Source organism: Symphodus melops, assembly GCF_947650265.1.
Source record: "Symphodus melops genome assembly, chromosome: 2".
Classification (NCBI taxonomy): Eukaryota; Metazoa; Chordata; class Actinopteri; order Labriformes; family Labridae; genus Symphodus; species Symphodus melops.
In genome coordinates this window covers 15,690,858-15,755,509 of record NC_136692.1, presented here as the reverse complement: position 1 = coordinate 15,755,509, position 64,652 = coordinate 15,690,858, and the positions used below count along the sequence as shown (strand labels likewise).

General features: G+C 39.0%; 1 protein-coding gene across 1 annotated transcript; it reads right to left on the bottom strand.

Moving 5' to 3' along the window:
• Positions 1 to 5,587: 5,587 nt before the first annotated feature.
• LOC306820053 (uncharacterized protein) lies at positions 5,588 to 62,785 on the bottom strand (the record flags this gene model as incomplete). Its single annotated transcript, XM_079337707.1, has 2 exons — positions 61,892 to 62,785; positions 5,588 to 6,030 (listed from the first exon to the last, which is right to left on the bottom strand). Exon 2 carries the CDS (start codon positions 6,014 to 6,016, stop codon positions 5,588 to 5,590), a length of 429 nt encoding a protein of 142 aa, XP_079193833.1. The 5' UTR covers positions 6,017 to 6,030; positions 61,892 to 62,785.
• Between the last annotated feature and the right edge of the window lie 1,867 nt (positions 62,786 to 64,652).

Below are 64,652 nucleotides of genomic sequence, written 5' to 3'. Positions count from 1 at the left end.
CCAATATTCCGACAGTGTAAAAGGAAGACACACACACACACACACACACACACACACACAGATCAATCTACTACACCACTTAATCTGAACTCACAATGTGCTAAAGTGGACCGAGTCAATATAGGCCTTGAATTTCCAGAAAACAAGGTCACACACATATACACACCTCTACAGTCACTCATTTGTCCTCACAGTCAGTCACAGTTATTAAATCGGATGCTGAGTGCTGGAGAGGTCGCTGAAAAGACAGAGTGTTATGCTTACTCTACATGAGAACATGTTCACACATGAGATGAAGACTCGGGCCAAAGTGTTATCAAAGTCCAGCAAGGCTCCAAAAAACAGAACTGATGGATGGCAGAAAAACAGCACAGTTGTTAGCAGCAGGGGTGCATGCTGTGGTCTAAATATTTCTATATGGACATCTATCTGCAGTTTGTCAGTAAACTGCCAGAGTGAAAGATGTCCATTACTTAATTCATTACAATTCAGTCCAAATAGGAAAAGCACTCATGTAAATACCAATATCCCTAACTTATTGTGAGTAGTGTACCACACAGTGTTTAGTTATCACGAGCATGCTTTTTTCATGTTCGAATAACAAACCATCTCTATAATGGATCTTAACAGTATACTGATGGATGATGATGGATAATGATGCATGCTGTAGTCCAAATAGTTCTATTTGGAATTCTATCTGCAGTTTGTCAGTGAACTGCCAGATTGAAATGTGCCGCATACGCCATCACCTTGAGATTCTTCATGCAGAAAAAAAATCCCTGGAGTCAACTAATTCTTGGACAATCACAGCTTGCACAGCTTTTATGGTCTGACATGTGCTGCAGATCGTAGTGAAGCTGCTTTGCAAACCACTTGATAAAGTGGTTTCACTTTAACATTGCCTAATTTCTTGTTTATTTGTTGTTGGGTTTGATACCAGTAAAACATATACTTGAAAACGTTGAGTCATATACTAATATATCCATGTTTTTTGGTTGATAAACATATTGGTCAGACTGTATTATATGTTATCAAATCTACTTGTGTAACATTTCACTTTTAGTGAAACAGCAATGGAACAGCAAAAAGCCCTGTCAAAACCTGTTATTCTGAATATTTCTTTTAAGATTTGATTTTACAATATGAGGCTTTTAATCTTGACAGGCACAATGTTTTATAGAACGAGTTGCCTTTATATTAATAGTGGCAGTCCAGATGGCAGACCCTCTGTTAAAACGTATACTTCTATCTGACATGAGTCTCAGATGTATCTGTCAACACAACAATCGCCCTACAGGACTGTAATAGATCCTTTCTGTTCCTGGAAGTCACACAGGAGCTTAGCAGTGGAGAACATGACATGTAATACACTTGATAGCTTTTTGGTGTATCACAGGAGGACTGGAAAACTTGTAAAAAAGGCTTAGGAGTCAGCGAGAGAAATAGACACAATTAAAGACGGAAGTGTTGTTCCTTTTTGACCTTAGAGATTTTTTTTCTTGGACAATGTTTTGTTTCAAACTTAGATGGACGGTTTTCTTTTTAGGCATCATATCCTTAACATATTTCCCACTCTCTATTCGTTTTCCCTACTTGTCTGTAGTTATAGAGATAAGCAGGACAAAAGACTCAACCAGAAGCTCATGAGATGCCTGCCTCATGGAACAAAAGGCCAGGATGTTGAAAACCTGACTAACCCTATATACTTGCATCCACCCCCTGTATAATGTCTAAACAGTATCTATTAATGATCCTTTCCTCTTTCCATTCGCATCCTTTTGCCCTCCTGTGTTTTCAGCTCCCTTTTATATGCGTTTTGCTCACTGCTTCTAAATGTGTCTGTCATTGAGTGTTTCTGCTATTTCCGTTATAACTGTCTGAGTTCCTCTATCAACGCTTTAATCAATTTAAACCTGTCAGTCACATCTCTGCTTTTAAACACTCTCGTTCTTTACACTCGGCAGCGTTACTACTTACAGATAAAATAACTCAGAGGCTCGGGAGACACGGGAGTTTGCTTGTAAGTGTGTGAGTCACACATGACTTCAATAGAAGTTTTGATTATAAGAACCTTGATAAGAGGTGTCTACTGAACCTGGGGGCAGCTAACTCAGGACACTGCTTCTACTGTCATCCAGCACTCCTGTCATTTCTGATACAAGCATAGCAACAGTTTCTGGGACTGTGTGTATTTACACTGGTGATAGAGAACGCAAACACCACACGATTATATTAAGATGAGTGCTACAGATTTAGAATGATAAGTATTTCATGACCCAACCATATCCCTGGAGTAGAGCAAAGCTCGATAAAATAACACTCAACATCAACATAGTAGACACACATCTATCTATCTATCTATCTATCTATCTATCTATCTATCTATCTATCTATCTATCTATCTATCTATCTATCTATCTATCTATCTATCTATCTATCTATCTATCTATCTATCTATCTATCTATCTATCTATCTATCTATCTATCTATCTATCTATCTATCTATCTATCTATCTATCCTGGTCAAAGGTGCCCTCATCTTTGTCTGCGCTGTGAGATGACGACATAGAAGAGGATAGAGTGCCAGAGTGCCTGTGCATCTACGCCAGCACGGACTACACACTGCTCTACCAGGCAATCTTTCTCTCCAACATGTGCTCACGGTGCAACAAAGTGGACGAACTTCAGCTACTGATGGGGAGAAACAGACACTTTTATTCATCCCGTGTTTTTTTTTCACGGAGACGTGACTTTGTGGACTAATACCGGACTCTGCGCTGCAGCTGGCGGTGTTCCAACTCTTCAGAGTGGATCCAGACGAAACTTTCTGGTAAGAAAAAAGGGTGGAGGAATCTGTTTCTATGTCAATAGTGGCTGGTTTTCTGATGTTACAGTGATTCAAAGGTACTGTTCTCTTGAGCTGTAATCATTTTTCATTCATTGTAAACCTTTATAATCTACCCGCAAGTTTGCTGCATCCATTCTGATTGGTGTTTACATCCCACCGAAAGTCAACGTGCAGGAGGCAGTGCGCTCTCGCCGACAAACCTGGACTCCTTAGTTATTGTCCTCTGTGATTTCAATAAAGGTAATCTCAGTCATGAGCTTCCTAAGTATAGACGGTTGTGCAAAATGTTTTGGTTCACTGTTACACCACAGTCAGTAATGCTTATCACGCCGTCCCCCACGCTGCACTGGGTCACTCTGACCACACCATGGTCCATTTGATTCTTTCATACAAGCAGAAATTAAAGCTTTGTAAGCCTGTTGTAAGGACATCAAAGAAGTGGACCAGTGAAGCTGTGGAAGAATTAAAGGCGTGCTTAGACTGTACTGACTGGGATGTTTTCAGGTCTGCCACAAACAGTCTGATGAGTACACAGGCTGTGACATCATACACTGGCTTCTGTCAGGACTTATGTGTAACATCACGCATTACAGTGAGTTACAACAACGACAAGCCATTGTTCAAGCTAAACTCAGACAGCAGGAAAAGGAGGCTGCTTTCAGGAGTGGGGACAGTAAATATTTTTTAAAAGGTTGAATGCACCTTCAGCAGGGCGGTGGGAGAAGCCAAGCTGCTTTATTCTTGGAAACGACAACTGTTCTCAAACAGAGATGCTGGCTCAGTCTGGAAGGGTCTCAGAGAGCTCACCAGCTATAAGCCTAAAACCCACCCACTTTTAAGTGACCTGCGTCTGGCAAACAACCTGAACGAATTCTACTGTTGACAGTGGGACAGCCCACTCCCCAACCACAGCAGAGACACAGGTCTCTCAACGACTGTCTGCCTTAACAGCCTTCTCCCCCGACACCTCTTTCAGTCACTAAAAGAGAATAAATAAGATCTTTAAGAGAAAGAATCCCTGCAAAGCAACGGGACCAGATTCTGTCTCTCCCTCCACCTTGAAGCACTGTGCTGATCAACTGTCTCAAGTCTTTACAGAGATTATATACAGATAACACCTCATTGGAGACATGCCAGGTGCCAGTCTGCTTCAAGTCCTCCACCACCATCCCTGTCTCCAAAATAGCAAGGACCCATTGCTCTGACCTCTGTGGCATGAAGTCTTTTGAGCACCTTCTGCTTTCACACCTCCAAAGCCCTGTTTCCACACAGCGGTTCAGTGTTGGTCAGTACAGTTTGGTTCGGTAAAGCCTGATCCTGTTTTCGTTTCCACAGCCAACCGTGCCCTATTTGGTAGGCAGCGTGTAAGCCGGACGCCGATAGCCGCGTCAACTACGTAATAGCATCACATGACAGCGGCTAATCGCTAACTAATAAATTCCACAAAGGAGAAAAACATGACACAAACAAAACAACACTTGAAGACATCCAGCAAATTGTCTACTTCATCACTGATATGACACAAAACACAATCAAGCTTTGTTTCAGAGAAGGCTGTGTGCCACGAGGAGAAATATAGACATCAATAATCTACTGTGTGTTTAAACACAGGGTTGTGTGTGACAGTCAACAGACTGCACTGTTTAGCGCCACCTTTTAGGATCAGATCGATATTCTTGGCACCCTAACAGAAGGGTACCAAAAAGTAGGATGGTACGGATTGGTTATTTGGGGATCTTCCTGGCTTTAGTCTAAGGAAACAAAATGCGTGCCGAACCGCAACTGAACCAAGATGAGGAAACAGGGCTAAAGACATTACAGACCCCCTCCTGGATCCCCTACACAGCCAACAGGTCAGTTGACGACGCTGTAAACCTGGCCCTCCACTCCATCCTCAAGCATTATTTTAAAAATAACGGGAAAGTTTCATTGCCCCTATTCTTTGTTTGACATTAGTATCGCTAGCTTTTCAACTGATCGGCTGCTTGCATTGGCACGTAATGAATCAGGGGATATGTTGGGCCACAAAGGATCCACCACAATCATCCTTCATGGTTGGAGAAAAGTAGGCCACATTTGTCAGCTACAATTAGAGAAGCTTTCAAAAAGGCACTGTGGTCATATGTTTTGGTCTTGTTATGCTTTACAATCCAGCTGGGAGGAACTCTTTGAGCACATGTAAAGGTTACTGGTTAATTGATTGAAACAAATCATAGTGAAGCAAAAATGCTATGCGGATAAAGCTTGTTCCAAAACAAGGGTGAGCCTTCACCCACGGTTGCAGAGTTGGCCTGTTTTCTGTTGGACAGGCGATGCTAAACAGTGGCGGTTAGCTTGTGTTAGCGTGAGGTAGCTTGCAGTGTAGCACCAAGCAGTAAAGGTACACACTACACCCTGAAATGTGTATTAGGGGCAGTGAGCCAGGAGGAAAGGCCCGGTTGGAATCTTTTGTTTCAAAGCTGCAACCTTATTTTTACTGACTCTACCTTTAGATATGTTCCAGAACTGAACCTGAATTCCCGAGTAGTTGACCATACTATTGCGCACCGCACACAAACAAATATCAAACCAATGAACAGTGCTCCATCAGCATTGGAGACTGGATCAATGATATGAAGCCTGATATAAATTCAGCTTGGACCTTGAGCTGTTTTGAACTTCAAAAAGCAGAGTTTGTATTGTTTTGCGGCCAATCCAAAAAATAATTACAGAAGATATCACAGCAATCTGGCAGATTATCTAACAAACATTTTCAGTATTAAAAGGATATGGGCTGGAGACCATGCGGATGCATAAACTGCGAGGACAGGTCGTCTGCTTGAGGCAGAAGAAGACCACAGGAACAAGCTCAGGATAGGGCACAACCAACATGCTGGTGTCACTGCTGGCATCTTCATCTCCATCATACTCTACCACCTCCTCCTCCTCCTCCTCAATCCTCTGTCGTGGAATGATCTCCTCCTCTTCTATTATTTCCTCCTCTTTCTCCTCCTTTTCCTCTGGACATGTGAGGTGATATGGAAAGGGTCTGCAGGGGGAGGAGGAAGGGATGGCATCATTGCAGTCGCCCCTGGCTGTGGTTGCTGTTACTCTGGAGACTGTCGCTGCTGACGGTGAGGTTGCTGTTGATGTTGCAACGTTTGGACCCTCCTCCTCCTCGCTCGTCATGGCAAGACAACGGTCTGGGAAGAAAAAGAAAAGAGAGAAAGAAAGGGATAGAGAGAGATAAAATAGTTTAAATTTACAAACCCCCACAACAACAACAGATAAGAAAGCAGCTCATCCAGATAAACAACACTCTATTTAATCACACCAGAGAGAGAAAAAGACTCATCATTTACAACCAAAACCACCAAGTAAATGTTGGCTGAAGATCTTTGAATTTGGTAAAGTTACAGAGAGATGACTGATATGGTTTGGAGAAATTTTTCTTGAGTGTCGGTAGGCGTGAAGAGAAAACAACTTGGTTGTTAAAGTTGGTGTCTCAAACTTTTACAAATGCAATACTGAAATGGAAACAGGTCAGGTATAAAGGGATTTGAACACAACCCCCCCCCCAAAAAAAACAAAAAAACACAACCACATCTTAATGACAACAGACAATCACAATGGTTTTCAAAAATGGTTATGAACATCAAACTTTACGGCTAGGATCGGCAGTGATCAGTATAAATTTTCTCTATCATCTTGAAAATCAAACAATGACAATGGCAGAACCTCTCTTTGAACTACTTTATTAAATAATCTCCTTGTTTTAATTTCTTGGCCAATTCCATCCACTAAAGTAGATGTTGCATATTCAATTGATAGCTAGTGATTGGTGTCCAGCTTACGCTTAAAGATGAATTACCTGAAAATGAATTGGTGTTGAAATTGAGAAAAATAAAAGCTGTGTTTGTTCATACAACCGGCTAAATGTGGACATATGTTGGTGCGAGAATATGATAGAAAAAAGAGAGACTGTCTCCCATCACATAAATGATTAATACATCAAATTACGAAAAAACATCTAATCCTGGAAAATAAATGAAAGGACATGTTAGGAGGGAGAGTTCAGTGGCTTAGGCAGAGGCTTAGTGTTGAGTAGAATCAATAATGTGTAGCCAGAGAGAATAGAAGAAGCAGGAGTCCTGGTATGACTGAGTGGCACCTGACCATGGATTTCCAATGAGTGAGCAAGTAAACAATTCGCCACAGATGCTACTTCCACCTCAGTCATAAGTCAAAGCTTCTGGAGTTGCATGAAGAACACTTTGTCAGTCAGAGTTCCTGATTTCATTTTAGGTCATTTTCTATGACAACAAAAGCAACGCAAAATAACGTTCCTTTTCACTTAATCAATATGGAATACTGCTTTCTGAGCTGCAGCACTAACTCTGGTAAAAGCAGGCAGAAACATGTTCGACACAAAGAAAGGAAAGCCATGTAATTTCAGCAGATTTACGCGAGAACGATATTGTAAGGGAATACTTAATTCTAACAAAGCAGTTTATGTTGCTAAATCACAGCATGGGCCCAGAAAAGACTTTTCAGTGTAATATTTCTGAGCATCTGGCTGAGCGATCATTGAGTCATCGGTGAGATAACGTCAAACTTTACACAAGCCTGTGGGGAAATTAGCTGGTTGCTGCAGCAGAACAAAAAAAAGGTTCCTGACATGGAAGGGTAAAAAAAAAGACTTCAACCAAAACATTCAAATAAGCGATGTGTAGAGTGTAGATAAAAACAAACAGATACATCTAAAACATAATAGATGCATATTTACAAAGCTATATCTTGCTTTTTGCACGTTATGTTTTATTATAACGTACTCGCCATGCTTGTTGTTAGATAATAGATTTGTTACTTTATATGTATAAAATTCATTAAAAATCAGACAAAACATTCACTATGATTGTCAGCAAGAAATACTGAGGTGTGCTGTAAGGCTCCAGCTCAGATAGTGAAAATGTCGGCTTGATGTGAAACTTGTATGTCAAAAACAATCTCCTGGATGTGCAATGAAGTGTAAATTCAAAACACTTTTTTATGAAGATACCATAACATTTGAATAGATTCAGGCTGTGTCAGAAATCACTCACTAATTCCCTACTCCCTATAGCGAGTTTAATGTACTGGACTATCTCACTCAGAAAAATTAAAAAAACATTTTGGACACTACTTGCTCACTCACCGGCCACTAACATTGACGTCGGGACAAACTGCCGTTACTAACATTAACTATATTTACTCTTTATTTAAACTGATCAAAGATTTCTTTAAAATGCTTCAAAAAAGGAACTTTAGTGGGATTCTGTGTTCAAGCCGATCACTCGTCTTGTCTATCTCAGAGCAGCGGAGTCAAACACCACTCTCTGCTGCTCTCCTCTCGTAAAACTGCAATGCATGATGGCAGGGTGCGAAATATGGAGCATCCCTGGGGGTCTTGGACCCCCTAATTGACAGTTGAGCCCCCCCCGAAAACCTCAAAAGCAACATGTTGAGGGGTCTCTGGAAAAACAACAACAACAACAACAAAAAACACCGGCAATTTACTTTATTAAATATGTTTCATTAGCTGGGTGAAGTTGCTATGTAAAAACCCATTAGCTGCTGTTCTAACAAATGGTCAGAGGTCATCCTATTTTAGCCTAGGCCAGGGTACAAGACAGGGCTGTCCCTTTGTCCCCTTTATTGTTTGCAATTGCCATCGAATCTGGCGGAGGCCAGTTAGACACAGCACTACTATCACAGAGGATTCAGTTGGCGGTAAAACTTACAAGACTTCCGTTTATGCTAACAATGTGATTTTGTTTCTTACGAATTTGGATGTATCGATACTGGCAGCGTTGGATTTGATTAGTCGCTTTTGTTTTTTACTGGACAAACATAGCAGAGAGACTGAACCTAATTCTTAACATAATACTGAATAGAAGAAGATTTACTTTATTGATCCCTGAAAGGAAGTTAGGTGTTTAGTGAGGGAGCAGCCCCCAGCAGGTGCTCCTGAGCTGGTTGGAGGGTTAAGTGTCTTGCCCAAGGGCACGAGCCAAATTGCCAGAATGTTTCTGTTACTGGTCTGTGTATGGTCTGCTGGAGAAATTATCTCTTTATTTCTTCCACTTGTGAAACTGTTTTTCTTATACACTTTGTTTGTCAGAAAATCAATAAAAATATAAGGAAAAAATGCATTGTGGGATACATTGAATGGACTAATAGGAACTAAACTGGAACTAAACCATGCTCACTCATAATTCAGACAGCACTACAAAATGGCGTTTTCACTATGTAGTAAAAAGGGAGTGAGTTTGGACATAGTCTCACAGTTATAAAGCCACAGGTGGTGACGTGTGTGGCACTGGCAGACAAATAGCCTCTATTAAGAGCATACAAAGAGTAAAGCCTTATTATTATTGAGAATAAAAGCTAATCATACTTTAGCCTAGCAGTGAGAGAATTAGCTCTGTGGACAAGTGTTCAGTCATTGCATCTGGTCTATCCAATGTAATTTTCATGTCCACATGAAAATAAACTTTAAATTAAATTATGCTAGAGATTTAAACATGCATTATTAGATGTAGATGGTAAATGTAACTTGTTAAAAAACTAAATAAAATATCACTTGCTCAGCCCTGATTTTTCTGCTTCTCTCTCTCGCTCTCTCGCTGCCTTGATGAATGGTATCCGAGGATTCTTATCTTGTTTTGTGTACCTTAATTGTCAAAATCCACTCAACTTTATTTTTTTTCTGCAAAAACCTGTCTCACAGCATGTCTGACCTTTCGTTTTAATATTTAAGTATACCAATGTGACCAAAAAATATGATTGAAAAATGAAAATATCTCTAAATAATAATCCTTTAACGCACCACATGCCATGAACATGTGAGTGCTGTTGCAAACCTCAAGTCAATGCTGCTAACTTGTTACAATATGCCTGTGGCTGTTGCATTTGTGTTGCTGTAGACATGGCATGAATTGTGCAGCTCGTGTGTAAGTCAGAGATAGGCGCGTAATCACAAGACCTGCAGGTGATCAGTGACTGAGGTCACCAACCATCAATTAACCTACAGAATGAACTTTGGTATTGGGTTCTGATTTGATTTGATGAATTAAAGAAATAGAAGATTTCACAGATCTTTTACCTCGTCTTATAAATATATTTATGGGGTGCTAATAGCCTAGTGGTGAGGTTGTGTCCAACTTATGTTCTTCTCAATTTTCTTCTCTATCCACTGTCCTTTCACTGACACGTATATTTGAAGAATTGACTTTCGAATTGTGATGTTGTTTGAAATGTACATCCATAAATACCCGAATATTAAAAGTCATTTTAGGCACCCTTGGTTCCAATGACTACTGAAGAAACTGGGGAAATTAGGAATCTACCATTTTATTAATGTCTTGCTGTATGAGGTCCATTTCTTTCCACATACAAAGAAATGTAATCAAAAAGAATTAGTGTTTCCTTTGTGTTCATAATGGCTCCTTGGTCACATCGTCCTCTTCCCATTGTCCGAAAATGGAACATGGACTGTTTGAGACTCTCCATCTGGACCAAAACCTCTCGCCACAAGAACAGATTCTTCCCCTCAGCTGTCAGCCTCATGAACAATGGCCCTGCCCTCCCCCCACATATAACACAGATTCTCATTAGCCCCGCAGTCAGAAAAAAACACACTGATGTAAAGACTCAAACTGTGTGTTACATTAACGCTCACTGGACTTTACATTTATTTTCTTGCATGCACTCCATTGCACCATTTGCACATTTTGTGTTTTTTTTTTTACTATTCTTATATTTGACATCTTTTAAATTCTATTTTATATATTGGTAATGGCTTCTTACATTCTATTTTATTTAAGTTCTTGCTATGTTGCCCTAATTTCCCTCATCAATTGTTTTTGCACCAATACACCAAGACAAATTCCTTGTATGTGTACATGTACTTCTGAAGAAAAAGGTCTGTACGATGGAAGAGAGGGCAAACATAAACCTTCAGTTGACTTCAAGCACATCTGCGCAGCCTTTTCCTTAAAGAAGCCTTTCTCATATCAAACTGCAAAGTGCAGGAGGACACATTACCACACCCAAGCTCGCTGCTCTTTATTTATTTATTTTTTTTTTGGCTTCACTGCTGTGTTTGCAGCTGGTTTGAATACAAGTGATAAATAATTCTTTGTTGGAGTGACCAAAACTTAAACGTGTGCGCTTTCGTTTGCGAGTTTGAAATGTAGCAGAAATTTGAACAACCACAATTCTCCCTTTGTTCTACTTTATAAATCTTTCTTTAGTCGGTCTGCACATTTCTGCCAATTCCTTCCACACTGACTGGGGCAACTAAGTGACTAATGTGCCTGAAGTGATCCTTGACATATCATCTTGTATGTAGCTGAATTTCATCTCAGTGACACTACAGAGAGATCATGGAATCATGATGGAAATTTCAGGTTGCAACTGTGCAAGGCTGTTTAAAGGTTCAGCAAGATAACTATTCCCGTCAACAGTGAGATACAATGGGTGTCTCCCCGTATTAATGGGTGTAAAATGAAGTACAAAAGAGAGAGCAGAAAGTTAAACAAAGGGAGCAAGTGAGAACTTTAAGTGGGTGCCTCATTCAGGTGAAGATCCAGAGAAAATGAAATCAAAACGATAAAGTTCAAAGACTCAACATTCATCCAATATTCTCACACATCAATGTGCTGTATTATAAGAGGTGCTTGGATTTACTAAATGTCTTCCTCTTGGTGTGAAAGTGAAGAATTTTAAAAGTGCTGTGAAATCTAACGCTCATTCAAACGTTAATGATCAAATAACCCAAATCATTAACCTTGAGGTGAGGTTCACTGAAGACATCAAATATAAAAGGGGCATAGCTCCTATTAAGCTGTCACAGACACGATCTACACACATCGTCTATTAGAATGATAATGGAGGCTAACGAAGATTAAAGGAGGTTAAATGCTACTTCAGGAGAACAGGTTTTTTTAATGTCACACAAGTTCTATCAATAAGTAACAAAAAAGGAAAATACAACATACATAAACATTAACACCAGTTACCCACCCAGTACATCCAAAGTAATGATCCAATCCAGATCCATGTTTTCCTCTTTTTTTAATTATTTTTCCAACTGCCAGCAAAGGAAATTACACCCTATTGTAAAAGCACATCTTGTTATTACCGTTATATTTACTATTTATTGATCTTGGTTTTTTTCATTCCTGACAAAGTCTTTTTGTCGGCGCTGCCAACAATCTAAATCCAGCATGGTACTTGTGATCGCAGATGGCAATGACACATGGACTTGAGTATCCCGTTTTTTTATAGGGGTTTTAAGGCAAGGCAAGGCAAGTTTATTTGTATAGCACATTTCAACAACAAGGCAATTCAGAGTGCTTTACACAGTACATCAAAAGCATCATGACAGAGGAAAGAAAAGATACATACGCATAAAAGTTAAAAATCACTGAAATGATTAAAACTTAAAATTTGTTCAAGTAAAAACAATTCAAATAAAATTGATTTAAGGAAGAATATAAAAAAGGATTTAAAAGTTACAGTGCAGAGTAAAAGATTAAAACCTTTATTAAAATATTTTAGTTAAAGGCAGCAGTAAACAGGTGAGTCTTTAACATTGATTTAAAAGAGCTGAGAGATTCACCTGACCTGCAGTTTTCTGGGAGTTTATTCCAGATATACGGAGCATAAAAGCTGAAGGCTGCTTCTCCATGTTTGGTTCTGACTCTGGGGACAGAGAGCAGACCTGTACCAGACGACCTGAGTGGTCTGAGCGGTTCGTAATTAATCAGGAGGTCACTCATGTATTTTGGCCCTGAACCATTAAGCGCTTTATAAACCATCAGCAGGATTTTAAAATCTATCCTCTGACAGACTGGCAGCCAGTGTAAGGACCTCAGAACTGGACTGATGTGATCCATGTTCTTGGTTTTGGTGAGGACTCTAGCAGCAGTGTTTTGGATCAGCTGCAGTTGTCTGACTGATGTTTTAGGCAGACCTGTGAAGACACTGTTACAGTAATCAAGACGACTGAAGATAAAAGCATGGACAAGTTTTTCCAGGTCCTGCTGGGACATAAGTCCTCTAATTCTTGATATGTTCTTCAGGTGATAGTAGGCTGATTTTGTAATTGTCCTGATGTGGCTTTTAAAAGTGAGGTCTGAGTCCATCACTACGTCCAGATTTCTTGCCTGGTCTGGTCTTGCATCGTCTTGTACCTTTGCCTTTTATTCCGTTTTTTAATGCCGTTTAGATGGCAAATTAATTGTAGTATAGTTGTCATATAGCTCAAAGACCCACAAAAATGCGAAAACTGTACAAACTCTCAAACCATTTTGTGTGACGTCACTGGCAGGTGCAGGACGCCGAGTCGATCTGAACACCCGAGCACATCTGGTGCTTTCAACGGTACAGTATTGATGATCAAAACTGTTCAACAGGTGAACTTGAAAGGACGTGGTCTATATTTGGTAAGTGTTATAAAATGGTTTAAAGGGGATTACAAATGGAGGGGCTGGTTTGTTTGTAGGTAAATGGTCACGACAATTTTTATAGTTTGTGTTGTCATTTGTGTGTATATGAATGGAAACAATCTCTCGTTACAGAAGTCCTGATTTATGTTGTGTTTTAAAGGCTGCACAAGTAATTAAGGAAACTTTCTCACACTGTTATTGAGCAATAAATAAATCACACATTTAATTTTGTTCTCTTTCTGAAGCATGATGCTTTATGAGAACAGTTTGGTTGGATTTACCAGCCTACAGTGTCTGCTCTGTTGATGCAAAAGCTAATTTTCTACCTCCAATGTGTTGGGCTGGTACTCCGCTAAAAGGCAATAAAACAACACAGCCATATCCTCGATGGCGTTGTAAGTTGTGAGTGGCGTGTGTGATTAACGGCACATGTCAGCCACAGATTGACCTTTACTGATCACATGCCAGCGGCCAGCTCGTATATCACAGACCTGTGCAGAGCCAGGGGTCACAATGGGCTCCACAACTCGTGAACTGCCATAATAGAGCGACAGGGCTGGGAAAAGTCCAAAGTAAACACACACACACACACACACACACACACACATACACACACACACCAAGAAATCTCTGCAGTCAGTTTTTCATTAAAAAAATAAATAAAAAGAGTTATAAGTTTTCCTTTGCATAAATTTGATTCATTGTATTTTTGGCACCAATCAGCCTAATGTACAAGAAGTTCAGTATGTGCTGGAAACTTCACGCACACAAGCACACACACACACACAGCTTAATGAAAATGCTCTGAAGAATTCAGTTAATTTGCTTAGTGGGTTTATATTTCATATACATATGCCATATAATCAGAGCAATAAATACAAGGGCTGGCAAACATACAGAATTCCCATTTATGGATGTGTTAGTGTGTCTTTGTGTGTCGGGTTCTGGCTTCTAGGCAAAGCATCTGTAATAAGATTAACATATTTGCATTTCTTTTTGCATGTACATGGGAGTATCTGTCAGCCTGTAGAACATGGTGGTGTTGATGGTTTCTTTAGAATCAGGCTACATTTTTATTTCTCAAGTTTTAATTGAAGAAATAACATTTTACACTATTGCACTAAATTGTAGAGGAGACATTAGAACATCAGCATTATGAGCCATTAGAATATGTGTTACAAAACGTTTATTTTTCTTTAAAACTACAATCTGTGGAAATGAAGACTAATTGGAAAAAGACAAAAAGCATTTGGTGGCCAATTTGTTTTCACAACTTCATGCTGTGATATCAAGCTTTAAAGCTGACGCAACATTTAATCGTTTCCTTCAAACCCCAGCAGTTATCATGAACCTGAACCCAAACTGATGTTGACAAATGTCATATAAAATCACAGTTACTCCAGCCGTAATTGTAGTGAAACGTTGTCCTCAGCAAACTCTCCAGTAATGGTGATGAGCTGTGAAATGTACTGTAAGTGTTCAGTTAAGAATATTCTACTACTTTACATGCTACACATTAATGGTGGACGAGACATCTTTTTCACATAATCAGTGGAACACAGAGACATAAAAAAAAATTGTAAAAAATGTGCCAAAAATGAGTTTGACTGGTTGAAGAGTATTCCCAATTTGGGTCACAATTTTTTACGAGGGAATTGATAGTGGATCCTGAGGCTAAACCAGTTGAGAACAATTGATCTAGTCCACTAACATTTGGAACTGTTTATCATGTGCATTAATATACTAGAAATATTTAAGAAAAAAAAAAAATAGTTAAAAAGTAAAAATGTTATTTATTTGGAAAATAACAAACTGAAACAGATGGCCTCCTTTGGCCTTGATAACAGCCTGCAGTCTTGCTGGCATTGTTTTTATGAACTTTTCAACGGTCTCTCTTGTTATTGAGTTCCAATAGTTTCTAGCTGTTCCCACAGATTGCTTCAGATGAAACTTTTGTGTGATCAATCTTTGAAACTACCCAATCCCAAATGTGTTCAATAGGATTCAAATCTGGACTTTGACATGGCCAGTCCATCAGTTCCAGTACTCCAGATTCCTTTACTTGGTTAAATTGTCTTCTTGGAGCTTGGACTCATTGTCTTCTTGGTACAGGTATATGAACTCAATTTCAAACTGAATTCTGTTTTTTATACCCAAATGTTGGCCAAAATGTGGGTATAAATGTCAGAAAGGAATCAATCTTAACATTCCACCACTAAAACACATTTTTTCTGTTCAGGAATGCAAGTAAATAACAATAATTTCAAATCTTAATCAAGAAATGATAAAATGCTCTACTATTTTATTTTTTTTGTAAAACAGTAAATTTGGAAAAATCACAGATAATAATAATGATATTTCAGCATTAAAAATATAATTTTGGTTAAAGAGCTTCTACATACCGTACACACAAGTGGATACCTTAAACATATTTCATGCCTCAATTTCAAACTTCAGTCTTATTTAAAGAACATTTGTTCTTACATTTGCCACTGAATCAGTGGGATTGTGGAATGTATACGTGGATGTGTAAGGACATATTATGAAATTGAGGGCTATAGGCACAAACACATAATGTACATTTTTATACAGTTAGTTTGAAGCATATAGTCTAACAAGATGGCTGACTAGGCTGGCTATGATGTGATGCCCTATAAGAGGAAATGTAAATGAACCCCCATAGATACACCTTTGAACACCAGTTACAGGGCTGGACTCTAACTGTTCGCTAACTATGTCTGGGGTTGATGTGTTTTGATGTGACACAGGCTCTCATTAGTGAGCTAGAGACCGCACTGAAGGCTTAATGGACTGTAGGCTTAATTAGACACAGTCATTTATTCACACGCGCGCACACACACATACACACACACACATACACACACACATAAAGATAAATATTGCAATACACGAAATCATTGAAAACAAAATGAGGAGACCCTCTCAAACAAGTCTGTACCTCGTCCATGAATCAACACAGGCGCTAAAAAGCAAGCGTGGCAGGAACTTAATGATGTTAGCTTACTCAGATGAAAGAGTTCAGCAGGCCCGGTGGAACTCAGTGCGGCTCCCGCTATCCCCCATTGACATTTCCCTCAACTAACAACACAAATCCGTTTGCTCGTTGACTTTCCCATAGAGAAACCAACACTGACCAACAAGCGGTTAGCCGCGTTCACGTCAAACCAGCACATTCGCTCGGTTCAGAAATTGATTTCCAAGCTACTGAAGATGGAGAAGAGCAATGTAACACATGCAGTTAGGGGTTCAATTCCCTGTGGAGGACATTCCCTGAAGCAAAACATCGAACAGAATAAATACACATTGCCTGTTGATTTCCTTGCAGCATTTCCATCCCTTGAATTTAACAGCGATGCAAAATTGCAAAAGTGCCTTCGAAAACCACATATTTAAGGTTATTTGAACTTGATTTGTTATTTGTCTTTCTTGGTTTTCTCCCCCAGCTGAGTGAAAGCGCACTGGTTTCCTCTCTGACAGCTTGTTTATTACTTTTGTTGAGACTTGACATGTGAAACCATTAATTATCCAAACTACACAGAGATTGTTGTAAAAGGCAAATCATTACTTGCTTCCAAATGTTCACTCAAGTCTCATTTGAATTATTGAAAGCTAAGTGCCAGTGTGGGCAAATGCTCACTTTTCAGCAAATTCTCAGCCTAATGAGAGTCTATTTTGAGTGCCATTGAGTGTGATTGCTTGAGAATGCTTGTTATTGCATTGTTTTCGGTCAGTGGGAGGCCATGTGAAGGCTTTGGCACACATTTTCAACAAGTTATATCTCCTGATCTTAATTGAAACACCAACACAATGAAATAACACAGAAACGACTGCTGTGACAGGATCATTGAGCAGACAATGGTTGAGGTTGAAGTTGTGCAGTTGGTGCGTGCTCGGTTCTGCATTTAAGCTGCAGAGTTATATGTTTACGCTCAATTGATGTGCCGAGATGGCTTCCCTTCTTTTACTTATAATGGATTTTTTGCCAGGCCAGTTAGGGGGCCATGTAAAGACTTTTTGAACAGAGGTTAACTTGTTTTAAAGTATAGGATACCCTGCTTAATAGTTTACTCATTCGTAATGGGACTGTAAGCTAAATACACAATCTTGTATCTTGAAATTGGGAACTGAAACAGACAAACCCATTTGGGAAAATGTCAACTGAATTTCTAATGCGGTTCCAAACATTCACACTTTTCATTAAGTACTGTTGCTACATTCATTGGATAAGAAAGAATTCAGGACAAAATCTATATCTATATCTATCTTATATCTTTACAATAACAAGGGCATTCTTCTCCATTTTATTAGTCCCCAGGTTAAATGTTAGGTTTCTTCTAAATGAGGAAATAAACGACTAATTCCAGTGGACTAACAAACACAAATTAATTCCAAATGGCAGATATGTAGAGGCTCCAAGGTGGAAACAATCTAAGTTCTATGATGCATGAACTACTTGGAAAAAGAGAAGTAAGCTACCTTTAAAAAAAGAAGTGACTAAAGGAAGCAACACTTTTTTTAGTTGAAGGCAGGCAATTATTCTAAGAACTGAACTACTATCTCAAAGCCGTTCATTGTGAAATCTGACTAACTGCTTTTCATTCACTAACAAAACTTTACTCTAAAATGTATAAAGCCTGGTATGAGAGTTGTACCCAACAACTCCAAATGTGTAGAACATCTTTCATCCCCAAAAGAGTGGCTGAATAACCACCTGTGTGTGGAAATATCTGTTGTGTGGGTCAAATCTCTTCAGCTACCTAACAGTACATCCCTGTCCTGGATTTAACAGCAGCCAGCTGGCTTCAGTTCTGCAATCAGTTCATATCTCCATCTTTCCAAGGGTTCAAAGAGAATAAAAGCTGCTGAGTACTGAGAAGCTGTTTGGCATGATTTCTTTTTTGCTGGGGAGTAAATCATCTCGACACAAACACCTCTGTGCTGTCTCTGCCTCTGCAACACTTCCTCCTCTGAGGAGAAGCAAGTGTGATGGCCTCTGGTGCTTTCCTTTTAGGTAGTAACTATCACCAGTTTGAGTGTCAGTGATTTGTTCAAAGCTTTTTCACAGTGTGTTTGAGAAAAGGGAACAGGGGTATAAACACATTTGCAGGAATGCCAGACAGTTAGCGATACTTGATAAGGCTACATGGAGTAAACTGTGGTGGGGAATTGTGACTTTATTTAAACAGCAGGCATAAGGATGCTTTTGGGCCGAGCTAGAGCTGGGTGATGACCCCAAATCAATATCACGATTAATTGAACATTTTACCTCAATTACGATTAATGAGCGATTATTTAGTTTTTGTTTTTTTGCCCTCAAAGTTTACTGCCATGGTCTCGACTGTAGATATTCCCAACTATTAAAGCTGGAATCTTTGTTCAAACAAAAGAGTGTACATCTGATGAACTATTTTGTGGTTATTTTTTGAATATTTCAAACTGAAATCAAAGCATTGCTTGAAATGAGTAAAAAAAAACACATTCTAGTTTTAAAGTAAAAAAGAACTTCTCGAAAACAATATAAAATAAAATCATAACCTGCATTTCTTGCAAATGTAATTTTCACCTTAAATAATAAGAGCTAAAGACAAAAAATTGGTGAGGAAGAGTAGGGATGATATGCATGAGACTCTTCGTTTACCCATGGTCGATGTCCCCGAGTAAAACTGTCAACACTTTTCTAATTTTCTAAGTGAGCCATATTCTGTGGAAAAATATATATACCACTACAGTATGTACATTGTTAAGTTCAGATTCAAAGAAATGGAATGCATTTAAAATATGAACTACAGGTTCTGAACTTTATTAGAAGAACAATAAACAGTAACATAATCTATCACATTGTTCAAACAGCAACTAATTCTCAAGTATCAGAATCCACGTGCTGAATATACATTTCTGACCCATTTGTACCAAACTAATTTTAGTGACGTGCAACGCAGCATGTGACTATTACAAAGTTTGAGAAATAAATTATGTGTAAAGTAGTTATGATCCCATTATTGGAATGCAAAGTAACTGTGACACAAATAAATATATTATTTCCAATTCACACAGTTAAAAAGACCAGACGTGGACGAAATTGAAAGCATCCCATCCTAATTGGTACTGAACAAAATGTGTTTGACTTAAATATTAGCACCCTGTTGTTTCCACCTGCTTAATCACCTTACTTTTTGTTATTTCTCACACGCTATCCTCTCCTTCAAAGTGCCACAATGTGCAGGTAGTATTAGAGATGACATGCTCCTTAAAATGAGCTGGCATTTCCATAAGCTGCAGAGATACCCTGGTGCTCCATATGTGACAGTGAACAGAATTAGCCTTTAATTGATAGGGGCGTTATCCCATAAACCTGGTAGTGAGATGATGAAGAAGGCCAACAAGGGTTGAGGGGGAATTAATTTGTGGAGGCGATGTTATTTACTGCCACTGCATGAAAGGAGGATGGCTAGAGGGAGGGAGGGATGGGATGATGAGTAAGAAAGGGCAGTAAACACAGGGATTGAATGAAATGTTTCATTATTCATTATATCTTGGGGGTTAAATAGATCCAGAGGGAGTGGTCAAAGTTGTGATTTTTTTGTGGGAGGTAAGATTAAGTGCAAAAAAAAAAAAAAAAAACTTAAATAGAAAGGGTTTGCAGATGAAGTGGTCATGTTTTCCAAGCTTTAACATGTTACTATAGGAGCAGGTTTAACCTTACAATGTGAAATATTGCACCTTTTTTGACAAAGTAACACAAATCATAATCTGGACAAAAAAAACCCCTAAAGACTTTTATGTGTAAGACAAAGACAGATAGGTCAGCACTCTAGAAACTGCTCTTCCGGGGCGAGGGCCCGAAACGTAACATGCGGTGATAATTCACATTAAATGTTAAGTAGAGCAGCTTCTAGTCTGCAGACTTCACTGTCTTTGTTTTAAGCTTCATACATTTATACTATTGTATTGTTGTATTGTTAATTCTTGTTACTGATCCCAAGTTTTTTTTGGCAATAATGGAGGCATTTCTGTTTCCACTATTCCCACTGAACAACTCGTGTCAAGTAGTTGTGTTATGCTTCTTCATTTTGGAGCAGATATCAGATAGAATAGAATACTTTTTGTCTTTCTCTTATCAAACGACAAGACGAACAAACTAAATTATCTCATGGTTTGTACACTTATAAACATATAGTGTGTTAGGTTTTCACTAGGTACACGCTATCACTAAGTTGGAAGGCCTGGGTCATCACAAAAGAAATACATACTCCGACACTTAAGCAGGGATCCAATTTGGCACGGCACGTTACACATCAAAGACAAACTCTGGTTTGCTGTAACTCTTCTAATGGTCCTTTACCTTAAGTCACGTGCATAGCAAATAAAGCAGCAAACCTGCGTTTCTCCACCTTAACCAAGCAAACCACAGCCTGGTTAGGATGACTAAAACAACAACGTTTCATAAACAAACATTACATTAAGACATCTGAGCTACTTTATCACACGTCTATATGTCAGCCATGTGATTGACTGACATTCAGTCCAGGGTGTACACAGCCTCTCGCAAATGACAGCTGGGATCGGCTCCGCGACCTTGAATGGGACAAGCAGTTTAAGATAATGGATGAATGAATAACAATAAATAAACGGAACTGAGAGTCTGGGAAAAGCTATACATTTCAATATATTGTAAAAAATGGGCTCGCACTGCCAAGACCTTGTTATCTTATCTGGATGTATAGCCATGTTTTATGAGTCTGGTTTTGCAGTTGCACAAGCCATGCAGTGAACAATTACTCTATCTGAAAAGACCATAACTGCCTTGCATTGACGATACCCCAAATGTATCTCTTATTGTCATGGATGCACTGTTACCAGAATGGTTTGGGCACTAATATAGATGCACATGAGGATGAACTAATTTTCAATTTTGCTGGTGACATGACTATTTCATTTTACAAAAAGTTGCCTTCTCATTTTTACTTAAAAAATCAGTGTTTCACATTAGGGTTTTCGATTTTCACCAAGTGTTGCAATCAAGGTTTTGATAAAAAAAAATTAAAGCACGAGGTACACTCTTGGTATTAGCTGTTATTATAATAGAGATACACTGTATATAATGCAGGGTTAACAGGAACACATGTTTGATTAGTCCATTCTTATAATTGTGAAACATGTATAAGCAACAAGGTGTTCATTTCCCGATAATGTACAGTAGGAAATACTTCCGGTCACTGTCTGAATGTACAGTATGCTGCAGCTTTAAATGATGACTGAATTACTATTGCAACACAGCTGCTTTTTTTTTTAATTTTGCCAGCGGAACAGATCAGACAAAGATCATGAGTTTGCCTTTACATATCTTTACATCTATGCAGCCTCCTGTAACTTTAAAACACAGAAGGAACAAAACACTGTATTATGCCACAATGTTGATGGTACATCACTGCTGAACATTTTAGAAGAGGTTCAGCGCTGGACTAAGAAAATTAGTTTCATGGACATGATAATAACTCATTGAACAGACAAGAGTGATTTCAATGCAACAGTTAACAATAGGACCAAATTGGTGGGTGGAAAGTCCAGCTGACCAATTCCATCACTGACCACACCGGAGATATTGTTCAACTTTGCATTATAATTTCACCAAGGGACAGCAAATAGTTAATTAACTGAAATTAATCCATCAAATTCATTTCTGTTCATAAAAGATTATGACTAGATTTTACCAGACATATTTATACGGTGTCACTCTATTTAATGTGTATTATGTGATGGGAGATCTTATCTACAAACAGCAGTCTCTTCTTCCATCCACTGTCTAATAATCTCCACGGTCGTCCCCTCCTACCCGTTATCTTTAATTAACTTTCCCAGCTTCCCATGAGTGCCACAACCTTCACCAAGATGACTTTTTCGGAGCTGAGTCCATCTGAATGTGTGACACAGAGTTAAAAAGAAAAAAAAAACAGAGAGTTCATGCTTAGCTGCGTTTAATTGTATTCCACAATCACACACACTAAGCATAGAAACTTATGAATTAGCTCTGCAGAGAGCTCAAGCCATAATAAGCATGCACTGCTAAGCGAAATAAATCCACAAAAGACACAACACACAAATTCATTATAATAGGTTATTACATTTTCTTGACAAATGTTCTCTGATAACAGATTTCATTATAAAACGATACCTCTCATACACCTCTCTCATAATTACCAGAAATTATAAAGGATTGTAATGTATGTAATGAACCAAGGCCTGATGGACAGTGGCCCTAAAATGAACTCTGTGAGTGGATCAGAAGAGGAGCGATGGGTTTGAAAAAGTCATGATATACGGTTAAAGCTGAACAGCATGAAAAAGAGCTAGTTGAGGATGCTCTTTCCATTAGAATGATATTGTATTTGGGGTTATAGCAGACTGAAGTTGTTGATCTATATCTTGCTGAAAGGTGAATACGAGTGAACTTTCCCAGTGGTAAAGTGAACATTTTCACCTTCTTGAGTAACAGGTCTTCTTATTACTTAGGCCAGTTGTCTTTGGGTGGAATGAGCCAACAAGCTAGGTAAGTGCAGACAAAGATACTTGCTAAGAAGTGCCAACACACAAGGTACACAAAACTAGTTTGACTGGACAAGCTAGAGAAATACTTCTTGGGCAACCTTTTAGTTAAAAATGTGTTTGTTTTTTTCATGGAAAATCCTCAAATGTAAACCCAGAAGTTGTGTTAAGTGACTGTAGTTAGCTTAGCTGAAACCGGCTAGTTACACCCACTCATTACTCAAGGCAACATTCATTAGATGTGGTGACCATTTATGGTGTTAATTTGTAAATATTGCAATACATCTGACAATGACAGCCATTGTACTTTAAATGCCACATATGGCACAGCAGTTTGGAGGTCTTATTTGAAATTCTGGATTTGGGCTGGTTTTGAAGAAATTATTCAAATGCCAGAGCTCACATCATATGCCACCACCAGCAGTTAAAAAAAAGGTGAAGAACCGCCAACAACTGCTCACTGACACACAGTATCCCTTTACCGATCTGCAGCCAAATCTCAACTGACAATTACCATAACAAGATTTGTCGTCTGTTTCATTTCAAAGACCTGACCAGTCTTTGAAGTCCAGTTTTTTTCCACACAAGCTGCTGTTGCTGGTGTTCAAGCATAAAACACATCAATTCAAGTGACCTAAACCCAGCATTAAACTAACTGTTTATGTTTACTCCAGCAACAGTGAAAAATGTGTAGAAAGAATTTGTAGCATAAAATAACTAAGAAATGAAACAAGTGGACATTTTATCAAATTAGTTTTCATTGGCCTGTCCTATTTACCTCGTCTCTTCAAGGCTTCTTTAATTAATAAAGTTGATCAGCCAAAGCCGGTAACTTTTATTCAGTTAACCAGATTTGAAACAACACAATGATGCACATCTTATAGGAGTCCAGGAGCAGATGGTAGTGAAAAGAAGGAGGGGGAATGTGAATTGAGAGCAAATAAAATGTCCTGTCAAATAATGATGTAGTGACATGGTAAAAACATCACAGGAAGCTGACATGAGTAGCCACTCAGAGTGTAGCAGGGGGCAAGCAGCGAGGCTTCCATAGTAACAGAGAGCTGCAGGGGGACTGGCCGAGAGCATTTTGAATTATTTAGCTTCTTGTTTAACTCCTCAACAGCGCTGTCTGGTTCCTCTTTAAAGTCTGGACAGAAATATGGTGTGTGTGTGTGTGTGTGTGTGTGTGTGTGTGTGTTCACTGGGGGTTCAATCATGATACAATATGTTATCTATTCTTTGGAAAAGGATACGATATCTGCTGATGTCACGATGTCTGCCAAGGTACGATTTCCACTTGCGTCAAATCTATTCAGGGATCTGCTATCGATTTAAGAGAATATTGTGTGACCCAATGTAAAACTATCAGTAACATTTCACCTTAAGAAGAAAAAAGTTTGATGATTTTGGACAACAATTACTGAATGAAAATGAAAAAAAAAAATAATAATAATAATAATTTCGTGCCGCAGTATGATCTTGACACTTTTGTTGACACTTTATCTTGGTTAAATTTTTAGTATAGCTGCATTGTTGTTTATGTGTGCCCTTGAATTGCCCCCTGGGACAAATAAAGTTTTTTGAATTGAATTGAAAGTAGCATGTGGTTTTGTATGACATTAAGTGATTAATGGGGTCAAATCCAAAACACATGGTGATGTATTAAAACATTTACTTCTTTTTTTTTCCTTTTGCAGCAATCTTGATTTTGATGGTAAATAGACTTCAGCTTGTAAAGCGCTTTTTTAGTCTTCTGACTACTCAAAGCGCTTTTACACTGCATGTCACACCTACCTATTCACACCCATTCACACACTGATGGCAGTGGTTGCTATGAATGTTAACCATCAGAGGTAACTTTCAATGTTGTGTTTAAAAGCTGCAACAAACATGTCTTCTGACTCAACCTTTAAAATGAGACGCATGACTCTCAGTGCATTTAAGATGCCAACTCCTTCTCTCTCTCTGTTTATCTGCAGAGCCTGTATCAGCAGCTGCTAACACTCCTTTCAAGATGGGTATAAAGATGTGAGATGGTTCAGGATGACGCACAGCTAGGCTGAAACTACAAAACACCCCTGCGGTGGGGATGTAAAATAAAGGCCTATTTTAAAGATGCCGATAACTCTCCATCAATTTGATTTTATCTTTGTTCAACTAATTGATGTATTTGTCTTGATCAATGAATTTCTAAACCCCTACTGTTTGCACGTTGGAAAGCACTTGGCATGTACTCCTGAGTGTTCAGTACCTTGCTCAAGGGAAAAACCTGAAAACATGTTTGGCCATCAAGCAGGGCTCTTTTTCATATTTCCTGACTCAACTTTGTTTGTCTGCGCAATAATCTGCCACTGACTAATTCACATGCTTATGAAATGTTTTTGTTTTTTTTACTGTTATTTAAATCAATGGTGCCAGATGAACATTTTCACGGTCATCAAAGTACTTAAAATAATTCAAATGTAAACAAAATCCATCCCAAAGGTGAGATTCTTACAGTAAACGAAAAATACAAATATCCTATTAATGATTGCCTCTGATGTTTGATGAATTTGACCAGTTAAGAGAAACATGTTGGGTTAACCACATGAATCCAAATCAACTTCAAAATATAACATAGAAATCATTTAATTGACCTCTTTTTTGAAAGATTGATGGATAAAGGAACATAAGGCCACATATGGCCTGTGTGGACAGTCATTTTAGAGAAGTTTCGCAGAAAGCAGCACCTTTTATGAAGGTCTGCTAAGCAGAAGTTTTTCTTGGATGATTTGGAGTTATGTGGGCGTATGTGAAGTTAGATAAAAATAATATTTTAGAACCTAAATGAGGTTGGAATCTTCATCGATCCAAAAGAACAGTGACATAACCAAAATAAATGTTAATGTGGGGGGGGGGGGCTTTTAAAAGACATTACTACTCAGTGACATCACAGCCAGGGCCACAGAGACACTTAACAATGAAGGGCCAATACCAAAGGGGTGAACTTGATATTTAATGTCTATGTATTTCTGACAGTACGTCTTGTAAGCAATGAAGCATGTATCTGTCAGTTACATTTATTTTATAGCCAACAGCATTCACAGCCAGTTTTAGTGACAGTGATGATACAAAGATACAAAAATCAGTATTATATTATCAGTTTTTGTAAGAAAAAAAAAAGGACGTTTAATACAATTCTGCACTGTGAGGACTGTGGGTACCTACACTGGATAGTATTGGCAACGTCTCAATCATGACAGTCACAGGATCAACACCTTGTCGGCAACTGTGACTGCATAGTTTGTCACGTTTAAAAGCTAAAAGTGTTTAAAATGTTCTCAGCACAACTGATTCCATGAAATACAATTTCATTATTTAATTGTGTAAAAAATCAAGCTTAAGAAAGGTAATAATACAACAATAATGCATTTCTCTGTCATGAGTTGGGTTGGCGGGGACAAGGGGCAGCTTTTTATTTGTTTGTGTTATAGGGGCTGACTCTTTTATAGCATCAAATACTAATTAAAAATAAGCATCTCAGAAAACAAGAGGAATTCAACACTGAATGGCACATTGAAACACTACCCTGACTAACCAGAGTTTGAAAGATAATAGTCTGACCAATAGTCTGCCTGTCCTAAGGGGTTTAGGATTTAGGACCTATACTGCAGCCATTGAGCAGGGGAAGCTCCTAATCATTTGACTTCCATCCATCTCCTTCCATCTTAATATAAAGTCTATAGGGGGAAAAAAAGTGACCTGATGGCTGAGGAGGAAAGTTCACAGGGGTCATCAACAATAAATTGGTTTGGCACAGTTTGGAGTATAATGTGTGTACAAAATGAAAGAGTCGGGTGGCCAGTTGTATCAGAGCAAATGTCATAAGTGACAACATAATCAATAAGCATGTTGCTTTTAAGGGCATCGATATGTTATATTTTATTCTACACTCATGAGGCCACTATTTTCAAGAATGTAATAACGAAACAATTTTATAAGCAACTGTGATAAATAAAGGCATATGGAAGTCATGTCAAATGATTTCAGCATAATCATCACGGAAATAAAATGTGTTAATACAGCTAAGTTCATCAGTACATGTGGAATAAAGATTATTTAAAAAGTTTTTTTTTTAACAACATAAATACTAAAAAGCCAACATTAATAATCATGTTCTTGGTTTTATCCACTCTACTCTATGTATTGTTATATTTTCATGTTTTTCTTGATCCTAATATTGTTATAACTCCTGATTGGGGAAGTGTGCTTCCCAAGCATGTCAGGAACCAACATATCAAATCGGAGTTGATAAAATGGAGACTTGAAAATGCAGCACAGCCCGATTTAGCTTTAGAAAGGTTTCATTTGGATTAACGGAACCTTCAGAGGAATATCGTCGTGTGAAGTAAATGTGAAATGTTGCCCAATGAAATGTGCAAGAGTAATTGGCAATCTTTTGCAATAGTGGTTCTGCTGCTCCTTAAACAATTGTGATGGTCACTGCGGTCTATTTAATACTCTTTGACAATACGGACATATGTGACCATTAGGGATAGATTATGTTTTGCAGATTTTATTCAGATTCAGTATTGTCTTGGCTTTATTGTATTGTATTGTATTGTATGCATTGAAACGAGCGTGGAAAGAAACAGGGCTTTACAAACCTCTCTTCAGTAGCATCTCATTACTCCACATATTTTTGTTTGTGTAAGTCGAGATGTGCATTAGTTATGCACTGTGTTTACCATTGCTTACATTTTGACATTTATAGGTGCATTGTCTTTTTTCCCAATATATGCTTGTTACTGTGTGAATTTAGTATCATCAGTGTGATTCTCAGTCTGCCTCCATTAGTCTAGATGTGGGGGTGTGACAGTACCAGAACACTAGGATCTATGGTTGGTAAAAATAGACCATGAAGCAGATGTAGCCCTCTGAAGGCTGGTACTAACACAACCTGTCTTTGGTCACACTGTTGGTCTACCGTGATGAGGGATACAGTACAGGAAGCTGTGTCCATAAATCACCCTTTTACTTCCTGGATTAAAGGATTCATAGAAACCAGAGAGCAGTAAGGTGGAGTGTAAATACACACAACCTAGAGTGATCTGCCACTGAATGGGAGAACTGGAAGATGAGCAGTGTGTGATGGCACCAATTCATAGGGTTCGTTTGAGGCTGTGCCACTGTTCATTTTTCTTGAACAAAGTCAAGTCTCTTGTAATGTTAGGCACTTAAGAAAGATCGTTTTTTGCAGTACAGTTATTTGGTACATAGCGTCAGGAGGATAACATATTATCTTTGTTCCTTTACACACATCATTTTGTCCCCTTAAATAATTGATCTGTCCCCCACTGTTCAAAGTCATACTCTATATTTAACTTACGTATCCTCAAATCAATTGCACAATTGCCAGAAGTTTATTTTTTAAGATAATTATGAGTAGGTTGTTGGTTTAGCTCAGTTGTTAGATCAAGCGGCCCACGCACAGTAGTATAGTGTAGTTGACACCCGGTCTTTTAGATGTTTGGTAAAAAAATACAATAATATTGAGTGAATAGTGCCTTGACTATTGAGCTAACGGAAGGGTCGGCGTTAGAGGAATAGGATATGTTTGCAGCTTCATGGTTCAAGTTGTTGATTTCAGCTGTAATTGTTCACTCTTTGTTCTCTCTCTCTGCAGTTATATGGCTGCTAGTTCATCTATTTTGTTTGTGCCTGATGAAAACCATGAACATATCATAAAGGATATCTGTCATGTCTTCATAGTTTGTATATACGGTTGAATATCTTTTTTCAGACAAATTTCTCACTCGTGGGTGTATTGCTAAAGATCCAGGATACGCGTCAAAGGTGATGCTGAATGAACTGTTCTAAAGAATGCTTCAAAGAGACATCACAGGATTCTTGACGAGCCTATAAACAGCACTTTTAGAGGTCAAGTATTCTCTCTCCCCAGAGTATGCATGTTCTCACTAGACAATGTGCTGGCATCCTACTTTAAACGGAAGGGCAGAAAAGTTGCAACAGTATGCATATTATGTCACCGAAACCTTGACAGTTACTATAGCAACACAACAATCAGGCCAAACTTGTACGTTTTCCTGATGCATTAGTCCATTTATGCACATTCCTGCCTCTAACTTAATCCATGACATTTTATAGCCTTTATAGCCAGACCAGACCCTCCTATAGGCAGGAGACTAAGGCCAGCCACCTAAACTGCCACACAGCGCAAGTGTTAAGTTCATGTGGAGATAAGACAGCAATGTTTTTTCTAAAAAGCTACTTTCTTAAGAAAAAATGAAAATGTATGCACATAATTTAGGGTGTATTCACACCAGGACAGTCCTTTCGTTCACTTTTTTTGGTCCGGACCAAATATAGTGTTTCTTTTTCGGTTTGGTGCGGTTCGTTGTACCATTGCACTTTTCGCAAGAGGCCCAGAATTCGTGTGCAGAGATCGTTCAGTCAAAGTGGTAATCGCAAAATTAAAGTATGTTTTTTATTGTACAGTATGTATTAAAGTAAAGTTTGTATTCACACCTACCCAAAAGGTCCCTCCCAGGCTTTTAGTTTGTTTAAAGCGCACTACAGTTAACAAGGTTAACAAGGTGAGGTTAGTTTGTTGACAAGGTGAGGTTCCGTTTGTTGTGACACATTTAAATATCCATTCAAATCATGCCTTGTCCTCAAATTTGCAATATTTTTTTCCCAAGCATGTTCCCAAGCACACAGTTTTATATTTCTTAGTCCTATTAAAGACTAACAGATTGTTTGGAAGATATAAAGTCCTGGATATCCAGCAATTTAATAATCTCTCAGTAATTACTCATTGTTTGTCCAAAAAATTAGAGCCTCAAATCAATATGAAATACAGTGAGCAGGCCAGAATTCTTGGAATCGTTTTCGATTCAGACCTTAGCTTTGATAATCACATCATCAATATTACCAGAGCAGCATTTTAACCTACAAGAACTTCTCAAAACAGACAGAGGAATGGGTCCATGTTTTTGTTTTAATCAGGTCTGATTACTGTGATGCTCTCTATGCAGGATTAGCCAAACAATTACTCAGGGACTTCAATTTATTCAAAATTCAAGAAAATGTTAACACATGCTGTAACTCTGTTTCTCAAAACACTTTATTGGTTCCCTGTACAATACAGAATGTCCTTTAAAATCATTTTTATAGTCCAAAAAGTCTCAAAGGTTCAGCTCCTAAATACATTTCTGACCTGCTTACTTCAAACCATTTTAACCCCTTAGACCAGGGGTGCCTAATACGTCAATCGCAATCTAGTTGATCGCAAAGGCAGTGTGGGTAGATCGCAGTCATCGTCCATCCTCACTATGAAAAAACAAAATTATGGCTCGGCGCTCTGCACCAAGGTATTTTTTTTCCCTTAAGTTTTGTTTAATTGAAATCAAAAGTAAACGCATGTGCGACGTGACTGCAGGTCTATTTTTTGAAGTGTTAAGAGGCTGCATCAATCAAGTTATCATTTGTTGCAGCAAGAAAGGCAAAGGATGATCAGGCAAAGTGGAGGAAAGGGGAGAATTGAAATAAGCTAAGAGAATGATAAAGAGTGAACGAGCCTACAGATGCAACAGATAAACAATAGAGATGTAAATGTAGCCTTGGCTGAAAAATGAAAGGACATGCAATCAATCAGAAAATGTCAAGGCCATGTTCTAGTATGAATTATCCATCAATAATAATATTTGGAAGGATAAGTAATAATGTGACTAAACATGGCATTACAGTTAAAGTAATAATGACTCAGTTGTATACTTGAAATTTTGATTTAAAAATTCAACAGAGACAGACAGGAGGAGAGGAGAGAGAAAGAGCAGGAGAAGGAACCAGTGAGATCCATGTGGAGGTCCAGGAGCTGTACGCCCACTATCCAGCTACATACAAAGACCAGGACCCAGCTACAAAGGCCATCCGTCCGTCCGTCTGTCACACACACCATAGCCTATACCAAACACTGAATATACAGTTACAAAGCTAAATTCTGAATAAATATATGTTTTGCATGTTTATAGTAGGTAGATCATTTTGACTTGGTCATATTATAAGTAGCTCCCATGCCGAAAAAGTGTGAGCACCCCTGCCTTAAATCATCAGGTGGAGGTCTTTTAGCCGTACAGTAGAATGAAATGGAAGTCTATAGAGGGGGCCTTTAGTAACTGTGGTCTAAAACAACCTACCTGCCAAACTAAACTCCATATCACACCTACTGTATCTCTACTTTTAAAAGTGTCTGTTCTCTCAAGCATACAAAAAATCCTCTTTGTGTTTCAACGTGTTTAAATGTAATGCAAATGTAAATGTACTTGATTTATACAACCCTTTACAACAATCCTTTTGGCGAACCAAAGTGCTTTACAACAAGTCGAAAATAAAAATAAAAAATAAAATCCAATAAAAACAAAGTTGAATAAAAGTAATAAAATACAGCAAAGTAAAATAAGGTAAAAGTGTCACCATGTTACTGGGTATTAAAAGCCATACGAAATAAATAGGTTTTCAGCCTGGATTTAAAAAGGCTTTGCTCAGAAATGAGGCACATTTCAGCTGGAAGCCTATTCCAGAGCCTGGGAGCAGCAACAGAGAAAGCTTGGTCACCCCAGTGCTTATATTTTGACCTGGGCACCTCCAGCAGCAGTTGGTTAGTTGTCCTTAGAGATCTACCAGGATCACGGACAGTTAAAAGCTCTAAAAAAGTTAAAAGGGACGGGAAGCCAACGGAGGGACTTAAGAACAGGAGTGATGTGCTCTCGCCTATTAGTGTTGGTTAAAAGTAATCACTTGTGTCGTTATTGTACGTGTAGTTAGGACTGGGCGATTAAACGATAATGAATGAATTATAGCGGTCCCATTGTTTTTCTATAGAGAAACAGTGTAAACAGTCATGCAAGAATTTTAAAAACCAAGGGTTACTAGCTAGAGGCACTAGTTGTGCAAATAGTAGACTCATACTTGAACTTGGTATGACAGTAGAGATAGGGTTGGTCGTCAATGTCTGATTAACATTTGTAGTTCTTCACTATAATTATTGTCCAGAGGGTTTAAGGCACATGCAAAGGGGAACAACAATCATTGGTGCCAGTGGAATAAAATGTTTGTGATTTATTTTGCCAGCACTTATAGTGGAATAAGTGATGCATTGATTGTTTAACATTACTGTGTTATATTAATTTATTCCACATAACATTCTAATTAATTGTGAATATTTGGCTTGGTTTTGGGTCATTGCACACATTAAACATGTGTCATACAATTTCATCAGATAATTGCAAGTATGAACCACATTAATTAGGGGACATATGGCTTGTAAATTACATGACACTCTTCATTTGTATCCAATATCATCATGGAGCGACACCTAGTATCCAATTACCTTTAGTTGATATTGTTACTGAATACATAATTGTATGGTTCATTTATATTTGGTAGCATCCTTCTGTAGTGGAAATAAATCAAATACTTTAACCACAGCAAAAAAATAAATAAAAGCCAGCAAAAGGACTCATATAAAATGTGCTATCAATGGTCACATTCATTTACCGAAATGGGGCCAAATAAAAGTAAATAATTATTTTAGCATCTAATTATGAAAATGCATTTGAGTGTGGGATTTATTTTCAGTTGTTAATTATAGTGGAGAAAAACACAACTGCTAATTGTTTAATGCGTTAGCTTTTGTACCGACAGAATGAAATAAAAATGTTGAATATCAGGTCAAACAGATTATTTTGAGTTGAAGGTTTGTCTTAGGATTGTTGGAATTGGAGATAATCAACACAAAGGTTCTTGTTGAGTGGTTGTAGAAAATGGAAGTTATTGGTTGACAAAACTGAAACACTATAACACACGTTTACCAAAATTTCAACACCCAAACCAAGTTCTGGAAACTTGAAAGATACTTAAACTGTAGTCAAAAGCGGTTTGATCTTCGAGACCTATAAATCACAATGATATTTTACTCATTTAATTTGTATTCATTCTTGTCAGGGCAATTTTTTTATTAAAAATTCTTATATTCAATATTTTACATTAATTTGGTTCAATTCAGTGTGTTTTTAAAGAAATTCGCATAATGATATATATTTATTTATTGGGTTGAATGTTAATAAATGATGTGTTACAGACCTGCCCTGCAAAATGTCCATATTATTCTATTAATAGTAAAGACTCTGTGAAACTATAAACAAGGCCATTTCTTTTTTTTTTTTAAAGATATATTTTTAGCCTTTATGCCTTTATTATAGAGGGAGGAAAGTGGACAGAGTCGAGGAGAGAGAGTGGGGAGAGACATGCGGGAAATGGGCCACAGGCCGGACGCGAACCCGGCCGCCCGCGCGAGGACTGAGCCTCAATACATGGGATCGCGCGCACTGCCGCTGCGCCACCGGCGACCCCAAACAAGGCCATTTCTACTAAGATGTTAACTATGTGCACTGGCTACTAAATTTAGTGGGAACATTTTTTTTTTCCACTGGCCAATCTGTCTGATACTATTGACCACAGTAGAAGTAACATGTAACATGAGCTACTATTGTGCTAAATAGCTATGAAACATTTAAAAAGCACACAAATGCTTATCAAGCTTTTCCAATGGAGAGTGGGTCTTATATTGACAAACTACTGATATGTAAGCATTACTTCTCCTATAGCGTTATTTTATAGCTCATCAGCATCCTACTTTCAGGCTAGTAAGCTAGCCTATACGCTAACAAGGTTTGTTTATTTATCTGTTTATTTTTTTGTCTAGGTGCATGTCACTGAGATGATTGGCCGGGTTGGAAGTGGAAGTAAGTCGGCAGTGGGGCCTCCCTTCAAGTCCTGATGTCGACCAAAATATGGAAGCTTTGCCTTCTCAAGCACTGCCAAGGTGCACTTGAGCATGGCACCGAACACCACAGCAGCTCAGGGGGCGCCTGTGGCCTGCCACCACACTCTCCATTAATGCATGTCCACGACTCCTGCTTTTGCGTATGTGTGATTCAGGCCTGTATGTGAGAAGCATGTCTCTATAAACTAGAATTAATAACGTATATATATATGTATAAAAAAAGTCAGTATAGGTTCCCCATCAGTCCCACTTACAGAAAAGGCTCTTTTTTATAATAAAAGACTAGCTGTTGTTGTAGTGTAGTAGACGTGCTTAGGCAGATGAATTAGTCGTCTCTCATAATAGAAGCTGAGTTGAACACTTTGTAAAAGTGATTGAAAGACAGACGCATGTCTACTTGATATAGGCTGACTGTACCTCGACTACCTTGCTCATTAGTTCCATGGTGTAAACTCCCTAAGCTATCCAGCCTCAGCTATAATAAATGACAGCTCATCACATCAGTGAGTCACCAAAACACCATCCGTTTGGATTCAGTTCCTAACACATATGCAGCATGCAAGGACACACACATTTAACAGTGACATCCACTGCTTTTGATTTCACATCAGTCCCAGAGAGCTAAATATTGTGGCACACCTCACAGCCTTAGCTTTGACACGATAGCAGCAGCTAAATATCGACATTCACATCTGATAGACCCGTTATGTAAGCAAAAATGATCAGAGGTGAAATTAAGCGGTGTGGGAGGTCAGGGATCACAACAAATAGAGGCGAGGCACAGAAGGAGGATTTATTTGCAAATGTGTGTGGAAGGAAAAAGGAGAGGGAAAGAAAGTGAGGGGGGGGAGAGAGAGAGAGAATAGGCGGGGGTGTGAGTTGATGGATGGGTAGGGAGGCGCGGGTGCGTGGGGGTGATATGACAGATACCTCGTGAGTAACGACGGGCCGGGAGCAAAATAACTCATCGCTAGAATTACACAGGGGAGCTTTAAATGTGTGTTTGAGTGAAAAGTATGCATTACTGACGCACTATAATGTGCTGTATGTAAATTCCTGTTTGTGCTGTGTGTCGGTCTATATGTGGGATTTGTGTCAGCGCAAAGAACCATGTAGTGGGAAGTACAAGCCACCTGTGGGGAAAAGAAAGGATGACAAGAACACGCCTGTGAGATACCTACAGGGAGTAAGTCATAGAGGGATGGGGGGAGCAATAAAAGAGAAAGAGAGAACGTGAGTGGTAGGAAGACGGAAGAGAGAAAGACAAAAGATAGAGAGAGATGAGAGGAAAACAGGGAGGAAGAAGGAGACTTGTGGGGAATAGTGGAAAAGAGAAAATGTGAGAATAAAGGAAAGTACAATAAAGAGAGAGAGAGAGAGAGAGCAAAGAGAAAGAAAGAGCTATGAAGGAGAGACAGAAAGGGAGAAGGAGAGGCACGGAAGACTGTCTGAGAAAAAGAAGAATGGGAATGATAAAGATAAAGGAGGCAAAGGGGGGAGGTTAAAATAACTGCAAAGAGATAACGAGATGTCCCAAGGTGAGCTATAAAGAGAGGAACCAATCAGAACCGAGATACACATACCTTAGTTCAACACACACTCACACACATCTGAGCTTTTGCTGACAGATAATGATGTACTGACACAACTGGCCTGTAGGTGAGATTCTCAGCACCTTTGCAACAGTGACTAATCCTTCAACGTAGTCAGACACACAGGGCCATCACACTACATCACTGCGCTAAAGGGGCAGACAGGTGAGAGAGCTAGAGAGAGCTTAAGGACGAAGCAAGAAAAGCAATACATGGAAGACTGTTAGTTTAGAGTAGAGGGTCAGCCAGGGCAGTTAGACCTTCATTAGGAAGCAAAGGAAGATTTGAAGGCATAAAAGAAGGAGGCCAGGACGCCATACTGGTTAGACAATAGGGAGGGAAGGAAGCAACAGGGTGTGAAAGAAACAACACAAAGTGAGGCAGAAGGTGGAGAGGTGATTGGTGGGTCAGTTAGCAAGAAAAGTTTAACACAAAGAAGGCAGATTATTATAGTGAGCAACTACAAATGTTAATCAGACATTGCGACCAATTCATATTTGATATCAAACGTTCTGCAACAATGTGGTTTTGATTCTTGCAAAACAATAAATATGATTTGAATGATTGGTTGATTCTTCCAGACATAAAAGAAAAAATGGAGGCTCGTCCTGATTTGTTAATTTTGTTGTTTGAACAACAATACATGTCCACACAGCTTACCTCAGAGACAATCCTGAGAGTGAAGTGAATGTTAGAGGCATTCCTATTGGCTGTTGGCTGAGGGAATATTGACATTAATGCGCCAAGGGAGTTAAGGGAGTTGAGACGATACGGATATGTATGGATAGGTGTTGTAACAATCCATCAAGAAAAGCGACTTGCTGATCATTGAATCTCGATCAATGTCAGTGTTTTGTTGCATCTCTAACTTCCAACATGTGTAACATGAATACATATGCACCTGTCTGTTTGTTGTGATGCAGGGCAGGGCTGTTTTCAGGGAAAGCAGCTTTGTATCAACAGTATGCAATAAAGGAAGCCTGTGATATGAGGATTAGTATTCATACACTACACATAGGCTACACAGTGCTTAGACTCAAAGTAGAGAACGCAGTGTAGCTAATACAGCGAAGCGCAGGAAAAAAAAATCCCCACCACACACACAGTGCTATAATTGGATGTTTTCTTTCATATTAAGCTCTGTCAAGACTTTTAGCCCCACAGCCCACATGTAGGATACATGCAAACACACATGCATGAGAACATGAAACAGATACACAGAGCATTTCAAATTGTGCAACATGTCGGTTTTATGTAAGTGTGTCACACACCCACTCCCTCGGAGTTGACACTTTGCAGAGCATTGAGGTAAAAAGGAGAGAGAGAGAGAGAGAGGGAAGTGGAAGATTGGTAATTGCAGTAAAGCAGATCATCAAGACGGTTTATTATGAAATAAGGAAGCAACAATACAGGCGGACCATGGTAAAATACCTCGTACCTCAGTTTGTTTTAGTTTTGTTATTCCAAAACCATTTCTCTCTCTCTTTTTTTTTAAAAAGAAAGAAATATATACAGTACTTTGGTTAGTGCCGAAACCAAAACATTCCCACGCCACTGATTTGAAAGCTGTGTTTCCACATACTGCAGCCTCTCCTTATCACTCACCATGTTAAAGAAATGTAACATAATCTGACACCAGTGTTGTCAGCTTCCACTAACTTTAGCAAATGTGTATATTAACTCAGAGGCAGGTTACCCTAATTAACTGGACTAGTCCACCGTTAATTTGAGAGCAAACATAAAGACAAAGTTGCAGTCACATTCACAACTTTAGGCAGTTTAGAGTCACCAATGGAGTAACTGAAGAGAAGCCTTCATGGACAGGGAGAATTACACACTCCATCCCATTCAGCTGGGGATTGAAACCTTCAGGGACAAAGCTGACCACTGCAACACTGTGAAATTATGTCAGGAGTTCATGTGTAAAAAGGGGTTGTTGTCAGACAGCAAAGTCAGGTCTTGAGTAAAATGTTCAGGTTGCACCTGAGCCAATATGAATCAAATATGCATAACATACAACATCTTAATTTATTTGTTTTAGTCCATTTCCACTCGTCTCCTTGAGGATATCATTTAAGGGTTTTAAAGTAATTTAAATTTAGTTAGTTGGTTTTGTTTTCTTGGTAAACCTGTTGGGTTTGTCCTTTGGGTTGAGACTCTTTCACAAGAAGAACTTCCATGCTAGCCCTGTTAAGAGTTCTTCGCTTCCTTCCACAAACTGCGTCATAGAAAACAAAATGAATGAATTCACCAGGCTTTTGAATGATCTGTCTAACACCAACAGGCATATTTAAATGCTCTCCCCCAGTTTGATGGAGCAGAAAATGTGAGGAGATTGCATCATCCATTTTCCACCAAGCAGGGTGTTTCGTTTCCTTCCATCTGCTTCAAGTGAAATGTGCAATGTTCAGACATCTATCACCACAGACTCTCATTTAGTCTCGATGCCACTGCTCAAGCTGTGCGACAATGTGCCCAGAAAAGACATCGAAGATAACACAACATGTGTAAACAATTGCCCAACATGCTCGGTGGCTGAGCCTTATCTCCCGGACCGAGGGGAAATCTCAGAGCTTTTCACATCGAAACTAACATGTTGCTTTTTTGGCACTTCATCTCCAGGCTCGAGCTGTAACTCACAAAACGGGGCAAGAGGTAAGGAGCAGCAAGGGGAAGCATTCCAGGAGCGAGGCCAACAGTTTGCCTAGAAGCTGGATGAAATCCATTTTAAATATCAGCATTTTTCCCAGCCCTTGTAGCCCTCTGCTCTTTGTACAAAAAAAACAAAAACGTTTGGGCTATAATTGTCTGACAACACTTCATTTTCTAACTCAACAGAAAAAGAAAGTGATACGCAGCATGGTCATATAGCTATAGGATTGCGATGCATTTATAAATGAGCCAAGTTGCAAAGACAGAAAACGTCTAGAGTGTTGAAGTTGAAAGGCAGATGACCCGCGCTGCAACTGCTGATTTCAAGGAAGCTCTTTAATACTTTACATTTGCATGGTATTCCTTCCTTATTGTCCGCCTATCACCGTTCTGCTGCTCTTTTCCAATATGATTCTTTTTCTGGCTTAGGTCCTTCATGCTGATATTTTGTCAAATTGAACAGTCTTTTAGCTACGAAGAGGAATGACATCAAATACATTACCACATATTACATTTTGCCTGTAGATATACTTGTTTTTCCCACTAAATCAAAATGCTGAACTGCCTTAGAACACCACAATGGCTTGAGCTGTTCTCCTTCAAAGCCTTCTTCTTTTCACATCGCTCCTCTTATTTCAGCCTTTTCCTTTTTCTCTCTTTGCTTTTGATTTTCTGTGTTCTTTTCACCTTTATTGCTCTGTGAAGCTGCAGCACAATGGCTCCTCAATCAGCTTTTAACCCGTCTTTCATTCCATTTACTGCATGTCCTGTTTTATTTCATTCTTTTGTTTTTGTGTGTTTCTCCTTTATCTGATTTTTACCTGTTCTCTTCTGCTTTCAACGACGGCCTCTCTGTGATTTTCATTTTTTTAAAGGCTCTTTGTCCTTCTCTTTTGAAGACTGGCAAAGATGTTTATTGCATTATTTTTTTTTTGTCATAGGTTCATTGCAGTGTTTTCAAACCTGAGTTCTACCAACACATTAAAGAGGAATTTCAGGTGTCACAAAATAAGGAAATTATTAAAGACTTTTTTCTACATTATGAAACCAGCAATGAAGGATTTATCTGTTCACACATTTATAACTCATCATTGACAAATGATAACCCGAAAGGTTGTATGACAATCATGGTTGCTCTTAATTGCATAGTACAATTCTAACAATCCTCTTGAAGATTCTTTTAGCTCTTACTTTTAGCATTGTGATTTGTTTAGCTCTGCTTTGATCTAAAATATTTGGAAGAATGGAGATCAGTCCTATTTACGGTTGCAATCGATTTGCTCTCTTAATGGCCTTACAGATAATATGTGGTGGGCCCTGTGCGCCACTGTCAAGCCCTTCATTCATTGTATTTTGTTGCTCCGGGCAAGCATGCATCTCTTTGCCACCAAGTTGCCTCCTGTGCGCTGCACCAAAGTAAAAACATTTCCTACTATCATGCAGCGTGCCCCAACGTCACCTCCGGATGTCCAATAAAGTATAAGGCTAGCTCATATCACAACTAATGGTTTCTCACTTTCCTGAGCTGTTATTTAAAGACCTACCAGGACATCTGCAAGAAAATCTTGTTTTGAAAGATGCTTCCCACAGTTTGGGCGTACCAGGTGAGTTTAAAACAGAGCGGTAATGTATGTCACATCCTGATGTGCCCGAAGGATTTCTTGAACACACATCATCTTTTCCTTTGCTGCTCGACTCTTCTCCGCAACAGAATAAAGAGTGAGGGCTTATTTCTTAATAGCGGATGCAGATTCCCAAATAACCGATCCGTACCGTCCCACTTTTTGGGACCCTATCGAGCCAACCCTAAAAGGTGGAGCCAAACACTGCAGTCCGTTGATTGGTCAAAAGAATTGTCACTTCCTGTGTGGCAACGGCAAACAAAAAACCCTGCCGTGTTTAAATACAAAGCCGATTGTTTACGTCTGGTTATTTGTCCTCGCGGCACACGGCCTTCTCTGAACAAAGCCTGACTGAGTTTTGTAATAAAAAGCCACACGTCAGTGACGAAGTAGATAAACTGATGAATGTCTTCCAGCATTGGTTTTGTTTATGTCACGTTTTTCTCCCTTGTTGAATTTATTTGTTAGTGGTTTGCTGTTAGCTGTTATCATGTGGTGCTATTACGTAGCGGACGCGGCTATCAGCATCCGGTTTACACGCCACCTATCAAATAGGGCACGGGTGGCTGTGGTAACGCAAATGGGATCAGGCTTTACTGAACCAAACTGTACTGATCCGTACCAGACTGTTGTGTGGAAACAGGCCTTTAGAGCTCTAAGGCTGCACTATCACAGCTGCACTGAGGGAATGTACTGAGAATAAGCACTTCAATAAAACATAATACAACAAGCAATAACCAATAAAATATAATGTAAAAAATGTCAAATATAAAGAATAATACAAAACACAAAATGTTCTCGTAAAACTGTATCCCAAACAATGAGTTAAAACTTGGTTTAGTGTGGTCCTCTGTAGATCCGGCAACAGAACAAAATCCTTTAATATGTGTTGTCCATAATTAAGTCAGAATCATGATCCTTCTATGTTGTTGTACTCAGAAGACAGGACACACTTGTCCCCCCTCACTGCACACCTCCATAATCTCTCTTAGTCTCGAGAGGAACTTGAAGGGAACTTGATTTGCTCAGTCACTTCAGAAGACCTTCTGATTAACAGCTACGCACTTGAAGAGAAATGAGCCCCAATACACCTCTGTGGCACTCGCTCTCCTGGCACACTGTAACACATATGTTTCAAAAGACTTGGATTCATTATTCTCTTCAAAAGAAATTGGAAAAGATTTACCTTTAGAGCAGCGTTGTACCAGTTCCACTTCAGAGGATGACAAAACACGTCAGCGTCTCCCTAACCTTTTCCTGTGCCGCGTAAAGGTCAATTATAAATTATCAACCCCAAAACCATGAATTTTACAAGTCATACTCATGTCTAATATAAAATGGCACCATGTTTCAATTTCGTGTGAGCTTGGTTCTTAAAACTATAACCTTAATCATTCCTCTGATTTGATACAGTGTTTATACATTGAAATATATTGAGAACTACTATGGCAGGGTTTAGTCATTTTGGATTACAGTTGCCATATTTTCTTCATTATTTGCGGATGACAGCGCAGAAAGGAAGCAAGTGCATAAAAACAGATTTCACAGGTTTCTGCAAAATAAATAAAAAGGAAGCAGCAATCAAAGTGAAAGGAGTTAAATCTGATGTAAAAAAAATAAACAAATAAAGAGCATATACTCCAATTACATGACTCACTCTGTTCAAATCATTTGCATAAGCCTCACTTCTCTGTGTTGAAAAAACTTAACGTCACGACATCAATGGATGCTCATTCACTACAATGAGGTGAATCACTTGATCTTATGACTTGCTCTCTTTTAATGATTGTTCGTGACTGCAGCAGGTTCATTAACTGAGAACACGTGACGAGAGGCGATGAGGTGACAGCCTTTGCTGGTCGTACAAGTGATCTTGATTTTCAGGAGAAATTTGAGTGTGAGATACGAGTTAGTTAACATCTCTGCACAAACAAAGAGCTGCATGTGAAGAGATCAAATCATCTATACTTGTTAAGAATGACGTGGTTTGAATGATGCACCCTGCTTTAAACAAAGGTTTTCATGAGGGTCGTGAGAAAATGCTGTTTGGGTCATGTTGTGACCTTTTGGTTGAATAAAGGAAAATTTCAGAGCAATATGCGACATCTCAATTTGTATAAATCATTTTGATAAATGTTTACTTTCAGTTCCATCGTCTGTATCTTTTTGAGGTCGGAATTAAATATATTTTTTTCAAACTCTTTGTGTACCACATGCAGGAGCCTATTCTATCAGCTGAAATATATATATATATATATATATATATATATATATATATAATCATCCATTTTTGAACAAACTTCTCTGCAACAACTGTTTCATGAACATACGTTTATTGAAAACAAGAGCTGGAGGTGTCAAACTAGTGGTTCTTTCAGACTGTGAAATAGACTGATTAAGCAAGCTGCAAAGTTTCATTTCGCAAAAAAAACCAAAGTAAGTCTGAGAGAATAACACCATCCACAAATATATATATATATATATTTGGCAGAAAACATGTTTGTGACTAGAAAGCCCTTTAATCTTGATATAATAAAACTTTTTGTCTCACTACAGTGTGAAGTTTTGATGACTATTTCTTCTTTGAGTGAACATTATTAAACCTCCAACTTTTATCACTTCAATCCAAGGTTGAAAAGTTACGTATCCATCTATAGTCAACCTCTGAGTCGCTGGCAGCCGAAAACAATTAGTGATTATGAGTATGACTCATTGAATCTTATTACAGTTAAACTGTAAAGAAACATTTTCCAATGATGGTTAGATGCATTTCACCTTTACACAGGTCTGATGTCAATGATGAGCCATTACAAGTGAATCCCTGCTCAAGATCAAACTGGATCATTTCTGACACTAAAACGCCTCTTCTAATGCTTGATGCAACCGTGTGTGGGAGGGAAAGTATGCAGGAGACATTGATTACCTCGTGGGTTTACTAACAAGCAGGTTTTGCTTTCCAAAAAAATCTCAGAACAATAAGCCTTTTCTGCTATGCGAACACATTTAACCATTCACATCCAGATGTTAAAGGGAAACATGTTTAAAGAGGCCAAAATAATGGTAAGGAGAATAGTTTTCTCACATGGAAATTTAAATGAATATGCCGCTTACCAGCACATCAAAGACATCATAGCTGAATCTTATGATCCACTTGTAACTTTTAAGGAATCAGGTATATTTTTTGTATACTACATGTAATTAATGGAGTCACACATCATTGCACTTCATTACCTGTCAGCTGTTTGTAATTATGCAAAAAAATAAAAAAAAATTGAAGTGGTATATACATTTTACATGAGATACAGGGTGGCACCATGTAAATAATGATATAAATAACAAGCAGCAGAACTTAGAGAGCTCGCAAGTGAGACAATGGGTGGAGAGAAATTGGCCCAAGAGGCCAATTATGTAAATATTTTTCTGGAAGCTACCTCAAATGGCCTTACTAATGGTTGTCTTAATGAGCCAAGTGGCAAAGTTTGCTTTTTAATGTCAAAAGCATTCAACTGAAATGTAATTGTATTACTTGGTTGAACTTTCAGCTAGTTTTCATTGGTTAACCTGCACACAGTCTGCTAATGGAGACCAAGGCCAAGAAACCCAACAGGCCCATTCTGAGGTGTTAGCGATGCTTACCAATTCTCCCTATCACATCAAACTTTTACTTGTTACCAAAATTAAATTGGAACAACAGTGTCCTGAAGGCAAGCAAAACATCCAATCCATTACATGTAAGAAAAAACACACAAACAGCTGCCTTTTTGTGTTTGGTGATGGAGAGAGCACCTATTGGTTGTTGAACATGTCTAATATGTTTGATTTTCTCTGGAAGGCAAAAAGATAAATGGAGATACTCTCAATCCCGACTGAGAATAATGAAGTCTGTAAACAAATTGAGATAAGGGAAAGAGCTGTCTAAACTCTAGCAAAACTGTAATGATTTAGATGCAACATGGAAAAATGCCTGCCTCAGTAAAAAATGGCTTTTAAAGCTGTTTGATGTAAGGCCAGGATTAGTGAACAGAAGCATGAAGCAAGCAGTGGAATTTGATTCTGCTCTGACTCAAGCAAGAGTCTGTGTGTGTCTTAGTGGATGTGTTGGGCTTTGGCTTGACTGTGTGCATACCATATAAGTGATGACAAGCAACTATGAGTAAAAGCAAGACTCAAAGCAAGCACTCCAATCCTCCCTTTGCTGTTGTGTGTTCGTGTGGGTTTATGTAAGCTGGATCATATTCTAAGAGGTAAATAGGGTCAACTTCCTCCATGTGGAATGTGACATGCCTGGTCCCTCTTTCTCTACTTTTAAACATTTATAGTCATCACAGTCTCTCACACAGCCAGCGCTATCTTTTGTCTTTGCTCCTCACTCCCAGGCGGTCCATCTTTGGGAATGCACGGAAAGTTGACCGTTTCTGGAAGTTCGAGATCTGCCGGACTGTTTTTCTTTTGCTGTTATTTAAAGTCCAGAGAGGTCACAATGAAATTCAATTAAGATATTTTTTACAAAGTTGTCTTTTTCAGCCCAACTCTACACAACTTTGTTTAGGCCAGGTTTACATTTTCAAAATTGGATTCTTACTTGATACATTTAATGTGTAAAATGGCCAAAGGGAAATTGTTTTCTTGAACTGTTCATGAAGAAGTATAGTGCACAGTGCAATGACACCATCTACATTTAAATTGGTTTTGTATTAGCCTCACTTTAATCATTCAACTCTATCTGCCACTGGTTTCAATCAGTTGAGAAACTGAAGGGATGAAGGAATTAATGAACCACCTTGTTACATTCGAAACAGGAAAACAAAAAAAAAAGGTGCCTTTCAGTTTCTTCGCTTTAGCTTCAGCATGGATTGTTTCCAACTGGGCATTCGGGTCAGGCTGCTGTTGGCTTCCTCTAACTTCATCTTACCTCCTTTAGACACTTAGGACCTGATTTACAAAACGTTTGTGGGCCTTAAAATGTGTGCAAACTTAATACCAATACCAAAAAACATGTTATCTGACAGTGTGCAGTGAGGATTGCGTCTTTCGTATGAGCAAAACAAACACCATGATTATTTAGCTGAACATTCACCTTATACTCTCTTCTGAAACATTTGGACAACCTTCAAATCACTTTTTTTATTTCAAATTATTTGGTTGTTGTGTTGTCATCTACGTTTTAAGGAGCAGTATGTAACTCTGATAAGTAGCATTTAAAATGGGTACTGCAGTCCAAAATTCAAAACATTAAAGAGAGCCGTCTCCCCCCGCACCTTGTTACCAAGAGCCAATGTGCATGCAGGCTGTCATGGACATGAAGCTTCAGTGTTTAGCCAACTCTGCATCAGTCTTGAAACCTGTCTGCATTTTTCTATTCTCTCTCCGTTTTCCAAAAACATCTTAAATATTTACCCTAGTTTGACTAAGTTTCTCGTCGTGTAGCTCTTTAGAACGTGCTTAGGCCATTTAGGTAAGGTAGATTCTCTAAATAAGTTCACTTGCCCTCTCCCATCTTTGCAACACCCAAGTCTGTTTTGCAGTGATAACTGGTCTCATATTTAGCAAACCCAGCAGTGTCCAAAACACTTGTGTGGGGCTGCCTTATAACGGCCTACCTTTAAAATCAAATACAGACTATTCTGGGCCAGAATCAAAACTCAGAAGGAGGACACACTGGCTGCTGCATTGTTGATACACAGCCAGCACTTCAACACAATTAATTACTGATGTTATAGTAAAGTAATTTTATGATTTATTCAGCAAATATTTTAAGAGGAAACACCACAAACTAGAAAAGCTTTTAGGAAATGCAACAGGAAAAGAAAGAGCCTTGTGTTAAGAAGTAGCAAAGAAGATGAAAAGGGAGTTTCTACCTCAGAGAGTAACTCACTTGAGCCTTCCATTGGCTGGTATTTTTTGCCTTCATTGTTGGCTTTAGGTTAAGAGGATTGAGTTGGTTATGGGTGAAGGTAAAAAATGTCCAGTAAAGCCAATCAAAGGCAGAGCATGGCGGATCACGACTTTGCCACCGTGGTAAAAATGGACGACCTCAAAAGCCTCAGGCAGATAAAAACAGAATCTGAACTACTTTTACAAGATCAGAAGGTTATACAAAGCATCCTTTCTTGTTATCACTACTAGGTATTTCGCTCCTTATATCATAGCACTGGGTAAATTTAATAATTTCAAGGCTCAGAAAAACGCAGAGTAAAAGGGGAAGTGATTGAGCTGTGCTTTAAACAGAAATACAAACAATAATACCACATGTCCGTGGGGTGGTTAGTGCACGTGCCCTATAGAGGCTACAGTCCTCAAAACCACGATTTGGTTCAAATCCAAACCTGTGGCTGCTTTCCTGCAGAACATTCTCCAGACTTTATCTATGGTCCTATCTCGAAATAAAGGCACAAAAAGCCCCAAAATAAACCTAAAGAAAGACAAGCAAATGTGTCCATTAACAATCTAAGTCACTGTTTTTATAGATTTGTACAAAGTGCAAGAAAGAGATATGGATAATTCCCTCAAGTCCACTTGTTTACTTTACCACTTAACAGCCATGAGCTGATGCCAGCGTGTGGTCAGTTAACAAGCGTATCAGCCAAAAAAAGTTGGCTGTAGTTTATAGTTTTGTGGTCATCAGCCTCCTACTCTCAGTTTTGTCCTTATGATTCAATTTCAAACTGTGAAAAACAACCCCGTAAGATGCTTTTGAGGAATTAAATCAACAATTTTTGAATTTAAAGTCAAAGTCAGTTGAAGACTGAGTTTTAACAGGAGGATAAAAGATTTGAAAGGGCTTTACCAGACAGAGAGGCTTTAATGGTGTCTCTTTCAGTCCTGCAATCCGAATGGTAAGTTTCAACTGATAATCGTTGAATTTGGTTGCGAGTGTGCACATTTGTCAAAAAAAAAACAACAACAAAAAAAACCCCCTCATCTGATGATTTGAGTTGATGCTCTGATTGTTCAAAGTCTGACCCTGCTTTATCATGAAGGGTTAGGATGTTGCCCATACCTCAAACAGCAGAGGTCACTTTTCTTGAATTGAAATGTCTTATCCTTAGTCTTCTGTGATGCCATTTCTGAAAATCTTGAGTCACAGTGTCACTCTATCACTCTACCTGGGAGCGAGATCAATCTAAGCACTAAGAAGTGATAAGGGAGAAATCTATATCCACTTACCAACATTGGTTATCACTGAGGGCGAAAGGTCAATATAGATACCGAGAGCTAGACAGTGAGAGGATGAGTAAAACAGTGAATTAAGTGAGCAATAGGAGGAGAAATGACAGAACAATAAAAGGTGGAATGGAAAAAACAGAGGAAAACAGAGATCTGTTGTGAGGTCAGGATAGTAATGGGCTCCATTTAAGCATGTCTGCTATTGGCACACAGACCCAGGCAAAATAATAGGGACATGCTTTTATCTCTGCTGCTGTGAGAACATCAAAAGCTGGACCTTTATCAGGGAAACACCTGTTTTCTTGTAAGTGGTGTTACGACCTTCGCAAAAAAAAAAAAAAAAATTGCATCAAAGAAAAGCATTCCGCTTGAAGAGTCTCAAACTGCAGTGGAAGACTGAAACAATGCATGCTTAACACTAAAGATGATATTTAAAGAAAAGCAACATTGGTAAAGGGACCAGCAACTGTTCTCTGATATCAATTCCTGGATCCAAATAAATGTCCTCAAACTGAACTGTACCAAAGCCGACATCCTCATCATAGGTTCCAATTCCCTTACCTCTACAGACAAAGACTTCCGCCTTTCCTTTGATAACTCGAACCCTCTCACTATCACCACACTGTCTGAACCTTGGAGTCATCTTTGACAACAAACCTACCTTTTCCAATCACATTAGACTCATTACAAAAACAGCTTTACACCACCTCAAGACCCTCGTCCGCTTTCACCCATCTCTCTCTCTTTCTGCAGCTGAAACACTCTTTTATGCCTTCATCACATCACTCCTCAATTACTGTAACAGCATACGTAATGGCACAACCACCAACCTCCTCAATAAATCCAAGGTTATTTTATTGGGTATTGTTTTTATCAATTTACCTTGTAAGTAAAGTGTCTTTGAGTCAATGAAAAGCACTCTTTAAAATCTGTCCCTGTCATGTTGAGTTGAGTGCATCTGTGTCTTTTTCAGAATATGATTGACCGTGTTGACTTTGAAAACAGAAACCAGGTCACTTTGGTGCAGCCAGGTTAAGGGAAAATAACAATGGAACGTGAACCCACCCTGAAAGTAACCTGGTTACTGTAAAACCAGCGTTTGTAAGCAGTGGCAAATCAATCCAATTATTCCTCTTCATTTGACAGCAGTTTAAATTCAAGTTTATTTTATTGTCATGGTGTTTTTCAAAAAAGGCCTTTTTTTTATGTTTTGATGTGAAATTTGAGACTTTGCCTTCCAATTTCACCTCTTTGGCTTATACCTTCAACTTAGTCTTGCGTTGCATTTGAGAAACATCTCCTTGCTCAAAGTCATTTCCTCCTTAAAAACCTGCATGATTTTGAGTCAAAGTCACTGAAAGCAGAGCAGAGTTGTTTCTTCCAGGGCACAACGGAGACCCTCCATTCAATTCGGCAGTACTCTCTAATAAATGGATTTCCTCAAACTTGAAGGTTGTGTGCAGAGTGCAGGTGAAGTGATGCAACAGCTTTACAGATGGTTGAGAAGCCGAAGCAAAAAATAACAGGACAGAGTGTGCCAGAACAGGGGGGCGGATTTGGTTTGGATGCAAAGAATGGGAGAAATAGACCAGAATGGGGGGGAGGGAGGGGGGGGTTTAGAATGAGAATAATAGGGTTTCAGATGACACAAATTACATGGTTAAAAAAAAAAATCTAAATAAATTAAAAGCAGAGGCATTTAAACTCAAATATGCAAAGACACTTGTTTTCACAGCGGGTCTCTGAAGGCCGTGTTGTCTTTTTTGCTTCATGGCACCCTTGTTTCCTGGCGTTGCTCATCCCTCTCTTCTGTCTATCTTTTTGTGCTCAGCGTTGCTTTAATTATCAGCTGGCTGCCGCCGACACTGAGTAACCACTCCTGACAACCAGGTGTGGAATTACAGTGACGCGCACACAGTCTTTCATTCAACACACACACACACACACACACAACAGCATGCATGCAATCATGAGTCTCAATAAACATAAACAATGGGAGACACCAGCAGATATTACCAATAAGAGTCTCGCTGTCACACACACACACACACACACACACACACACACACACACTATGGTCTCTCGAATAGAAGTGGTGGGAGCAGCAAACAATACTGGCGATATTGCAGGCTGGTTGGAAATGAGAGAGGGGGCGAGCAAGGATTAATTACAGGTACAAAAGAAATAAAGAGAAGAGGGACCGGAGAGGACAGCGAGAAAATATGAGGCCAAGAGAGAGTGCATGAGATAGTATGAAAAAGAGATGCTGATCAAAAGACCTCGGAAGAGAAAGTCAAAAAAGCAAGAGGAAGAGGAGCAAAAGAGAAAGAAGTGATGCGAACATTGCGCTCCCAGAATGCAGGCCTGCCTTTGGTACCTATAGACTTAAAACTTTTTTTATTTTATTTTTTTATAAATCTTGGGGTAGGTATAGACCAGCTCATAGCTATGCTGCTATAGGCCTAGACAACTGGGGGAACTGGCACCTTGAACTCTTGTCTCGCTCTCCCTCTCTCTCTGCTTTTATATCGTATTATTGCATGTCACTATCTTAAAGGAGTGGTTAGTAATTTCAGTTCCTAAGAACTCCTTTTTTCTGGGAGGTATCCCATCTCAACCATCCCAATTTCAAGCCCATCCGCAGCTTTGGCAGACGGCTGTTCCATCATGTACCTGGGTCTGTTGAAGATTTCTGACTTTTTTCTTGCCACGCTGTGACGGATTAAGCTGGGCTCTGTTGCAACAAGTAAGGTCGTCTACCTGCTTTTTCTAAAGTGTCTTGAGATAACACTTGTTATGAATTGACAATATACAAATAAAGAAGGAGAAAGGTGTTCAGAGCAGCCTGGTTGAATACTGTAACTTTGGCCAAAGCCCGCGACCACACCCCGATAAGTATGCACATCTTTACGGCTCTCATTCAGTCAGCAGCACTTGAAGCGGCTGGTTAGTTAGCTTGTCTCTGTACTGTTTGATACAATGGCTGGGGGCTAAGAGGAAAAGCATGTTGACATATCAAGGTAAAAGGAGCAAACAAGAGCGTGACAGAGCAATATTGTACAGGCTTTTACACGTTGGAGAGAGCTTCAAGTAACAGCAGAAAGCAAGTCTGACGCCGAGCTGGTTATGCTGCTATTGGACTGGTAATATGGCAGTAATATGCTTGTTCCAAGATTTTGTCTTATTTCTTTGTTTTTTCTTCTTTGTTGGATCTTTACCATAGTTACACAGTCATTTAGCTTACACCCATTTAGTCTATCTTAAAGTAACTGATGTTATCATGTTAAAACCTGATGTTAGCACAATAATGTTACTTTCCACTGCTGAGTTAACAACGCATGCTACCATGAGTCATTTGGGCAGAATTTGACTATTGCTTAGTTTACGAACCATTAGCAGTTGTATAATATGTAGAATTTAAAATGTAAAATATTTACATTTTGCATAGTTAGTTACACTGAGTTCAGGGTCTTCCACATTCAGGTCACGTTACATTTGTGTTGCACACTGTCCTCATTGCATTGTGTTCCCATTGTGTTGCATCAGATGGAAGTCCCAAACTTCAAAGATAATCTGTGAGCAACTACTTTGCCACTCACCACATTTAAATAATGAGGGAAAGTAAAAAATAAAAAACAAACAAACACCAAAGTTCAAATGTAAAAAGGATGGAAAGCCCACACGTACTATTAGCTTTCATTTTCAAATTTATACATTAGCTCTAACTTTAGGGAAATAAATTTGATTCAATATGGGATTTAACCCTAAAACCTATATCTGGCTGCGACACGTTGTTGTCTTACTGGTTTCCGAGGGCCAGGTTTTGGTTTTGGTTTAGCTACATATGAACACGGAAAAAGAGAGAATAGACATCTTTCTTGTGTGTGCCACTTTCCCTGAAGAGCAGTCTGTAGAAAGGACAAACAAAACAACGAGAGATACAATGTAGTCCAAGTCACTTTGTACTAAACCTACTGTGGAACTGGTGGGGTGAAATATATAATACAAGAGGGAGCAAGAAAAAGATAATGTAGAAGTGTTGTAGAAAATATAGATGAAGAAACGCAGACATATCTGTGTTTAGTTCTAAGTGCTCTCATGCATCCCCTGATCCTCTCTGAGATTTTCAACCAATTAGCCCTGAGAAATCCTCCAGGTACACACACGCAGGCACGCACACACACACACACACACACGCAGGCACGCACACACACACACACACAGGACTCTAATCAATCCAGTTGATTAAGGTGCTGGTCAAAGACAACTAGTCAATTACTAGTGTGTGTGTATCATTGTGTAAGTCTAATTATAGCTGCGTACAAGGACTGAAAATGTCAGGCTCTTTCTTTAATCACTTTTGCACATCAATCTTTTTATCCCGTTCCCTACACAAAATCTAATATTCGCTTCTACTCTCATTCACATGAAATATCTTTAGGGCTGCGAGCATCAGTGTTTCTTTGTGTGTGATGTTACTTACAGGAGTGCAAAGTTCAGCCTCTTCGGAACATTTGAAAAAAAATAAATCATCTTCATCCTCTAAGTTTTACTCTACATTGTAAGCCAATTAACACAATACAAAATAAAACACATGACTTTAAATGAGAAGATTCACTTAAGGCAAAATGTAATTCAAACATTATTTTTGTATTTTAATGCTACTTTTGGTCATTTCACTATTTCCTGCTCTGAGTCCTGAGATATTGGTTTTAAAATGTATAAATACTGATATTTTTGAGTTTCACTTTTTTATATCCAAAGAATATGTTAATATGTTCACCAAAAAGTACTGAAACCGTCTGAAAAACACAGATTCACAATACGATTTTTCACCTCGAAGAATAAAAAAAAACAACTGAAATGATAGGGCTGCAGGAACAGAATTCTGAAATCAAACCTAATTTGAATATTAAAAAATAATAACAATATTTGAATGCTTAATTGCCATTGATGTACTTTTGTTATAAATAAATAATTGGTTTAAATATTATCAGTAGCATGTTAATCAATTCATGTGAGAATGTTAATGTTCCTCAAACTGTTTTACAAAAGTAGTCACCCTAGGTGTACTTTATTAAAAACTTGACGCTGGCTGTACACAAGGCATCTGTTAAACAATAATAATAATTCTTTGCTCTCGAAATGTTCCAGAGCAAACAGTATGAAATCTGGTGCCTTTGTATTGAAAGTGGATATGTAGTGCTTTGTATTGAGGAGCAACACTCAGAGGATCATCAATAAACGGCTCACGGCAAGCCGGACAAAGGATTTCCTCTGCTGTTGTTGACACAAGTCAAAGCTCAACATTTCAATCACAAATGTGGATATTATTAGTACATCGTTATCTCCACTTTGTAAGACGAGCCAACAAGCTGTGCTGAGTGACAAAAGTAAGAGTCAGTTGTAACTCCCAATTCCCCTTTCATCATCCGCCGACGTGAACTACAGAGAGGGAAATAGAAATGGGACGTCGGGTTAAAAACTTTGCTCCACGTCTCTGTTTGGGCTATTAAATATGGTATGATATACATATGATATATATCCAAGTGACCCTTATTCTGTGCCAAGGACAATAACATGCAGTATGGGCATAAGGTTTGCCTGAAGTTATCGTACAGGATAAATAGTACAAGATTTTACCATTTAAATAATCAAACCATATTTGAATATTAAAAAATATAAAGCGTACAAACTCAAATGGGATTGTAGCAGAATGACTGCAGCCCTATACATAGCATTAACTACGAATTCCATAGTAAATGCTACTAATACTGCAGCTGTGGGTAGTAATGGGGCGGCATGTGATCAGTTGGTAGTCTGTCATCTCTCAACCGAAAGGTTGGGGTTCGATCTCCAGCTCCTGCAGCCACAAGTCCAATGTGACCATTGGCAAGACACTTAACCTTGAATTGCTCCTGCTGCTTCTTCAGCAGCGTATGAACTTCTGATGTACATAGCAACTTCTGCCATCAGGTGTGTGAATGGGTTTGAATGGGTAGGTGTGACATGCGGTGTAATCGCGCTTTGAGTAGTCAGAAGACTAGAAAAGAGCTATTCAAGCTCAAATCCGTTTCCCATTTAATCCTGTAAAATCCAGTTTACAAGACACACTTTTAATACCTATTTTATAATCAAAAAAGTTGACTACATCCAATTTAAATCTAAATTTCAGTGCTGAAGAAGGTCCTGACTAAGCTGTTGGCTGAACAGAAAATGTCCAACGAACGCCTCTCTTGTGATTAAGCTTCAAAGTCAATTTGCTTTAATGAAATGTAACATCCCACCAAAAAAAAAAAAAGAGAGAGAAAAAAGAACAGTGGAGCACAGGTGTTCTTGGAGTTTCTATTATTTATCAAGAATTGGTCTATCCACTGAAACTTTATCAAGCAGTTCAGAAGCTGCCCTATGCAGCGATCATCATGGAAATAATAATGTTCATCGTTTGCACTGATGACTGCTCATTTTGACTCTGAATGGCAGCCACCCCCGGGGCGGGGAGTTGAGGATGTGTGCTGGTATCAACTCGTCATAATGGTTTGTGTGTTGACTGTGTTCAGCCTCAATAAATGAGGGAGACAGAAGCCTTAAAATAGAAATGATGGCGGGAGAAGCACAAACAATCCAAGACAAACACTATTAAGGCTGGGTCACAGACAGGACAGAAATAGCACTTCATACACACACCCTGAACAAGAAAACACACACAAAACTGAAACTGAGAGTTAGAATGAGAACCAAGCTTCACAAAGATATATTAAAATATGGGACGGAAAAATACATGTTAAAAAAAAGGCTACGGGTTAATACACACATGCAGTTCAGCAGATGTGCAGTAAATAGCAGAAGCATGTATCGGATAGTAACTGGGCGGCTCAACTTGGTATATTTACAGTCACCCAAGCTGACTATTTAAGTATGTTTCTGATAAACCATCCACAATCAATCAAATAGTGAAAGGTGTTTTTCGCGGGTGTCCCCGCTTACGTGTTGGAGTCGCACCTGACACATCCTGCACTGTATTAGATTCTTTTTGTATGCTATGTGAGTGTGGGTTGATTTTACAATTCATTTAGCAGATGCTTTCATTCAAAGGAAAGCTAGTGAGCAGATTAAAGCCGTTTTTAAACAAACCCTAAGTGATGTTGCAGATTAAAGCACAAAATACATACCTCTATACTTTATACTGTGTATTGATTTGTTTTTATTTGATTGGCACACTGAACAGTTTTGTCCACAGCACATGGAAACCTCTTTGAAATCACCTGTTGATAAATAAATGTTCGAACTGGTGAAGGTAAAACAACACAAAGAAATATTATTCATAGTGAAGGGACTCCCTTGCCTCCTTGTCATTTGCTCTGTTCTTCCAAAGTATTCCCTGACTGCATCTCCTTCACCTGTCAGCCCCCCCAGGCACTCCGTTCTCTCTGCACCACTGAGCCACACTTCAGCGTGTGTCTGAACGAGTGTGTGGCCTCAGTCTTCCTTGTGAGGATATTTGAAAGCGTTTTGGGAAGGTTGGCAAGATAGCAGAGACAACATGTGCATGTGTATGTGCGTGAGCATTTGTCAGCCTCGTCTCCAGAGGGCAATAATGATGTGCAGTCAGGGTCAGAGTCCCTGAGTTATGAGGACGTATCGATCCCAGCCTTACAATGATCGAGGGTTGTTTGTGCTCCTGGACGAGAGGAAAAACCTCAAAATCCGTTTTCTGTAACTCATTTGTAACAGTCTCATCTCTAAGTGCATCCATTGTTGCATAACATAGTGTTGGTCTTGAACAACCTGGATAGTGAATGTGGACATTCGGGGAAAACTATATCTAAGTGATAGTTCTTCAACTGATGACTGCTCCCATACTTATTATTATTTTTTAATTTGAAATGCTTTATATTTTCGTACTCTGTTATTGTAGAGACATGCTTTTCACACACAGGTTGGAATCACACACATGCACAAGCAGGACCTGGGAACATGCATTAATGGAGAGATGTCAGAGTGCGGCGGCTCCTCCCACTGGAGGCGCCCTCTGAGCTGGCGGGGATTCGGTGCCTTGCTCAAGGGCATCTCAGCAGTGCTCAAGAAGTCGTCAGACACCTCTCCAGCTACCAGACCATATTTCCATATTTTTCGGCATAGGAACTTGAACCAGCAACCTTCTGGTTCATCAAACAAATCCCTTTGGACTGAGCTACTGCCGCCATCAATTAACTTCATGCAAATCAAGTCAATGATATATTTTATACGTCAATGTCTAACTTTTTTGTTCATATATGTTTTGATTAATTAAGAGTATATTATTTAGATTCCCTACGTGCCTATACAATCATGTGGTTACTAATAACAACATGTCATGAATAGATGTGAAGAGAAGAGATGATTACATGTAGTTTTGGGAGCACTTAATTCAACCTTTATCAGCTGCACTGTTATTAAATCCGGAGTGTAACAGTAGTGGTACACAGGTGAGTTATTAAGCAAAATACCAACACAAGGTTGTGTCAGTCAACCTGAAATAAGGCCTGACAACCTTTTTACACGATTTTCAAAACACCTTTTGGCAACCCGGGTCAATAAAAGACAAGCTGCTGGTACTCAAACTCAAGGTGCTTCTTACAAAAATGTCTAAATTATTTATCAGGAGTAAATAGTCTTCAGCAAAGAGGAAAAGGGAGTTGTAGGTTAAAAGCTTGCTGATTTAAAGCTGGCAAACAGATTGAACAGGAACGTTGCTAAGAGCAGGAGTTTACACGCTCAAGAACTGAATTAAAGAACTAAATCAACACCTCTGTAGCACACTCTTGACATAAAATGCCACCACGAGATATTCCCAAACCTGCTGTTCATAGAAATGGTGCCAATAAAAAAAATCCAAGGCCAGTGCAAAATGACATAACCTGGCATTACGATTACAATAGCTGGAGCCTTCAGCAGTGGAAAAATAATATAAAATTCCCTTTGATCCTATACCTGCTTCAACAGGTTTATTTAAAAAAGGCTAAGCTTCCCTAAACCCACAGCACCACAACTGTTGCTGCGTGTTTCACAACATTGTGTATCTGTAATGGTACAGGCAGCTCTCCTGGGAGTCATGGGTGAAAACACTTCCAGTGGATCATTATACAAAAAATATGAGGGTCAGTGCTATTTTTAAATGCCGTATTCCAAGACAATACCTCCTGCATACAATGCTAACCAAACGTATCCCTGCTCCTGTGACCAACACAATGAGGTTAAGCGCTTTACTTGGAATTACTGAACACTTAGATCAATATCATTAGAGCTTTCAGGAAAGTTCTCAGGCTTAGAAAGATTTCCATCTCCTTCAGTCCCCCAGGGAGCTGGAAGAATTCCTTCGTAAGAGATGAAGTGATATGTTCTGACGGAGCTCAGGACAGCTTTCCAAGGAGGTCTGACAACGTTCCGCAGAGAGCTGCCCATCTCCTGAGAATTCTTCTCAGCAGAGGACTGGGTTGTCGAGCCAATGCATTAGAGACAGCGGATAAAACAATCTGCTGTATCGTTCTCAGTGTTTCCCCTGTGTTTACTGTATCTGTTAGGTGTCGTGGCCTGGTTTCTGGCTCCGTGACAGCAGGGTGGGGGTGGTTTGTACTGTAGCCTACATTGAACAGAATAACATAAAACCACTTCTTTTTCCTCTGTCTTCCTCATCACACGCATTTAGAGGCAAAACAAATTAAGGAAAGGAAACTAAAGTATATTTTCTTTGATTTATTGTGACTTCAAACATCTATCTACTTATTAAGTCTATAAATAATAAGGCTAAGAAGATTGTAATGTTGCTCCTCTTCTGTATTACTTTATAAAGATACAAAATATACCAATTTTAGATTGTTTATAATACAATTCAACGACATGGCAGGCCTTGCTTATACGTTAAATATGATGGGTATGATAAGTGAAAAATATTTAAAGCTTAAAGAACACAGGATTTTTTTTAAGTTGTGTCTGTTTAGAAATCAGTTTATTCACACGATGTGAAGGACAAGCAGGTTTGTCTAGCTTGTAGTCTAACATCAGAGTTCTGGGTGCGTGCCTTTCTTAAAACGATGTCATCAATGTATCTTTGGGTAACCATGGGTCTAAACTCCATGGTGATCATGTAGGTTTGAAAGCAGGCTATACTGTATACACACAAATTAACAAAAGCAATACTAAAGTCTTTATCAAAACACAGAGTCCTTCTCTCTGCCTTCTGAGTTTGTATGCAGTAAATGTTTGAGTCTATGTCTGAGTCAGGAGAACCTCATTACGATAAAGAATCTCAATTACAAGAGTGTCTTTGCCAAGAGGGGCAGCAGTAGAACAAAAGTTACAGGCATAAAACACAGAGTAATAACAAACAGAGTTTAACATGTCTTGAGTCATAGAGCAGAAAGTCAATAGTCAAAGCTTCTAAAACCTGAAGCATCTTTCTCCAAACACCTTCAATCTATTTTAAAATGATTTAAAGAGACCAGCTCCCCCAGAGTCAGGTCCAAATTCCAAGTCCTGAAGTCAAGTACTACGATAGCCTACAGACCCAAAGAAAACAATGGCCAAATACCAACAGAAGTGGTCAAATGCCTCCAAAGACTTTGACTGCATATAAAGCAAAAAAATCACTGTACCAACATTAAGGGCCTCAAAAACACTCACCACAGCAAATCGATTTGATAGTAAACTGTTGCAAGCGGTGACCAATACTGGAAAAGCAATTAAATGGAAAAGAAATGATTTTAACTTATATAAAAACAAACGTGCCTTGACACAAAAAACGGGAACCCAGTTGACCCTCCATGCCAATTATCAGCTCTGCACTGTAGGTCAAACATGACTCCTCATCCATTAAATGGGACTGGATCATAGCTATTGGTCTTGGACGCCAACCCCTTCGCCGGATCAAGAGGAATGGTCTCTGAACAAGTTGATTCATTAAATAAGGGGATTAGGTTGGGAAAAGGGGGCCATCTGACCTTGAGAATGTCACTTTGTTCTTGTGCTTACTTTCTCTCTGCTGCTTGCTCAAAAGCTCATCCCACATTTTGTGTAGTCTTAGGATAGCCATTCTCTCTCTGCATATTGTTCTCAGCATATGGGTCCTATTGTTCCTACTGCAAGCCAGTTACACCATCAGATTGTAATGGGGTTTCTGGTCTCCACAACAATACCCCCGACTGTTTCCATCACATTTTGTTCTGCATTTCGAAAAAGGATTAATATTTTTGTCATATGCTTAAACACACTTGTTCAATGTCAGCTTGTTTAAGATGTTCCTGCCAGCAGTAAAACATGTGAAAAAAAACATATTTTTATCTGTTTTGAAAGGTAACTAGGCAGTGTTTACTGCAACAAAAATACAAGAACATCCAGTGACGTATACTAAGTTGTCTCCTGGCAACAATATTTTCAAAGCCCTCTGTGAAATGAAGCTCAAGTAATTCTAAATAGTGCCATAAAGTTGTCATCTTGTTTAAAGCCATTAAACAGCAATGGATATGCTGGACATCAGAATGTAGAGAAATGAATGCAATTACTGTCTTCATGGCCTGATCTAGCTCCCTAACAAACAAAATTTCACTTTACTCTATCTCTCCCGCAGCAGAAATGTCACCCAGTCATCCGAAGATGATCAACTTAAAATGACTGCAGCTATAGCCACAGTAAAACTAAACAAGCCCCGTGAAGCAATGAATGTTGTACTGCTTCGCAAAACTAGAGTTTATTTAAAATGCATATCTGGGGCGAAATCATTCCGGCTCCACCTTCAATGCTTATGGTATGGGTGCAGCCAAAAGAATTTAAAGAAAGGGATGATAAATGAAGCAAGAAAGTACTTTTACTGAAGATGGTCACCAACAAAGCCTTAAAACTGGCTCACATGGGTGTGTCTTGCAGACACCATTGCAGTTTCTGCACAAACAACTCCTGCTACTGTACACGTTAAGAGCTTGTCAAATGACAAGATATCAATATCCAAAGAATAAATGAAGAGTAAAGTAATTTAAATGTTAGGGTTCTTTTTTCTTCTTCTTCTGTAACAATTACAATGTTTATGTCTGTTCAATTGTCATCTTTTTCATGTTTGTCTTTTGTAGTTGTGTGTCTTGTATGTCACTGTTTCTCTTACGTTAGCTCACCAATAAAGGAAAAAAATAATTCAACGTGCAGAAAAAAGTGCAACAAAAGGGAGCCAACTAAGCTTTCAAACTGGACTCATGCTACAAACTAAATTGTAAAATTAGCTCATCCTTTCAGGCATCTGTGCTGTTGTTGCAAACAAGCAACATTATGCTCAATAAAGCCTTTGAGCTGGCAGAGAAGAACTGAAATGGAAATAGGTCTCTCCCTGCCTTTCTCAAAAACAAAAGACATTGACTTAAACTCTCTACTAAATCTATACTTTAAAATTCCACCTTCAAATGCAGGAACAACATTACAGTTAAAATGAATGTGTTGGCAGATGCATCTTGATCTGTATTTCAGTATCCATTCGAAAATGACCACAGCAAGTTAGACTTCAGACAGTACCTGTTGTAATACTATTTTGTTCTGCTACAAAAGCAACTGGGCACTGATTTGGCCCCACACTTCTGTGAAAGCACTGAACCTCCCCTTTCAACAGAAGTAAATGTACACTCAGTGTTTGATTCATGAGGTGAATAAATCATCCCCTGCATTGTGTGTTCCTGGAGAGGTGAATAATGGAAACAAATAGTGAAGCAGCAATCATGAAATGGTGCTACAACCCCACCTATGTATGGCAATTTCTAGACATAAGAAAACAGCCTTATCTTTTGCCTCTGTCATCTGTAGCTCTTTTGCAAAATGCAGAGCACTTTGTTGGCAGTGGCTTCAAACCATTTCCCCCTTATAGGGCAGAATCAGCACCAATCAATTCAAAGATGTTGGGAGGGATAGCTTTTTAACAGAATTATACCCTATACTCGACAATTCCAATACCCAACTCCATAGAGCAAGAGAGGTCAGAGAGCTACTGTATCAGGCAAAAACCCAAACCTGAAGTCTTGGTGTTTTATGGGAGTCAGATCTGAGCTACAGCAGCAACATCAAGGTAATTATCATTTTCTCATCTTAAAGAGCAAGACTCAGAAAAGATTTAGAGAAACTCGCTGGTGACTTCATCCCTAATTAATTATTTGTGTTTGTAATCCTTAATTGCCAATGTTGTGTCAATGTACGGCTAACTAAAATGTGTCTATGTTTGAAATGTTCCATAAAAATTGTTTTTTTTACCATTGTCTTTACTTAAATGGGTCAATGAGTATTAGGATTATAGCTCACTGTCTTACAAAGACACTTTTTTAAAGATTTATTGATTGGCCTTTTGTCAATTTATTCTGGACAGTGAGTAAAGTCAAAGCAAAAAACAGAAAGGGAGATTGGGGAACGGCATGCGGGTAAGAAGCCACGGGTCGGATTCAAGCCTGGGCAGCTGGCTCCTGGGAATCCCACCTGGGATTTAAGCCTCTGTGCATGGGACGCTTTGCACGCTAGGCTACCATTGTCCCACAAAGACACTTTGTCAGTTTCCATTTAAATTTGTCACAAGTTGTAAGCAAACCGTCGGGAAGCAAGAACTGAATACACAAATAATTGTGAAAGCTCTGCACAGACCGCACTTTCGTAGCTCTAGTTAAAATAAATCTTCAGAAAGGTTGACATATCCTCAATATAAGAATGCATCAACATCTCCAGGGACTTCGACAATTGAGGGTCAACTCAAGGATTTAAGGATTATTTCAAGGATAGCCCCTTGAGATGCATCATGTCATTTTCAAGGGGTTTAAAATCTCTGCACTGGCTAAGATGAAGACAAATGAGTAACACCTGTTGAACCTGTGACTGTCCTTTGTGCTTGAACGGTATCCAGACATCTGAACAGTTGCCCAACAGCAGTTACAATGGGAAACGTTTTTTTTTTTTTTTTTTTCAAAGGCAGGGTTTTTTTTTTTTTTTTTTTTTTGTTTTTACTGATGTCAGTAATTCTTCCATTAATATTTGGTGGTTACCGCTTGAGGCGAGTACTGCAATGGCAAGATGAAAGCAAAGTCCTTTTTCACCAGTTGCAGATGACTCTGGGGTTTAGAAGCATGTGGTAACAAGTTACTCTACTACTAAAGTCAAGGGTCTGTCTGTCTATCTATCTATCTATCTATCTCTTCATAAAATAATACAGCTGAATCTCTATTTAATCCATACAACACATGATATAAGACATTATTACACTGCCTTTCCATCTTCACAACATCTTTTCATGCATGACTTCAAAGTGCACTCAGTACAAAATACCTAATAGAAAGTGATCTAATCTGCTGCAGCAAATCCTAATGTGTTTACAAGAGGCAATGGGTTAGAGGAAATCACTTGAAACAGCGCCCCCTGTTGCCTATTTATTCACCCTACTCCCTCAGATCAATATAGACAGGAAAAGTGAGATTAGACTAAACAAACGTGGGGAAGTATTGCCCTAATCCAAGGAACTCAATATCAATACTTTATTCAGTGTTCGTTTTTTCAATGGAGGGGACTGCATGTGCAGAGAGAGAGAGAGAGAGAGAGAGACGCGCCCCCGGACCTGTTGACCCAGAGTCTTATAAGAAAATAGAAATTCATTATCCAGAATGTGGTTGGAACACCCTGCATGGGCGTCATTTAATTGAAAAAACGCCTTAGAGTGAAAGGCTTTTTTATTTTCTTTAAAAGCCCCTAACAAAAACAATACATTATGTACAATGAATTATTAACAATCTCAAGTCCATGATTTAGCAATAAATGTGTGTGTTGCTTTTATGAATATTGGCATAACTTAATGCGTGATTTGTCTTGTCTCATGTAGTAACCTAAAGAATGCTCTTCATTGCAGCTTATGCAAACTGCAAACAAGATATCATTTAACAGTGAGAACATACTGTATATTAAATGTGTCTCTTTGAAAAGGAACGATATTGATTCTTATATATATATATACATATATATATATATATATACATATATATATACATATATATATATAGCCATTTTTATGTAACCAGTTTCACTATAAGAATGTTTTTTTTATAACACGAGATAAATGCCACACGGAATGGAGAAGACATTCTTACCTTTTCAGACATTAAAGAACAGTTCGTCTTCAGTTGTTAAGGAGAAGAAAAATGCTGGTAATCCGTAAATGTTGCCGTAGTTTCCAAATTCCTCTCGCCTGCTCTCTGTAACTCCAGAGGCTCCGCTGTGGCTCAACTGGAGCGGTTTGATATCCAAGCGATTTCCCCTTAAACCAAAAGCAAATATCCGACCAGGAGCACTCCCGTGTTTAAAGCACTCCGGCTGCTTTTGCGCATTATACTATAAGGAAGCACTTAATGTAAAGAGAGACAGAACAACAATAGGCTGATGTATTGGACACCTGCGCGCATCAAAACGACATCCAAGTGTGCGCTTCGGGAATCCACGTGTCCATTCTGTGCTTCCTCCCCTTTTTTACACTCTTGTCTTCACCAAACCAGTGGCTCCAATGTCGATAATGGGACCAAAAACGGTATTCTAACTGAACAGGAAAGTAACCGCTCCATCGGCACAGACTGACGCGCTGCGCACCGGAGACTCGAGACTGTATACGCGTCTCTTGATGTAAGGTCGGTATCGTTTTCACTGGAGAGTATCTGAACTCTCAGATAGGGGTATGAGAATAATCGAAGATGATCTAAAGGAGTGTCTCCAGCCGATTCCGTGTGCTCTCACTCTCTCCACTCTTAATCGATGCCCCCACGACCCCCGCAAGGTTCTCCGAAACGATGTCCTGTGATGAATTTCAGGGAAACAAGATTAACTGTTGGATGGCTTCCAACATCCTCGCTCACAAGGGGGTTGTAACTGCGCTTTCCTTGAGCGGGTCGTTCTTCTAAAGTCAGGAAATTCCTTAGTTTACGCGTAAACTGATGCCTTATAGCGTCAAAACCTGACGGACAAAACCAAGCACTGTACACCTGCCAGCTGGGAGTGGGTCATTCCAGAGTGGTATAGAGGAGGGAGATCAACAGTTTGCCTATAGTCGGCACTTGTGCCTACGCACAAAACATCGACGGGTTCCGCGGTTGAACTAATCTCTGCGTAAAGATAGCCCGGACTGCTATACTTTGATCCATGATGGTTTTAAAAAATGTATGAGCTTATATGTGTTGTATAAAACATAAGGTGATGTAGACTTATCAATTAAAAGTATTGCTTGTTTGAGCAAAAACACGTCTTTTGTTTACTTTAACAAACCACTGGCTCCGCTGGAGCATACAGGTGTGGGAGGCGAAAACGGCCTTTGAGGTGTCCGCGGTTAATATTTTAACGGGAGGTGTGAGAGCGAGTGAGTGGCAGAGAGGGTCAGAGAGAGGAGAAATGGAGTGAACGAGCGAGCGAGAGTCGAGAGAGAGATATGATGAGATATGTTTGTGTGAGTAAGGGACAACATGAGTTGAGGATTCTCTCTCTCTGTGTGTGTGTGTGTGTGTGTGTGTGTAGGTGTGTGTGCGAGCGTGCGTGTGTGTTGGGGGGGGGGGGGGGGACTGTGCACTTAACAGATTCTCAGATCAGCACCTCGGACAGCGACCGGGGGGCAGACAGCGCCGCTCTGGTTCACATTTTAATGGTTTAATTCCTTAATCATTACAAGCTATAAAAAGACATGGTGTGGGCCGGGGTGTATAGCAGAGTTCCAGCTTCGTGTGACTTCATGAATGCCAGATTAACTACGATTACGTTTAGGGCTTAAATTTGATTTTCCCTTTAGCTATGTCGGTTTTAAAAATCTTTGTAATATAACTATATCCACAACCTGAGACAACAAGAATAGCTTCAACTAACAATTATATTTCACAAAAAACATGCTTTAAACAAGGGAAGCCTTATTGGAAATCATGTTATTGTTTTGTTTTTTTTGGACCACAAATATAAAACCTGGGACTTGTTTCAAATGGTCACACAAACAGTGGACATCATTGGATGGACACGGCTTTATTAGGCCCGGGCAATAAAATTAAAACTATAATTATCACAATATATAAATATTTTTCAATGTAAACACAAACAAAAAAGGTTGACAGATTTCAAGTGTTATTACACAACGCAACCACTACGAAAAGGGGGCACTAATGGGCCTTAAACGCAAGATGTTACATAAAAGAGAAAAAGAAAATAAACAGCCAATCACATTGCATGTTTACAGATGTTTCGGGCAGAAAGGAAGCAGTCGAAATGAGCGATTGCCACACTGAAGAAAAGTCTAGACCAGCTCAAAGTAGGGAGAAAAGAGTGTTGACTAGAGGGGCCAAGCAACTGTGGGAGCATCGAGAAAACAGTAAAGTGCTCTGTGCCAAAAACATGTGCAGCTAAAACAGGCAACACCTAAAACCTTTTCCACAGTTTTTAACAATATCACCTGTTAGAAAAATTGAAAGTAAGAAACGACCAAACATCCCAAAAAAGTGTTAGTGGACCCTTTAGCATACTGTACACCGGGCCAGGAAGTGTTACTGCCCAGCAGCAAACTGTCATTTCCAACACTGTGCACTGGGCTTATGATAGTGAAATGTTCCTCTCTTCGAGTATAGCCTTGTCATTTTAACTTCCAGATTTTTCCATCACAAAAAAAAAAGATTCCTCCCTGTTTTTTGCTTGGATTCTGTGTCCCAGCATTGCAATTGGTGTTTGTAAATAGCTGACACATTAAATCCACTGAGGCAAATCCTTTTAAAACCAAGAACAAAACACTGTAAGGACAGCCAGGGTGTGCATGCCAAGTTGTTAGCTGGGACTGTAAAGTTAGAGGAGAAAAACATTGACGGTTCAAATGTGCTGCCCACAGCAAGGAGCAAC